We start from the raw sequence: 71,288 nt of genomic DNA on the forward strand, positions 1-71,288 counted from the left end.
CCCTCTATTGATCGGTCGGTCTTTCGATTCGATCACTTGCTGCCAAGTTGAGAAAAACATGCACACCTCCGTCTACCTACGACGATGCATGGTTGAACGCAAAGCTTTTTCCTGATGAAATCTTTGGTTGGGCAGTCGCACACTGCGAGTATGTGCTCCTGTGGAGGTACGCACTACTTTTCTAAAACACGCACAGCCACTCTAGGTGTGAACTCGGTAGGCCGAATGTTTGGTCTTGTGGTGTAATCGGTACGTGTTCTTGGCGTTCAATGAGCATTTCTTTGAGTGGGTGCAGGATCGAAGTGTTAAACCTGAGCATGTGAGGTTAGGCCTAACATCCTAAACCTCAAAATGAGACGTTAACTACGGATAACAGCCTTAGGACACGCAGAGCAACGGATTCTTTGGTTGTGGTTTTAGTTTTACGAACGGCTTCGGCCATGCATAGATGGACCAATCGGATGGACGCCGACTTCATGACGCGAGGGAGCTAGCTTCCATTGCAGCCACGAGGAGCATTTTAACAGAGAAGCTGTTTGGCAAATCGCTAGAGTTTGGTTCCGCCGTTAAAAAATACCATGAAATGTCTATCGCACGAGATCGAGTGCGTCGGGGCGACCGGCAGGCATTAAAAAACCAAGAAAATGCCGATACCAGCGCTCGTGCGAGCGTGCCTCACGACGACCGACCAGCATCCCAGGCGAACGTTTGTCAAGACAAGGATACCCACTAGGAAAATCAGCCACGATTCGCCAAAAAAAAAAAAATTCCAGTGCTCGATCTAATCGTGGCGACACTTGCTCGGAACGAGAGACTCCATGGAAGCGCACATTCATAGCAGCAGTTATGGAGTAAAGATGTGAGCTCGCGCATGTGCAATAATATCTAGCTAATCACTAGCGCCACCTTCAGTGGGGTAACGCCGACGCAGCTCCCGGCCCCAGTGAGCTCTGGGACGCGCTTGCTCGTGTCTCGCCTCGTTTGTTGCCGCCTGTGGTGTGGGTCGTCGTGCTGTACGACGTTTGAATAAACGCTTTCGTTTCATGAAGTAGCATTTCGCCTCGCCATGCCAAGCCTTCACGCCCAGCCCTTCCAAAAGTCGCTGCGGCAGCGAAGCAAATAGGCTGCAATCGTGGACTTAAAAAAAACCGTCGTGATGGTAGTGAAGGTTGCGCACAGCTTCGCTACCTTAAGTCTTACGCGTTAGTGTGAGCTTTAATTTTTAGGGGAGAAACGCCTCAGGACCTCGCTTTGTCCGTGGCTTGTCCCTTGGCGTCCGAGTACACAGTCTTGCGAATGCGCGAGTTGCACTTGATTAGATTGGATTGGATCAAATTAAATTGTATCGGATTGGATCGGATTAGAATTGTATATACTGTACACATGCGCTTTCACTCATTTACATGCGCCAATGGGCAATGCCACGGGTGATTCACGGTAAGAACGATCCCCAGTGCTTCGCCCACTCGTCATGATTTTTTTTTTCACTTCACTGAGTTCACTCGCGATGATTCATCATCATTGTCGGAGAACGTTGGCTTTCCCGTGGGTCGTATTGGCGTATAATGGCTGCAGTGACGACACTAAAGCTTGGCTTTAAAAACAGGGGTAAAAATTCTTGAACAGAACAAAATATGCAGGCAATGCCATACAGGAGTACTCAAATCGCTGCCTTCGTTTACGCATTCGTATTACTAAAAAATTCTGGTAGATCACATCAGCAGGCAATCCTCTGAATTTCCTCACATCTTTGGCGGTACGGCCTATTACCAGTACAGCACATTACTGCTACCGCATGCCAACGGTACCGTGCGTACGGTCGATTGCTCACGCAAGAATAAAGTCGTTTTGGTAATAACACTTGTTTTACAACTCGTACAAGCGGTGACGAGAACCCGGCGACCCCTTGTATCACCGCCGGCTCGGAACTGGGGTTGACATTACCCTATCTCTCCACATGCACTTAATAGGTCGCTGTTCACCTGCCCCTCTGTGTCCACGGATCGATCGTGCAATTTTTTTCCACATACCCGACGTATAGCTCTGGCCATAAAATTTGTAATATGGTGGGCCTTGCTATATCAATCTGAACAAAATATGAATCACGGTAAGCGAGGTGAGCCCCACGGTCTTACTTTCTGAATTTATTTCCGAAAGCATTTTTGCGGGTGTTCTGCAGACTCGATGAGCACCGCTATGTCATCTACAAACCACAAATACATCAAGTATTCTCCGTCTATTAGTAATCCCGTGTTTCCCCAGTCAAGCGTCGTGCATACCCCTCCAAACAAGTTGTGCACAGTTTTGGCGAGATGGTATCACCCTGTCGTACGCCCTCTCGGATCGGGAATTAGTCGATTTGGTTGTTAAGTATAATCCGGCCAGTAGATCCTTTATGTATGCCTTCTAGGAGTCATCTGTAGGTCCCTTCTATCGCCTGGAATTTCAATGCTTCCAGTACGGGTGCAGTGCTCATTGAATCAAACACTTTTTCGCAGTCTATAAATGTCATGTAAACGAGGATTATTATTCTCTTCGGATTTTTCTATTACTTGATTGACGACGTGGATGGGATACATTGTTGAATATCTATTCTTCACCACAGCCTGCTGTCTGGGTTGACAGGAATATAGGCTGTTACTTAGTAGGTTAACTATTACTTCGGTAAAAAGATTGTGTACAACTGTGAGTAAGCGGATGGGTCTGCAGTTTTTAAGGTCTTTGATGCCCCCTTTTTGGTGATCGGAATTATGTTGGCGTATTTCCAGACTATCGGCACCTTTGAATCCATAAGCATTCCGAAAATAGTTCAGCAAGCTTTAACAGCTCATTATCTCCTCCTTAAAAGATCGATGGCTATGCCGTGGGCAGCTGAAGCTTCTCCTCTTGTCATGTCCTTGAGAGCCTTTTCCACTTCGTCTTTTGTTATTAGTGGAACTACGCTTAATAGTGTTTCCCGGTCGAACGTCGCAGGCGTATAGCCAGGTGTGAATTCGTTGCGCTACTTTTATTATCTCGTCGACGTTGTGTGTAATGTGACCCTCCTCATCTCTGAGTGCGTACATTCTGCATTTGCGCATAGCTGGCTTATTTTTAGTTGGTCTAACGCTTCTTCCTACTTCCAGTGGCCCTAGGAGGAGGAGGAACGCCTTTAGTGATGAAGAGAAGTCAGCCTGGCAGCGAGCTTGGCCTGCTACTCCACATGAACATGAGATGTGCGAAAGTGAAATGATGATGAATGGGGCCAATTAGCCACTACCGACACCTGCTTTGGCAACGTCGTCATTACAGCTACTTAAGAGAAACACACTTCAAACAATTTCTTCTGTGCTACGAGGACTCGATCAAAACGGAAGAGGAACCTGAAAAGACAAGGCGCTTTTATACCGCACATGTAATATAAGCGTTCAGTTCAGGACAAAGCATACAGGATGCGAAATCGATAAACCCTTATATTTTGCCGATTAAGGTAGGAACGGGCGTTACGTAGATGCAGTTATTTGTTGCTAAGCCGAGCTTTGCCTGTTTTCATCCAACTTCACTAGCCTAGGCCAATCTTTGTTCTCTGGTAAGCAACATCTTCCCGAAGAAGAAGAAGCAGTAAGGGGAAGAAGAAGACGACGCAATCCAAAGAGGAGACGTTAACCAGCATGGGCCATCAGAGCAGCCGACATTCGCCCACGACGTCCGCAGCTCCCGGCGTTGTGACGCCGTCAAAGAGGGAAAACACCATTTCTGGTACCAGCGGGAGACCCTCATCGACCAGTATTCAGGCCGATGGCCATCACTTCGCCGAAGGATGGTGAGTAGCTGTGACATGCCCTCCTACACAGAAAGGGAGTATCTGTTCTCCCAGCAACTGTCAGAATTACCGTCAGAAATTTCTCACGGCAGTCACCCCTCATTGGCTTAGCATGCTACGCGGAGATTCGGCGGGATAAATAATCCCTACAGAGCCATGTTTGCTGCTGCCCCTGTAGTGCTGTGGTATAGTACTTGGTTTTAAACGAGAAGGTTCAGGTTAGAATCCGAAAATACGATTTTTTTAGCTTTCAGAATTTTTCAGTCATCATGATTTTGTTAATACTTATTTTTCTCTGCTTTTTACTATATCAAGAGCTTCACGAACGGGACTTCTAGAATGGATTGAATTACGTTTAATATAGGTTGTATTCTGTGTCGTTGGGCTTGGTTAGATTGAGTTTGTTGCAGTTGGGTTTGATTTGAGTAGGTTGTGACGGCTTCGATTACGTTACGCAGGTTCGGTGAGGTTATATCGTGTTAGGTTACGTTGGTATTTAATATTATTCAGCAAATCTCTGGCCAGCCAACTTTTATGGAAACTGCCATGAGATTAGACGCAGGTGCAAAAAAATATCACGGTTGTAAGCGGTACCAGTGTCATGAATATTTGGTGAATATTAAGGTCTGCATTTGCAATTCGTTACGGCGAATTGAAAGCCCCTGTTCTTTGAGAGTACTTGTACGAAAATGGAGGCCGCTTTAGGTGAGAAGAACTCTGAATTTATTTGCCGTAATGCATTCAATTTACTTCGTTATAAAATATTTCCTTTGAAGAGCAACGTAGATCATGATCATATGCACAGGAAGACGTGCACTTGGGTGGCACTTGAGTGGTGCACTGACAACACCGCTGTATCATCAGTGTAACAATTTCGCGAGCGAGATACACGCTATTTAATGCATGGTTTAAAAGAAATAAGAAAACTCAGAGGCAAGCACTGACCTAAGGCACCAAATTACAGGAACGGGTGAATGAACGTGCGGGAGGCTTTTGTGCTGCTCTGGACGATAGCTCGCTCATGCTGATAATTATCGCCAAGGCCACCTTCTCCTACTCAATAACGTTACTTTTTCAAGCAAAGCTTTCTGGCTCTGCCAGCCAACGGTTCTTTTGTGGCGTGCGGTAGAACAAACTCTTAAAGCGTCGGAAGCGGCGACAGTGGGAGAGAGGGGGGCGGAGGGTTTCACTCACGGAGCATACTAGAGATGGGGCATCGAATTTCCGAGCGTTCCTCCCCGCGCGGGAGTGCCTGCTTGCTGGCGGCGGCATCCGCGGTGCGACTTTGTCGTCTGCTTTAGCGGTGGTTGTTTTGGCCCTGTTTCGGTGCAGCTTCGCGTCCATTGCGCGGTGGCTTCGCACTGCTTAACTTGCCGGACAGAGCCCCCAGGGCAACCCGCACCCGACGGAATTAAGTCGTCGTACGGCAAACATACGTTAAGGATTGGTTTGCAGGGCGGGAAAACAAAATGTACAAACCCCGTACAGACATCTGGTCGCCAGAGAAACGCTACCTATTGCGCACTGCTTGCCACAAATAGGACTCCGTTTTCTAAATTGGTGATTACCAATTCGCTTGTGTTTTAAGATGTATTACAACAAGCAAAAGTAGCAACAGGCTCCGATAAACAGCAATTATAAACGTTCCCTCTGGTTTCTCGCAATTTTCAAACTTACTAAGCCAACTAGATTAAACCAGTATAAATGGGAATCACTAAGCTCACATGCCGCATTTTTTCGGTGTCAGCACTTGTGTCGCGCGGTGGTGTAGGCCCACGCTAGCACATCAGGATGGCTAGGTTGCGCTGTCTCACCCTTCGAAAGACGCTCCTCATGGTTATCTCTCTCCCGACTCACGGCCGGACTACAGCGGTGGCGTCCGCCGTTCTAGCCCGGCCGTGGCCGACGCTGCGGCTGCGTTCTGGACGCCGCCCCCGCGAATCCCAAGTAACGACTGGCAGAATCTTTGGTTTCGCTCTTTGTAGAGCCACGTGTGTGAATTAAGATAACTTCGCATGGGCAATTGTTTTGCGTGTTGCTAAAGCTTTGTTTTCCAACCGCCTTTACAGCGTGGATATGAGCCAATTTTCGTTTGAGGTGAAAATTGATCGCCTCAGGTAGCTTGTCTTTGAAAGATAAAACTCGGAACTGTCTAGTGTGCAGTCAGCCCGCGAAGTAGGCAGTGCCGGCAGTTGGCATTTTATGATCTTTACCACTGCTGAGTTATTTTTATTGCCAGCTTAATATCTATTACAAGCGAACACCCAACCTAACAGTCCAAACCAACCCATTACGGTAGTTCTCGAATGAAGAACAGAAGCATCCTAGACACAATGCCGAAACACAATCAAATAAATCTTTATTACCAAATACCGAGTTCCAGAATTTAAAAGCGCCAGAAATTTGGCTAATGAATGCGCAAGGAATAAGACTGGTAGAAGTAAATACTCAAGGAGTTACGGTCGAACGCAGCGACTTGCCATTAAAAACCGGACATACAACCATTGCGCCACACCACACGTAACTGTTCTGTCTCGAGAAGCAGGGATTCCCGGCATAATGAACTACCAATGTACAAGTAATCAGGGGACCGCGCCATTACAATATTCTTACCGGTGGAACGGCCGGCTGACGGTAAAATATCGACATTTAAAAAAATTACGGGCAGCTGTGCACTAGTGCGCGAGGACTGTGCAAACATCGAAACTGGCGATCCCGTGTAGCTAGTTATTGTTGGTTCGGCATAGTTTATTAATGACTATAATATCCGGGCAGCTGCACGGGTGATGCCACCACGCGGCACTACCTTCGTTAGTGGAATGAGCCGGTGCATTGGACTATGCATCCCCGCGTTGTTTTTTGCCGTGTTTGCTTCGGTGCTTTGAAATTTTGATGGTGCTATGAGCGGATATGTGCGGTGAAACAGTCTAAACAGATGTGTTGGGTTCTTAGAGGCAATAACGGCTACGTAAACTTGTCGGACGCTTCTAAAGTTTGGTGTGGGCTACAATGACATGAGCGCTTATTGCAGCGATCTATGCTTGGCTCCACCCGTCCTGAGTAGGAATAAAACTACTATCATTAGTAAGCATTCCCTCTTAAATGCACTAACGGCTACGTAAACTTCTTTGACGCTTCTAAGTTTGGGAATGCGCTACATTGAAATGAGCGCTTTATGCAGTGCTCTGCGTCTGGCTCCGCGCGATCTGAGTAGGAATAAAACTATTTATATTAGTACTTATTTCTACTACTTTAAATTATCTTCACTGGTTTTAATGACTGCTGTTTCCACGCCATCCTTAACCCTGAGATACCTCGATATGCGTGTTTTGAAGATAAAGGCACTTACGTACGAGATCGATTAACGTGTGACCGTGAAAACGTCGTCACCGTTTACACTTTCTGTAACGGTGTTTATGCCTTCGGTTTTGGTGAGTGACACTGTGACAGCATGGGAGCCTCAGAGCCGAAGCAGAGCTCCCACGTTTGTAGTGGAGATATTTATCAAGAGCAAAAGTTATTCAACAGCCCGACATACAAACCATACCCCCTCCTCTTTCCATTTCACCACCTGCGTGGAACAAAGGCTCACACTGATAGTTAAAAAGGTGGCAGTGTTAACGTCATCCTGTGTTTTTTAATGCTGAATTGTTCTTTCCCGAGCAGCTAAAAAATCGTGAAATGCCTTGTGAAAAAACCAAAAACGCGCGGCTAGTTGCCTCAAATAGGGGTGAATCAGCCGAAGTCCTCCAGCCCAGACGCATCTCCGACAGTCGGAAAGCACTTAGGATTTGGAGAGGAGTGCATAGAAGTACAAAATTAAACATCAGAATCATCCATCCCTCCGTTTAGCGAAGACGATAGTTGAAGGCGAAGCTTTCTGCGTGCGAAATCGAATCAGAAATGGTCAGTCAAGGACGCCGCGATAAAAAGACCAAACTGCATGCTGGTCAAATTCAAAGCTCAACTAGTCGAAGTTTAAATCGAGAAAGCAACCAAGGCAACCCACACGAGAAAAGTTGGCGATAAACCATAATCGTCGTTAGACGGGGGAGTGCACGATTTTTCAAGCGTAGGTGGCAGCTTGTAAAACGAGCGCAGCGTTCAGTAGTGAAACTGAGTAAAAGTTTTCGGCAACCTCCTGTGTCTCGCCCTTGAACCCCGCAGGAATTTTTTGAAAAACCATTAACCAACTATCCAGCAACCATTGCAATCCTTGTAAAGCAATGTTTTTCCACGGGAAGCAGTAACGTTCTGCTATCATGCAGTATTTATTCTGTAAACGATTCCCGATGACTGTAGTAAGTGTATTTCTGTGAAATTAAACACTTTTCTACCGTAGTTAATGAAGTTACGGAAGCGTCATCCATCGCGATTTCTCTTTTGAGGTAAATCTTAGAATGCACTCCCCAAAATTGTCTCTCGCTTGTCCACGACGCCGTTTCGTCATCAACTGACAAAAGCCAGCGCCGCAGAATTCTGGATCGGCTGAACACACCGGCTTTGTAGCAGCATTTACCTGCGATATATTCCTCGATACGCCAAACTGCACGCAAGCATGAAACATGTACACGAAGGAACGGACTTGCACTTCCAGCTGGACTTCCAGCTTGGCGTATTGAGCGTCGTCTGCTAGCTGTTATTACTGAGTATTGGCGTAAATCATAACTCATAAAATGCCTCGTAAAGGTGATTTGCACACTCAAGATTTACTGATCTGAAAAAAAGTCCTAGTGGTTATCTATGCTTTGCGAGCCGCTGAAGCGACAGTGGTACCATACAACGGCCGCTCGGTCCCTATGCTTGGACTAGGCCAACTTTTTTGCCGGGTGTCATGTGAAGTTATGCTTCAAGGTTTGGTGAAGTTTTCTACGTGCTGTCGTCGTTAGCCCCTCAAAGTGCATGAACACTCGTTAATTAAAGTAGGCTGTACATCGCACGCTCGCTCACCGGCTTTGCGTTGCAACCTGTTGTAACTCCAAGATTAGCGGAGCGTGCGCAGTGGGACGAGCGTTTGGTCGCAAATTTTGAACTTCTGTCGTCACCTTTCGGCTTGTGTGGTCTGGCATGTGGAACCTCAACTGAGAAGTCGATACACACTATGGCTGTTCGGCGTTTTGTATTCTTTCATTTTGGCATCAATTCTCGTTGCACTATCAAAACTGCCCCGCTCATCGCAACAAGCGATAAAGCGAGCCACGCCGCTTCGGCCGCGTCGGGTTCGCAAAGCCGTGCTTGTATCAGTTGTATCGAGCTTCCGACAGGTGGCGACACGAGTCCCACCCGAGCAAGGCGGGGCAAAGCTGCGGTATCGGCGCGCGCGATGACGTCACTGCTTATGGAGGTTTACCCGTTTACCTGCGGTGGTTAGCCGGCCAACAACGAGCTTAAACAGCACCGCTGTTAATAACCCACAAGTGACTCCCAGAATGTGCAGCTGAATCAATGTGGCGACTGATGCGCAGGTTTGAAGAACTTACGCCCGACTGGGAGGCAGTCCTGACACGCAGCCTATTCCAGCTGGGCATCAACCTCCTGCACGAGCTTCGCCGCTCTTCGACCGACGGAGGCAACGTGCTGGTCTCCCCATATGCCGTGGCCAGCGCCCTGGAAGAGCTGCTGGCTGGCGCCAGGGGGGAGACAGCCCAGCAGATCGCCTCCGTGCTGCACGTTGAATCACCACGACAGGTACGGAAAAGAAATGTCTGCTTGCTTTAGTGCCAATATCATCCAAAGACGAGAGCAGTCTGTCGTACTGTGACGCAACGTTCCCCCGCTCTCCGCTCTTTCCCTTCCCCTCGCTCCTCTCGTGATGAATGAAGGTTGGTTCAATGCAATTCAACCATGCCGCCTTAGCACTGCTCGCTCGCCATCTTTCGCGACAGCGCTAATCCTCTTCTTTGGTTTTTGTTTCTTGTATTGCCTGGAAGAGCACAAGCACGGGAGCTTGGTTCCTTGCCTTTAATGTGCATGAGGCAGAGCCCATCTGCGCTGTTCATAAGGCCTCATGTTTTCATTTGCCAGCGGCGAAACATAAACCAAACGTGTATCCTTAACTAAAAGAACGTGGGAACCCAGGGTTATGTATCCGACAGTTTGCCCCAAAAGTGCGCGATCTTTCGTTTGCGCTGGCATTTTGGGCCAGTACAGCAGTTTTAGTATTTCGGAAGGGTTCTGGCTATATTTGCTGGTCCTTCACGAACCTCTTCTACTTTGGCAATAAAGCGGAAATAAGGGACAGGGAGATAGACGGGCAGGCATACATCAGAGGAAGACCTTCGTAGTTGAAGGCATCCTGTAACACTTTTCTCTAAGCCTCTCAGATTGTAGTCAATAAACACATCCAGAATAGGGCTCACGAAGTACGTCAGCCAGCAATTAGGGATCTATGCCCAACATAACTTCAAAACTTGCTCAAAATATTTTTCTCTCTGTCCGCCCTTCTACCCCTTCCCTTTGGCTCAATGAACGTTTTGACACCACCACTATCCTGCTACTTCCGTTCGTCGAGCACGTGAAGTACATCATTACAGCGATGTAGCGGCTATTGCCCGCATTTCCTACAGTTGCAGCAATAAACACATTCGGTAGCCACTTTACAAAATCTCCGTAAAGCAAAGCAGAAAGGGAAGGCGGACCTGATGCCACGAGCTAATGAAACAGGACAGCTTTGCGCTTGCGATATCTGAAGTTTGCACAGTGCTTCCAGAACCAAAAGAATGAAAGCGTTGATCACAAATTTGCAGAGCATCTTTAAGTATCCCAAAAAAGGGTACCATCGACTTTGGAAACGGCTCGTATCTTATTGCTTCGCAGCAAGGTCGAAAATCCCGGCCATATGGACTTGGTATGGCAGAGAAGGAACATGAGGTGGCGTGATATTTATTACGCCAGGCCCCTCAATACCGTTCTCTCTTCTTCCCTTCCCCTACGTGATGGTATTGGTGGCTCCAGACTCGCGTCCCAGAATACAAACAGGCGCCTGAGGAGAGCGTAAAATACGAAGACGAATATTTGCAGAGACGGTACGAGATAATCAGAATGGCGTGACAAGGGGAACAAGAAAGCGACAAACGAATTGATCCTAAGCACGCAGAGTTTCGCTAGGGGGAAAATCTAACACGTGCAAGCTCAGATCTCATCAGGCATGCGTCCGTAACAGGTAAAAAATCTGGCATGGCGCAGTCGTTGTTGAGGCGTTGAAAGCCAGTGGTTGTTGGCGTCCTCTCGGTAGTCGTCACGGTGTGTATCTCGTCGCCCAGTCGATGCCGGCGATTCACTGCGCGGTCGTCGACGGCCAGCTAGAGGCAGTCCTGGGCCTGCAGCAAGGTTGGGTTTCCGGGCGTCTTGAACGACGGCCTCGGGAGACCGCGGCTACCGCATCTTGCGGACAGCCCTCAAAAGCCTTGCTCCTTAGAATACACTTATGCTACCCTCCCCAATCTGTTCTTTCTTTTCTTTCCACGTCACTTTTATTCTCGGGGCTATAGGTGACTGGTAAAAAGCACAAAGGCTCATGGATGCATTGTCTGCTCCCGCGGAGTCCCACCACTTCCGGTTCGAAAGCTCTCTTGGCCTCCCGTAGGCCGGCGGCTTTCACGTGAGCGTGTGCTTGTTGTTGATCTTTTTCCATCGAAAACAAAAAACGCTCATGCATCGCGCACTCAATGAATAACAACGACGAATCCTAGCTGGGGCTCCTCTGAAAGGTAAGCACTCTGTGACGAATAAACAACACGCACACGCGCGCGGAAAAGCCGTCGGCCTACGGGAGGCCAGGCGAGATCTCGAACCGGAAGTGGCAAGACGACCCACCCATGAGCCTTTGCGCTTTTTACCTGTCACCTATTCTGCCGGCTCAACTGAGATGACACCTATCCGGCACATACCCACAGAAGGCGATTATCCATGGTCTGCCGTGTCATCATTATCAACTTCGTCGTCTAAGCCTTTGCCGACGCACACACCACTTCTGTGACAACGTCATCTCATCACGATGTCACCTCATCACAATATACTCACGTAGACCCACTACTTTTCTTCCGTGATACCAGCCTGCATTACAGCCCCTCACGCAACTCAATTCCACTTTCTCACCCCTTGATATCCCCCTAAAATCAGCTCTCTGGAGACATATCCAAACACGAACTACTTCCCCACTCGAGGCGTCCTCACCCACATATTACCATCCCTTCCCCCCCACCCCTTGCCCGCACTGCGAGGACTGCAAAGATACCCCCTCGCCATCTGCTACTGCTACGCCCTGCTTCCTCTCCCTCTAACCAACGCCCCCGATTCTTGGCTCACCTCTTTCGTGCTTGGCCGCCTAGGGTCACTGCGCCAAGGTCGAGAGGGCTCGGGCCCCTAGAGCTGTCGTTACCTTGCTGAACCACTCCAATTCAGCCGGGCCAGGAATGAAACACCTCTCTTTCTATCGCCCCCTCTAAGTGGTTGTTTTTCGCTTTGTTATGGTGAATGTCAATTCAACGCGCATTATAAATAAGTGAACGCTTGAGCTCCCGCTTGGCACTTAGACTTTTCCAATATATGCATCAGGGTTTCTTGGTCTGAACAATGGGAACATGCATGAGCCATGGCAGAGGCTTTAGTACTTTGGAATCGTCTCGCAAGAACAAAGCAAAAACCGAACAACATTCTCTCACTTTGCCTAAGAAAGACCATAGTCTTAAGCATACGCCTATACTTAAACCGATTTGGCGAAGCACACGTCACTGTTTCGTGTTTCGTGATCACTTCTTAGCCAAGCTAGCAGCTACGTTAATTCCATCGCACAAAAAAGGTTTGGAATGAGTAGGCTTGTAGGGCTGGGAAAGGTGCCTCGTCCGTTACGATAATTTTTGCGGCTGTATTCATCAAAACATTTATGGTGTTGCCTGCTCTGCTGCTACACATGATAAAAAACGCATTTGAGTATCAACTAATCGGCCACTTCTCACTTTTAATGCGCATAGTGTAAAACGTCCGGGAGAAAGCCAAGCGCATTCCAACTGAACTAACCAGGTGCACTATGATTCATACGTACACAAGTGTCAGCAGGTTGGCTATTTCCCTGTACAGGCGCCCATCTATCCATTGCACCGGTGCCCCTTTTCGCAGTTCAGTTGCCACAGTCGAAAGCCCTTGCTCTGTCATTCGCTCTACACATTCGTCGTTGCGGCTGTTTACATGTCACCCGCCGTGGTAGCTCACTGGCTAAGCACAAGAACGCGCGTTTAATTCCCGACCATGGCGGATACCTTTCAGATGGAAGCGTAAAGCAGCAAAAATGCCAGTATGTTAAGCTTCGTTTAAAGATGCCCCGATCTTCAAGGTTAGTCCGTAGCACACCCCTCTCCGGGGCGCCTCATACCCCAGACATTGCTTGGGCGCCTTAAAGCCCGAATTTGATAAAAAAAGTAACTGCGCATTTAAAGACTGGTTGTCACAGCGGGCGAAATCACTGATTGGGACCGCGTAAGTCGTGCCACATGATACGACGTAACCGCTTCGTGACCATAATGAACGGAACGCGGGCTACGCGGGCTGAGAATGCGAAGTTTCTTTTCCGTAAGCGATTCTGGAGGGGAACACAGCAAAATACTACGCTTTGGCGTGAAGAAAGATGGATAGTCTAGCAACCACGCATTTCTGCTCGTAGCAAGGGGGAGCCTATCGAGATCGCCACTTGATTGAGATCGAGTTCTTCCTTCGCTGCTCTTGCACGGCGTTACTGCTCTTTCTTCCCGCAAGTGAGATTTGACTTGTCACCCACATGTACGAGTGGACGACACTCTGATCGCAGCGTTCGTCAAGTGCCGGCAACACCGTCGTGGGCTACGTCGGAGAGCCGAGACAGATAGAGTGATTGAAGCGACAGCAAAGGAAGCCGGAGTTGGGGGAAAGCAGGACCAGAAAACGTGGGCGCTACTTCTTTCCTGTATATATGTGTTCTCACTCAGCAAGTACGTGATCTTATGCGGCTCATTTTGTGACAACCGCTACGGCCTTCGCCACGCAACGACGCCTTCGGTCGTCATCCATCTCTGCAGCTACCCTAACCCACCCGAAAACTTGCGCATTTCGCCGCTGCGCTTTTCGCGGTTCGCAGACGGTACACGCGTCACCAATATACGCTCTGTCCGTCGATCGCCTTCTGGTCTGTCCGCGCTCTCGTCTACTCGCTGTATCCTTCGTGTGAATGCTTCCTTCCGCCGGACCCTCTCCTGACGTCATGCCACGTCACTAGTCCGGCTACGGACATGTCCGTCTTGTGAATCCCCTTAACGCGCGTGCAGGCCAACCCGTATTTCGTGGACCGTGACCAGCGCCTCCCCACCAGGTGGCGGAACGACGTGCAGATGCGCTTCGACATGGACTACCTGAACAGCGTCCACCACGACAAGTTCCTGGCCACCGTAGACACCTCGACTGAGAAGGCTGCGCTGCGCCTGGAACGCTTTAGCTGGGACTTTGCCGGTGATGCCGAGCGCAGTCGGGCCGACATCGACGGATTCGCACGCCTCGGTAGCAACGCCTTCGAACCGGATGAGATAATGCCGAAAGGTTGGGGTCTGTCTCACCAACCTCGAACTGATTGATGTCTTGATTGATCGTAATTGTCAACATTGTTCAGCAAAACAAAGACATCTGGCATATTTGGAATGAATTATAAACACATAACTGATACTACACAGCTCTTTAAATTACAAATAGACGTGGGCGTAGTTTTTGTGATAGTTAACTTGGGAAACGCATTTAAAAATTTTATAACTACAAAGTACAAAGGAAGATCGCGTAAAAGGCTGGAGATCGATGAGGCGAGCCGTAGAGTAACAAAAGGTCACTAGTTGTCCGCACAGCAGTGTCAAAGCGGAAAATTGAAATAAATGTAGCAAAAGTGTTTTCCGTATGTCTTCTGATGACGTAGGCGGGACGGGAACCGAATGAGAGTTCGGCAAGGTAGATATCAGAGGCAGTTACGTGGCAGACGTTGCAACAGGCAACTGTATTTTGACGACAGAAGCACTGTCAATGCTCAAGTTGCGGCTAACTCAATATTAACAGCTCACAGGTGACGGACTATGAAAAGGTGGGAGAACTAGCAACTAAAATTTTAATCAATGCTTTCGATGACGTTTGCAGCGATGCACGCAGGTACCCGAGCTATTTTACCAACACAGCTGTTTAAGCCGAGCGTTATTCGACAAGATCGTCGGATCAAAAAACCTCGCGGAGCGATAACATCACCACACGTTGATTAGCAACCCCTGGCCAATCTGTGCATAGGTTTGCGCCCGCTTCCGTAGCCTACGCATGGCTCTGCGGACCTTCACCGGCGCCCGCCAAGCCGTGACGTTACTGCGTAACGCATGGTATGAAGCATCGCATACAGCGGCGGCGTCCAAACCTGTGCGGAGGCTTACGCCACGTGAGGAGGTCGCAAAAAATAGCACCAAAAATTCCGAGCGTATGTGAGCGTGTGTCTCTTGAGGAGCCCCCGGCGTCAGCCAGTCCGGCCTTCGACAACACTCTGCGCAGGTTTCGTGGCGTTAGCTGTGGCGTGCTGCTCACCTTGCCAGTTCATGCGCGTTCGCGCCTGAATTGGGGGGCACAGATTTGTTTTCGCCCTACCGACGCCATGCTAGCAAAGCCGGATGCTGCGTATTCAAGCACATGCTAATGTGGTCCACTTTTGGAGAGGTGTGAAAGCCCGCGGACTTTTGAAATCGATTCGGCCTGACAGTCATGGGAAACTTTCAGCGGCAAGTTCGGAAATTCATGTGAGGTCCGACAGCCGGGTCACCGACGAAGGGAGACCGCCTTGTCTGCTGTGCGGTTTCTTCAGCCTTGCAACACCTGTGCAAGATGCGTCAGCATTTTTCTTATTGATTTATCTTCGCTCTTGCAGGTTCCATCACGTCGTCGTCGCTGGTATGCCTGCTGAGCTTGCTGGACTTCCGGGGCTCGTGGAGCCACGCGTTCGACGACCGCACGGCCAGCCACCACCCCTTCTACGAGACAGCCGATGCGCCGCCCACCGCGGTGGTGATGCTGCACCAGACGGGCCACTTCCGCGTCGCCACCTGCAGCGACCTGCATGCCACGGCCCTGGAGATCCCCTACCAGCCGCCAGGACACGGCACCGAGTGCATCCCTTTCTGCACGGCCACGCAGAGCGGATGTTCTTCCGCATCTTTCTCCAGAATGAGCTCCCCGCCAAGTGACACCCAGACGCCCACGTGAGCTCTCGGCATGAGCACCCGGCAGTGCAAGTTGTAGAAAGGTCTACTGGCAATGGTCACATCCTCTGTTTCTAGTAGGGGCAGGTGTGCTCCAAATAGAGGGGAAACATTAATGGTTTCAGCATTTATGAAAACAAGTTTGTTAAAGTTATACCGGAATCTCTCATAATAGCTCGGTTCAAAGTTCATCTGAATGTTCACTTCTACGTAAGACAGAAAAACGTAAACAAAAACTTTAAGGAATAATTGGTGGAACAATCTTAATGCATCAACAAATTCCTTCGGAGACATGTTAAGAACACCGTTATTCAATAAGCGCAGTCAAGGAGCCCTCTACGTTCCGTTTTCCTTTTTATCTAGTTCATTGTTGTGGTTTCTAATTTCGCATGATTGTAGGATTTAACACACCGACGGAGCGCACGCAATGAGGCGCGCGTAGTGGAGGGCTCCGGAATAATGAGGACACCTGGGTATTTTTAACGTGCGCGAAAGGGCGTACACACATGAGGTTTTGCTTTTCTCCTCCATTAGAAAAGCGACCGCCGCGGCCGGGAATCGAAGCCGCGTTGTAGTGCTCAGCGGTTTATATTTTCGCGTGTAAGTGGTAGCGTTTTTGAGGGTTTCCAACCCCATTTTGCAGATGTATTTACGCAGAATACGCAAATGAATTCTCCTACAATTGCCTTGCACTCTACAAGCGTCTCCGCACCCATCCAACACCAACGGGAAAGGGAAAAGGCCTCAGTTTTCTTTCCGTGACGTCACATAATGGGGCGGTTAGGTAAGACTGCGGAGTGGTGTTCAAGAGAGGTTTTCGCGTAGATGCGCCGTGAGGAATCTGTTTTTTTTTCTTTTAAAAATAACCTTGCAAATATCTAGAAAAATATTCGACGGAAAGAATATTAGGAGCGAAACATTTATTTACACCATCCAATTTTGTGTTCTGTTTGCGCTCTACAAGGAGGAATACAACCATTTGATATGACAAGTTGTAGGCTCGTTTTTTTTCTTTACTTATCGGCAGCATCGAGAAGTTTGCCGTTTAGCTTTTCACAGAAGGTAAAGTTTCATTAGTGCTAAGCTAAGCACCGGTATTATTACCGCCGTCAAGGTTGCTAATATTTCCTTACCGAAACTGTGACAAAGCGCTGGTCACCTTTCAGGGCAGAGATTCTCCTGGCTATGTAGCTGAGGAACGTTTCGCTTTAATTCTCTTGCAGAGAGCTTATAGTGTAAGGCTATCATAATTATCTGGTCCGTATTCATAATCATAATCATAATCTATCATAGTTATCATAATTATCTGGTCACTAAAACGTTTCAATACAAGCCAATGATGAAACAAAGGCGAGCGCGATGTATAATGGCGGTCCGTGATGACACAGACGACCTTGATGTGAGCCGCATAGACGCCAGCGCCAGATTCCTCTCTAGTGCATACTGTAAGAAACTCTATGGGTATGCGGCAAAACCTAATCTTGCGGCTGTGCGTAAATTGGCTTCTGTTCCTTGGCGAGCTCTTCACATTGTGCCCGGAAGTAATCCTCATATCCACTGACAGTGTTTACCTTTTCGACATTTGCCCGTGGATTACCCGATATTTTTTTTTTGGAATGCCCGTTCGAGTGCTTGTGAACTGAAGTACACTCAACTCAGACAGGCACCATCAGTGAGATCAACGTCACTTGTTTTGGCGAAAACATCGAGATTAGACACATTACAAAACCAATAAAAATGTAGCCGGAGAGTAATGCCCCAATGTCTTCGGCGTTATTCTCCACGTCTACGCGTAGGTTTATATGACGCAGCGTGCCATCAAAAGTGTCGTGAGTGCTATGTAGCTACCAAAGTTATGCTACCAAAGTGACTGCTATGCCGCTACCAAACATGTCAGGAAGTGATCTGATTCACGTGTAGCAAACGCTCTTTGCAAATTCAGGTTTTTTATAAGCACATTCGTTGACGCTTTTGTGCCTAATTGTAAGAACACCACCAAAGTGCATGCCATTTAAAGGAGATTTTTTTTGACGCAGCAGGGCAAATGGTGGGTTGGAACAATATAAGTTGCCGTGATAAAGAGATATCAAACCAGACGCATTTTACATGTATTGTGTTAATGAAGGGTAATGCTTCCTCGTAGAGATAGCATGTCTTCTACGATTTCTCAAAACTTAAAAAAAAATGCGCAATGCTCTAAAATAACTTTTCATGAGCCCTGTTGCATGGCTGCTTTAATGGTTTGTTTTTCCAAAGCCTAAGTTGTTTTTCTGCTTGCAAAGCTCCAACGGCGGCTTCGCGTATCGCGTTTCAGCATATCGGAGGCCGTTCCAAATTGGGTGATGTAGCTCTGGTGATGATTAGGAATGTGTACTGAAAGACGGATGAGCTAGCCAATGCTGTTGTCACTTTCCGGGCTTTTATTCTGGATGCAACTGTTCGCCGTAATGACTATGGGAAGCGTTATATAAATGTCTCCAAACCGAGTGAGAAGCACGTTTTAGAGTGTTATTCGTCTTTCACTGATTAGTCATGTAAATAGTCTCAGTGAAGCAAATCGGGTTTCGCTCATGAGGGCACTATTTCCAAGCGCAAGCAGTACTACCCAACACCTTCCTACGTCATTCATCGCGTTGCAACTCAAGCCCCTCCCGAGCAAGTTGCGCCTTCCTTTTAAATGCAGAGCATTTCTTAGCCTCGCCTCTTCCTGCGTCAGACGGCGTCCACAGCTCCGCTTCCGTAGCAGGTGCGCCTCTCCTTCCCTCCTCTCTCTCAACAGCAGCTGGCGCGCGCATGCGTCGTAGTCAGCCCATTCGCTCTGTCGCGGTCTCGGCGTAACAGGTGCGTGATAGCAGCGCGGTGGGTCGTGGAAGGGCGCGCGCTGCTTGCGCATGCGCGCTCTCCCCCCCGTACTGCTCTCCCTCTACTGCGCGCGCTGCCAATATAAAGCGGCTAGCGGTCGCTCGTGCTTCAGTCACTGCGTTGCTCCTTCCTTTCTTGGTTGACGCTCGCTCCCACGTTTACTCGTGTCTGCTACTCCAGCATCACGGAAGAAGCGATGGAAGCAACACTGCCTTCAACCAGTACTGAGGCCCCAATGCTCTGCATTTACTCGTGTTCCCCTCGCGGGAAGGCGCGGGAATTTTTTTTTTGATCACTTCGTTCGCTCGTAGCCTCGCTGATGCGGTACCACGTGACTAGACGAGCATGACGCGACTGCTTCGCCTGCGTTTCATCGCTTGGGGCCGTATGGGCGGCCTGGGCAAGAGCCTGGGCGTAGTAGCACATATCAGTGCAAGCGAACCACGGGACTAGGTGATGGTTTAATGGCTGCTCCGGCACTTTTTCGCTCAGTATGGTCATATGTGGCTCGCAGAATCAACTCTCTATTCGAACCTTTCAGCGCCAGCGAAAGAATGAGCCAACCACGGAGCAGGAAAAATAGCTAGAAGGCCTCCAGGCGGCGAAATCCCAGTCAAAGGCAAACTTTCAGGACACGCTGTGTACATAGTACTTGCATGTTGGCGTGATAACTAGGTTGAGAAGTGTCAAACCTGAGCCATTTTTTTTCTCCGCAGCTCTCACCCGATCGGAGGCCCGGAGCTGTCACTGGTTATTTTGCTGCCTCTGGACAGAGACGGGCTTTCCACGCTGGAGGAGAGACTTACCAGCTACACTGCGTTGCGCTGTCTGAGCATGCTGAAGCACCACGGAGTTGTTCACGTCAGTATGCCCATGTTTAGCATCAAGCAGGTATGACTCCACTGTACATAGAAGCTAAATTGTCAGCGTCAACGCATAGCTGTTCTGTGTAGAGCGCGGGCTGCAGTGACGCTGAGCAGTAAGATTGTATAGAGCGTTTTCTAGAAGCTGCATATACATTGCGGTGGCATGATTCCGTGCTAAGTTTACATTGAAACCAAGGCGAAAGTCCCCGCAAAACCAAATCCGCAACACAGTGGAAATTAAAAGGCTGGCCTTACTACTCTTCCCTACACTTGGCCAGTAAGCTTTATTTTATGGATTAGTCAAACAGCAGTTTTAAAACGCCTTCCCAGTTCCACCCAGTAGTACGCGAAATATTTTACGTGTCTGTGGGTTGTTTCACTAAATGAAAACCTTAGAAATCTGTCTTTTATTCTCATCACCTATAGCACGACGTGCTTTCATCAGAGGTACCGTGGTCAGAAGCCATGCATTACGTCTGGGTTTCGCTGGCGTCAAGTTCCTGACTGAGGACGCATCCTCCAACGCATCTGGATTTTGTTATATACTTTAAGGTCTCTTTATGACCACCTTTCGGTCCCGTACGACTCCCTTTAATGCCCCGTTCTTACTACCACACCCAGGTCAATTTTTAAATTCCTCTCTGGCATGTTGGGTACCGGTAACGTCGTCTCAAATGCGTTGGAGCCTACATTAGGAACGACCTCCCCCACCCCTCACTTCCACGTGTAAAAAACGTATATGACGAATCGAAAAAAATTTATCCGCATCAAGTGATGTCCGACAAATTGAACAACAAACGGAAAAAAATATTGGGGCATATTCGCGTTCGTTGAGCGGACAGGACAAACAGGGAAGCTCCCAGAATCGCTAAGCTTATTCTTGGTTCGACTAAGTTCATGCTGGCTGTGCTTGGAGGCTCGGCAAAGATTTCTGCGTGGTGTCCTCACTAGCCCCATATAGAGCAATGAACAGTCGGTCATTAAAGTATGTACAATGTGCGCGTGCTCACCGGCTTTCCGGTGAAGCTACAAGAGCAGCGGAGGGCGGAGCCGGACAAGCGTTTCCTCAACATTTTTGAACTGGGGCGGTATTCTCGTAACTGTCCCTTTTGAAAACGTCCCTTTTGCGTCCCTTTCATTGTGACGTACTTCCGGTTAAGCAGTGGACGTTGGCAGAATGAAGGAAGGTTAGCAGTAGGTTTGCCGCGCTTGTGTTACGTCACTTCCGGTTGTAGCTTTTAGCCAATCAAGGCTCGCCAAAAGGGACACTTTTGAAAGGGACGCAAAAGGGACAAATCTTGAGAATACCGCCCCTGGTTCGGTGGCCAGCATTCATCGTGTCTGGTATGACCTGTTCGACGAAAATAAAAGTCGGTTGACTTTATCTTTTATAGGTATTTGGGCTTTTTATTTGGCCATTATTTCTTCTCTCTGTGTCGTCAATACTGCACCACTCGTTGCAACAAGCGATAGAGAACGCCACCCCGACCAGCGTTTCCGAAAGCCGTGTTTCAACCCGTTGTATCGCGCCTCTGACCCGCGGCGAAACGAGTTCCCCCCAGAGTGCATTGAGGCGAAGGTACGGTGAAAAATAGTTTCCTACAATATTATTTGTATGAAACTCAATGGGATGAACCGGTGGAGGAGCGCGAAATGTCGTCATCGCTCGACGAGGTTTTCCTGCGCATGTTCACCGGCCCAACCATCAGCTTAAGCAGCATCGCTATTAAAAGAAAAAATGCGGTCGTCTTGCAATTTGCTGTAAATGGTTTCCATCGTGATGTTATGGTGACACAAGTGATATTTCGAGTATTTTAATCACTTGCTCGTTGACATACTTCCTTCCAAACAGGGGATGTTATGTTTATAAATTCCATACATCCATTTCGGTCTTCGTAAATTTGGCGTATTAGAACTAGTTTTTTATTACTGGAATAGACCGTGATTGCATCCTATCTGGTTCTTATATTATTATTGACCACGTAACTGTATTTCATTTAAATTTGTCATTGTACCTACCGTAACCCCTGATTAGGTGTGTAATATCATTGGATCCCTTTCTAGCCAATAGGCTGAGGAACCAGGCATCAGATCGTAGAATAAGTCACAATAAAAAAAGGCGAAATTCAATTTGAATTTCAATACGCAAAGAGTGTTGCTGCACATCTAAAACTGCGTTGACATGAATGCTACAGTAGCGGATCTCATTGGTTCGTCGAGTCGGGCAAATTCATCGTCTTTGCATTTACATCCATGCACATTGGAGACTAGCGCTGCCGAGTGTCATTTCTGAGAGCTGTGGGATTGCCTTTCCGGTGTTACCAGTTTCCGGGAGCTGGCAAATTAGTTGTGTGCGTTTTGGCGTCTATCGCGAAGTTGTTAAACACGAACATGTTAGGTAACAATGCTGTCCGACTCCAAATTCTATTGCTTCTGGCAGCGTGGACAAATCTCCATCTATTTTTAAATGCGGAGTTCTTCGCCGTAATGCGTGCGACGTCATCGGAAAACGCGTGGTCGTACTCCCTTCGTTTACCGCGTATGTGAGAACGCGCTTTACGAGGAGTGCCCGGCGGAGTCCACGCCTGCGCGTGGCGCTTGCGAAAAAAACTTACCAAGAAAACAATTCACGTACGTTCGGGCCTCAAGGGGGAGCACAAGACAGCTCGCGCTACAGGTATAGCTGTGAAATAATACGGAGCTTGGCTGGTAACTAGTTTTATAATTGGGGGCACCGTCGCTGTGGGTTCCCCAAGCCGCTTGGGGCACCATACTACGCATGCGCAGAAACCCAAGCCATCTTTGGAGCTTTGGTTTCGCGTTTAGAGCGCACGCTATATTATCGAAATAGCGGACGCCCCAAAGCTGGCTCCACGAGGCAGTTTGGGGGGAGTTCGCGTTCCTTGCGTCGCTCTCGCAGCCAGCGAGATGGCGCGAGGCCACGGCTGAAGCGAAACCTCCGGCTCATTTCCCGACCCACCCAATCAACTACGATGGTCGCTGAGCTAAATTTGTAGATTCCCCGCGTCGTTCATAAGAAATGGATAAAGCAAAAAATCGTGAAGCGTTTTCTGCCCTCGGTACGGTCCGCGCACACGCCGGCAGCGGCTACCCGCACTGCCCACGAAGCGACTCGAACCGGCGCTGACCACGGTAGCAAGCTTGCCGCCACTCTTCCAAATTAATTTGGTCGCGAAAAAAGCGTTCGACGTGCGGGAATGTTGATTTTAGTGTGGTGGAAACTTATACACAGGATTGTTATCAGCGGTGATTTTAAAAGCGCCGATCAGATATCTGCCGCGATTATAAGCTTACGCTGACCGGCCGCGGACGTTCAATGGTACTACGGCGGTTTCAACGCCACAAAAGATATGGAGCCGTAGCAGGGACACGTCGTCCACCTCCCTAACCACAGAGAAAAAAAATTCCCCCGCATTTCCCCGAGGGGGAGAATGTGAAAGTGCGAATGCACGGTTGTCGGCCCGCTTGCGGCGCTTGCGCTCGGCCCCCGCAGCCCACCGCCTCGCCGCCTTCTCTTCCATCTCTTCCATCGGGTTTGTAGTATCACGTGTACACCACGCAGTTATCAAGCCGCTATAACGCCGCTGAGTCGCCAACGCACGCCGCTGACGACGTAGTTTGAATGCGTTAAAGATATAAGGCGCGTTACTCACACTGATATCAGCGTGGCGTCCGTGGCTTAGTCGGTAGAGCGTCGCGCTGCGGCCGCAAAGTCCTCGGATCGAAACCTGGCGCCGGATGCTGTTTCTTTTTTAAATATAGAGGAGCACTGCGGACGCCGCCGCCGCCGGCGGTGGATGGTTTGGGGTCGCTTATAAAGTGCATTCGCACTTAAAAGAACCGCTTAAGCGGCGCATGGGCGCAACAGCACGTAGTTCGTCGGACAACGTTGCGTTAGGACGCACAAATGATAAATTTATAGAGAATGTGCAACACTACTTCGCACACTATTTTGAATAAGCTGCACTCTAGTTAAGTAGGCGGTGTTCCACGACGCCCTGTTGTGTCTCTTTAGGTAACTTCTTTTCTCGACGTGGTTGCCCGTTTACAGCGCTAACCGTCATGTTTGCACACGCCAGACACTCGGCATGTGATTGGCCAATAACGGCTTTTGTGGCTCAGCTAGAGCTCGGCCTCCGGTGGCTTTCCGTGTGACGCTACATCCGGTCACGGTTTCCTTGGCGATCATCGAGAGTTATAGCAGATCGGAAAAACGGTTCCGGTACGGTAACGTCTACCGTCTGGACACCACCGCGCATATGTATACGCAGAACCCTACCGTAAACCGGAGCGACTTGGCCGGACCGAGGCGTACCGTGTCAGTCGTTCCAAAGCGGACGGCCGCTTTGGAAGAGTTTGGTACGGTACGCTTGGCTCACACCTAGTCAAACGGATTGTGAATATGAGATCGTGTAAGAAAAATGAGGTTGCAAAAAAAAAAAAAAAAACGCGCGATTCTGACAGCTCAAGCAGCAAGCGAAACACGGTCCCGACCCAACTGCCGTGGCTTGTGTTGTCGAGCGACGCATGCACGATAGCTTCTTTTAGGTGAAATAAAGGCCATCCGGCAACATAACTAGTATTATCAGCAACATGGGGCCCGTCTACCAATCGGCGAGTGAGCAACAGGCGGTATCAGTGCGAGGGACTCTCAAATACAACGAAAAACTAGAAGCAGCCAGCCGTATGTACTGAGAGCCCAGCTTTACTTGCTGGCGCCATCTGTTGAGATGGCGGAGAGGAACGCTCATGTTCACGCAATCTCTACTTCAAATCTCCGTAGGGGCGTTGGATATTTTTTAATACTGCCTTTAGCGCTTTTGAGAACTAAAAACTAATATTTCTGCACAGGAAACGCCACGGACTCGCGAAGAATTGCCAAACGACGTATAATCCAAGTCGCTCCCAGTCACGCTCCCAGTCACGGTAGCATGTCCGGTAGTTACGGTCTGCTATAACTCTTAAAACAAGCCTTCCCTGTACGGTCCGGTAACGAATACCATGTACCGTACTGAAACCGTTTTTTTTTTTCATCTGCTATAACTCTCTAATCTTTCAGCAGACTTACCGGTGAGTAGGCGATTGCTCGGAACCCGATGTGGACCCTCTCGTGCTGTGGATTGTTCTGTTTACCTGCGATGCGATGCGACATGGCAATGCGACAATTCAAATCCGATACGCTACTGCCACATCTATGTAAACGCACTTGAAGACTTTCTTCATTTGCTGGTGTCTAAAACGCAGCGAAGAATATTTCGGTGCAAGTGGTTTTTCGGTGACTCTAACATCCTCGGTGGCTCCTTCACCAGGTCACCGAGCTCACTTCTGCCCTGTCCGCCCTCGGTGTCCGCGACGTGTTCAGCGACCGTGCAGAGCTCTGGGGAAGCACGGCGGGACAGAAGCGGGTGTCGAGCATCCGGCACGCTGCGGCATTCCAGACTTCTCCAACGGGCGGCCGGCACAGACATCACCACGGCCTTCACCCCCCAAGCGTTGCCGCGAAGCTGCCGCATTGTCTCGTGTCGCTGGTCAAAGCCCCGCACCCGAGCATCCATTTTACCGTAGACCGGCCCTTCGCCTTCTTCGTCGTATGCATGCACCCGGACACTCTTCTCCTGCTGGGCTCTGTACGAAAGATCACGTGGTGAACGGGCCAACGATGACCTATGTGAAGGGACCCTTCCCAACATGGCATTTTGTGCCTTATCAAAGTGCTTTATTGATTTATCACAGCGCCTTCTTTATTTCTTGTTTGGAGAAGGTCTCTGATACCTTTTAAACCACGTGATTAACTTTAATTCGTTATGCGAAGTATTTTGATATGCGCCTATGTCTATAATGTCCTGTGTTTGGGAACCCTACGAAAACTTTTGGAAGAGAACCGCGTAGCAAGACTGAACCTTTACAAGCGCCTCCACATTTTTGTTGCCATAACATTGTTCTTAACGGTATCAAGCTTCGAACTAGAGGGATTCATGTGATTGGCAGAGAAATACCCGGTTTTCTTTGTCTATTTTAGTTATACATGCTAATCGCTATATATGAACGGGACTGCGGCGAAGAGATGTTACAGCGGATAATCTTCAGCACTTAACCATGGAATCACTTCAAGTTGTTTTTTCGAATGAAGTATTTCTAAAGACAGTACCGAAGCAGCAAGCGTGGCTCGCAGGACAGGGTGCAAAAGGCGCTACTGACGCTCCGTATGCAGATATATTGCTTGGGGCAAAAGCATGATCTTGGCGCGCAGCACCGTTTAATTTTGTTGAAAAGGAAGGGTAGTTTGCTGTCACCTCGCCGAAAATAAACGGTTTTGCACAATATCCTAGCAGAGGACAGGGCCAATGCTGCTGTTAAGTGGCACTGTCAAATGGTGTGCTGTGTAGAAGCATGCATAGCTTGCATTTGTGAGGATTTTTTAGCTTGTCCTGTGGTTTCTCAAAAGATACCTTGAACAAAGCACGTTTCCTCTCGAAGACAAAAGTGTGCTTGAGGTGATGTATTATGTTGGTATCAAATAAAACATATTCGTTAGAGGCAGACCTGTATTTTTATAGTTGCAGTGCCGGATAATAACTTAAAAAAATCACTCAAAAAGTCACGCAAAAGAATAGCTTACCAAATCATCTAACGACGACGATGGTTGAACTCGAAGATTTTCGTGCGGGGTTGGTTGGTTGGCCAAAGATTCACAGCGAGTGTGTGTTACTCTGGAAGTATGCGCCGCTTAGCTAGGATAACCGCAGCAACTCCCGCGTTTGCAGTCCGCAGGCCCAACGTTGGAGTATGCAGGGTCTACGGCATGAATCGGTACTTGCTCCATGGCGTACACTGAGTACTTTTTCGAGTGGATGGCAGTTCAATGTGGTAAACCTCAAAATGCGACGTTAGCCCTAATTACCTAAACCTCGAAATTCTAAGCTAGGCTGGACACCCTGCGGCTAACAGCCTTACGGCATGCACAGCAACATCATTCTCATCGTACGCCGAGCTTGGGTAACAGCCTTCGACCTTCTGCTCAAGACGTGACGTTAAGCCTATATGCTTTGAGCCGTCGCAGGCCTGCGTCACTACCTCCCTCTGCTGCACATCAACCTTTAGCGGAAGAAGCTCGCGGTACTGTCGCGAACTTCGTAGGTAAGCGTTTTTGTTTCTGTGCACTTCCCTTACGATCATCATCATCGCCAGGAAAAGTTGGCTTTCCTGCAGTGCTCTTTGGCGCACTGATGTCGTCAGTAAGCGGATGAAAGCTTCGCGTTAAAACTCATTTTTTTTCTACCGTGGTCAAACTGAAAGCATTTACTTCTGAATACTTGCTGCGGGTTTGTTGCAGTCATTGGGCAGGGACTATGCTTTAAATTGTAGATCTGGCCGGCGGTTCGTAACCATAGTTTCAGGCTGCAATTTCTTGTATGTACAACATCCTTAGTGATTGTAAGTAAAAGAAATTATTTCTAAATCTCACGCTGGATATTTAAGAATGTGTGAGCATGCATTCTGTCTTCATAAGTCCTGGGACACATTTTTTCGCATATCCATCCTACACCGTACGCACCGTTATCAGCACTGTGTTTCAGTAGCTACGTTTTCGCTCCTTTCGCTCAGCAGGTACTGGCATCATTGCCATCATCCCCATTTTTTCCTTTTGCCCCCGCACTGGCTGCGGAATCGATGCTACAACGAGTACAGGCGGTGCCGGGCGTGTCTACCAGTTTTCGTTAGAACCTCGTGAACCGTTGTCGCTTGCCATGCATCTCCCCGTTGTTTAGGGCAAAGCAAACTGCAGGTACATTTCAGGCAAAATCTGTGTACAGTAGAACCCCGTTGCTACGGTCCTCACTGTTGCGTTTTCCTAGATGTTACGTTATTTGTCATCGGTCCCGGCATAGCTCCCATAGGATGTAATGTATTGCGAACCGCGCTGTAACGTCGCAGTTCTGGGCCCGTTCCCGTGTGATGCGTCGCAACCTGACACTCCGAAGCCGCTTGGGCACCGCCATTTTGGCTTTTGATGAGTCTTGGCCAGGCTTTGTTACTGAACTGGCTACAAGAAGCCACAAGTGAGTTGGAGACGTCGTCATTAGATGTTCATCCGACGAAGGCGCTATGACCATCGTCACTGTGCTTACAACAGAAGTTTCACTTGGGAATGAAGGAAGTGAAGGTTTTTAGCATTGCCGCACTGTCGTAACGATGCGGTGCTCCGTTTTTAGATTAGGTCAGTTAGCAATGAGCGCGGCCTTCGTGTACCACGGCGCGGGCCGGTGCTTCCACCGACCAGGCGGTGGCGCTGCGCGTAGCGTTGAGATTTTAGGGGCCTTAGTTGAAATCGGTCTCGGCGCGTCGTCTGCTGCTCCTTCCTTGCTACTCTCGGTGGTTTCTACACAACCCATACCATCACTTGCGCCAGTTTTGTCGTACAAAAGCCCATCATTTTGGCAGGACGCAACACTGCCTCCGGGTGGTTTTCGGTATGACTTTGTCGTCTTTGTTTCGACAGGGGCTCAGGTATGTTAGGGGGAATACGGGGCAACGCGCTTTCCCTCATTGTCCACCTGCCTCGTGGTATCCTTAGTTTGACCGTTCACGACGTGTTCGCAGCAGTTTACAATGTCTGAAGGCTCACAATGAATGTCACAGACGTAAGTTTGTGGCGTAACCTTGAAGTTTTCCCTCGGAATCACGCTTTCCCACGCTGTCAGGATCCTACGGCGCCTTGAAGAAAGGCTGCGGTACGGACTTTCCCGCTGCCGAAGCAACCCCGAACGGCCCCACGGCGGAAAGAATCTCAATAAACCGCACGGGCACCTCACAGATTCACGATGACAGCACAGAGTTAATACCCTAATACAGAAGTGATGGCAACAATAGGGCACTAACCTGCCACTCAGTGGCTAAGGCCTTGCGCTCCTGAGCACGAGGTCGCGGGTTCGATTCCCGGCCGCGGCGGCCGCTTTTCTGATGGAGGCGAAAAGCAAAAACGCCCGTGTATACGAGATTTCGGCGCACGTTAAAGATCCCCAGGTGGTCAAAATTAATCCGGAGCCCTCCACTACGCCGCGCCTCATCGCCTACGTTGCGGCGGTACGTTAAACCCTACAATCAATCAACAATGGGGCTCTAGATAGGGGGTGATTTAACGGCGCCAGTTAGACGCCGACCCTTTGTGGTGGCTTTTCTCACTCTTACGTTTTCCCTGCTATTACGTTTTGTTTTTCCGGTCTGGTGAAAAACGTATTAGCGGGTTTCTGATGCACAAAACCGGCAGCCCTCGCCTTTATTTAGTTAGAAACGCTCGTTGGTTGGTTTTTACGATTAAGCTAAGAAAGCGGCCGCGCAAGAAAAAAAAATAGCGCGTTCGAAATGACGCAGAAAGACTCCAGCAGCGCAAAAAATGGCGGGTTCGAAATGGTGCAGAAAGATTTCAGCCGTGAAAGAAACAAATTATGCGTTCGAACTGCCGCAAAAAGGCTCCAGCATACCAAATTTAAGCACGCACAAAAACAACCGAACTCCCTAAATACACCCATTCTATCTCCATAAAACAACCTGTTTTGAGGGAGTAAATGAAATGTCCCTAGCCCATGTACTAAAAAATTCACAGAAGGACGATCATTACAGGACAGGTTATTTAGAACATCTAGGGAGTATATACGTTTTTGAGTGCACTGCTTCCATGGTCACTTTCCGCAGTCTATAAATTCCATGTGACGAGAATTATTAGACTCTGCGGATTATTCAATCACTTTATTGAAGACGTGGTTGTGACCCATTGTCGAGTATCCTTTCTTAACCCCATCCTCCTCTCTGGGTTGATGGGAATCTAGGCTGTTACTTATTCGATTAACCATTAATTTGGCAGCAGCTTGTGTACAACTCCAAGTAGGCTAATGGGTCTGTGTAGTTTTTATGGTCTTTGGTGTGCCCCTTTTTGCGGATCGGGATTATGTGGTCTTTACCAGGCAATCAGCACTTTTTCAGTCCTTAAGTGTTCTGAAAATAGCGAAACAAGTGTTTCTAGCACGACATCGCTTCACTCCCTTAAAAGATTGACGGCTATGCCCTAGGCAGCTCCAGCTTTTCCTCTTGATGTTGATGATGATGATGTCCTAAAAAATATTGGCACGTACGCACAAGGGGGATTGGCCAGGGTTAAATCGGTTGTTAAATACGTGGGGACTTTAAAATACTAACTTGTTTCCGGAAAGAGGCTGTAAAAGAAAACTTAGGAGTAAAACCCAAATTACCCAGTTATTAGCACCCTTCAGCAATTCAAACGACTTCTTTTCATGCCTTGGAGAGGCTTTCCCACTTCGTCTTTTCTTATTAGTGGGACTTCGCGAGCTAAGCCTGTACGCTTAATAGTGTTTCCTTGTCTAACGTCACAGACGTATAGCCGGATCTGAATTCATTGCGGTACTTTCATTATCTCGTCTACGTTGTGTGTAATGATAGCCTGCTCGTCTCTGAGTGCGTACATTCTGTAATTGCATATAGCTGGCTTTTTCTTAATTGCTCTATAGCTTCCTCCTCTTTCCAATGCAATTAATTATAAATGTGGCCAATTAGCTGCTACCAACACCTGCTTTGACAACGCCGTCATTACAGGGACTTACGGGAAACACACTTAAAGCAATTCCGCCTTTGCTACCAGCCCTCGATCAAGGCTATTGTCAAAAAGAAAGAGGAATATGAAAAGTCCGGACGATTTTATACCGCACTTGTAATCTAAGCATTAGGACAAAGCATACAGCATGCATAATTGATAACCCGTGATATTCTGCCGATTAAGCTGGAAATGAGCATTACGTAGATTCACTTATTTGTTGCTAAGCCGACCTGTGCCTGTTCTTGTGAATGCCCACTTGGCTAGCCTAGGCCAATCTCTGTTGTCTGGTTAGCACCATCTTCCCGAAGAAGAAGAGGCAGTAAGGGGAAGAAGAAGACGACACAGGCGAAAGAGAAGACGTTAACCAGCATGGGCCCTCAAAGCAGCCGACATGTGCACACGACGTCTCCGGTTACCGGTGTCGTTACGTCGTCAAAGAGCGAAGACACCATTCCTGGTGCCAACCGCAAGCCCTCCCTAACCAGTACGCAGGCCGATGGCCATCACTTTGGCGAAGGATGGTGAGTGCTTCTGACATGCTCTGCTGGAAAGAAAAACCACGGTTCTAAGAGGTACCAGTGTCGGAATTATCTGTCGGAATTATCTCATGAACGTTAAGATCTGCATTGTGTATTCGTTACGACGAATTGTAAGCCCCTACTCTTTGAGAATATTCATTCGAAAAGGCAGCCCCTTTGCGTAAGAATTCGCAGTTTATTTGCCGCGTTACAGTCAATTTACTTCGTTTCAAAAAAATTCCCATGAGGAGCAGCGTTACTCACATTCACGGGAAGAAGTGCTCTTGGGTGGTGCCCTGACAACCCCGCTGTGTCACCAGTGTAACAATTTGGCGAGCGAGAGACCCGCTACTTAATTCATGGTCAAAAAGAAATAAGAAAACTCAGAGACAAAGACCTGACTGACGCATCGCACGACACCAACGGGTTAGTGAACCTGGGAAAGGCATTCGTGCTGCTCTGAACGCAAGCACGCTCATGGCGATAATTACTGCAAAGGCCACCTGCTCCTGCACAATAACGCGACTGTTTTCGTTTGGAGTGAACATTGGTTGTCTCAGCGAGTTTGTCCTTGGACACTGAAAACCCGGAACCGTCTATTGTGCCGTCATCCACCAAAGTAGGCAGCGCGAAATGCTGGTGGCGCTGCGCTGCCCTTCGCTGGGTAGGGCATGTGGCCATCCTGCCAGTATGTTTTGGCGGCAGTTGGTATTTTAGGATTTTTGCCACTGCTGAATAATTGTTCTTGCATGCGGAATTCATTTGTATTACAAGCCAACATCCAACCTCTCCAACCACACCCGACCCAGCCGATAAAAGCAAGCCTTCACCTAATGTAACCTAACACAGCCCAAACCAACCCATTACGGCAGTTCTCTTATCAAGAACCCCAGACACAAAGCAGAAACACAATCAAATAAATCGTTATTATCTTATACCGAGTCCCAGAATTTTTAATCGCCACAGATAGGGCGTATGAATGCACAAGGAATAAAACTGCTAGAAATAACTACTCAAAGAGTTAGGGTCGACCCAGTGACTTCCGTTAAAAACCGGACACACAACCATTGTGCCACACCACGCGCGACAGCGCTGTCTCCAGAAGCAGTAATGGTAGCCATAATGACTAACCCTGTAGAAGTAATCAGGAGACCGGACCATTAAAGGGACACTGAAGTGATACGTAAACATTGCGGGATTACTAGCGCAAATTGTAGCCCGGAGTCCCCAGGCCATGTTTCGACCACTCTAGGCGCGTTTACGCGATTTTATTTAGTAGAAAAACTAATTCGAAAATGCTGTCCTCCTCTCTTTACGCTCGCCCATTTTCTGTGGCGTTTTCGTGTGACGTCAGGAGGGGATGAGCTGGAAATTGGCTGCGCCACGGCTGCGCTACTGCACGGCTCCCCGGCCGACAGAGTCAGTCGGCCCAGCGTTTCGTCCGCCGGCCGCCGGCGGGTCGTCGCAATCAAGAAGGTTAAAAAAATTGCTTGGTCGCAATTCGTTCGCTTAGTTGAAACGAAGCCAGGACACGTTTGTGAATGGAAGAATGTGCCTTTCTTTACTTGGTTTGTTGTACACTGTATCTAGCTCCAAGTCAAGGTCGCTTCACACAAGCGCTCGACGCTTCGCTGACTGGTACGCCAGTAGGAAAATATAAGGCCTCTTGAAGGCGGGAGAAGAGTCAGCGAAGTCAATATAGGTACTAAGGAAATAAAATCAACTGATATTTTTACCGTACAGCGTAAAACTAGGGCGCGGGAAGCACTTTTTTGCGCTGGGCGAACAAGCACAGCGGTCAGCAGCACGACTACGCATATGCGAACGCTTTTCCGTCTACGAAATGCAATTGCTAGACGTGAGCTACTGTGGAAACTCGGGCGACGCTTACTGCACGATCGGAGTACAACAAATAGTCACCTAAGCTGCTTGAAATGCCAGAACTAAATAAAAGTGTAAACCGGTTGTACAATATATACCTTATATTAAGTCAAGGGTTTGACGGACAACCGTCTGGTCGGGAGGGTACATTTCAGAGAGAAAGAGGGCACCGACCAAGTAACGAAAAAGAAAAAGAAAAACCTAAAAGACGTTTCGGCTCCCGCATGGGAGCCTTGTTCACAATGAAATTTATTGCAGAGAAAAACGGCCTTAAGTAGGCTTTAAAACATGACGTAGGCAGCGTGCATACATTGGGTGCAAGGTTCCGATGTTGCGATTGAGGGTGTTAGGCGTTGTCTGTATTATTAGCGATTCTAAATTTAATCTTGCGACCAAATTCTTCTCCGTAGTGATGATGCGTGCATTTTCCCAGTCTATCTCATGACCCGACAGCTCCGCATGTTCGGCGAGGGCATTCGACGCCACTTTTTTCGTCTTCACATCATAGCAGTGCTGTTTTAGGCGCTTTTGAAAGCAGCCCGTCTCGCCTACGTACACAGAGTTGCAGTTTCCACAAGGGACCTCATATATCACTCCGGGATATCTTTCTTTAGGAAGCTTATCCTTTACGTGGGTCAATGTGTGCCGCAGCCTCTTCGATGGCACGTGTGCCACGTGCACATCATAGCTGCGCAGAACACGAGCCAAGGCTTCGCTTGTGCCAGGGACATAAGGAATGGCAGCCCACTTCTTTTTAGCGGCACTGGGCGTTGTCTGAAGAGCCATCCTTCTTTCCACGGAGGAAACAAAGGCGTCAGGGTAGCCGCAGCCCGACAGGTCCTGATGAACTCTCCTAACGTCGTTCGCCACGTCTTCTGGCCTTGTGCAAACAGTATGGCTGCGTCGGATCAGCGAAGACACTACAGAGCGCTTGTGCGAGGCGGGTTGAACGGATCTGAAGTGGAGATAACGACCGGTGTGGCTGCTCTTCCGGTACACGTCAAATTCGAGGTCGGGTCCGGAGCGTTTGACGAGCACGTCTAAAAACGGCAGTTGTCCATTGATCTCTTCTTCAACAGTAAACTGTATGGCCGCATTCATGCAGTTGAGGTGCGTTGTAAACTGGGATAGCACGTCTCTACGAATTATACAAAAACAGTCATCTACATAACGAAGGAAAATTTTAGGGGCCGGAACAAAGGAGGCCAGTGCACAGCGTTCCAGTGACTCCATTGTCAGGTTCGCAGCCGTTACAGACACCGACGCACCCATCGCTGTACCGTGAACTTGTCGGTAGTGCACTTGTTCAAACGTAAAATAAGTGTTCGCTAGGCAGAATTGTAAAAGTCTGGCCAGGTCGGGCAATTCAATTGGGCACCTTTCCGGTAGAGAAGGGTCCTGGCTAAGAGCATCTTGGCACACCTTCACAGCTAAGTCAGTCGGTACGCACGTGAACAAGGAAATTACGTCGAAGGATACCATAATGTCAGAGTCATCGAGACTGATGTGGCGTACCTTTTCAATGAAGTCAGACGAATTTCGGACATGGGCAGGGCCTGTGCCGACTAGCGGAGCAAGCAGCTGGTGAAGGTAGCCGGACAGCTTGTGAAGTGGGGAACGCGTAAAGTCGACGATGGGACGCATGGGAACTCCAGGCTTGTGGATTTTTGGCAGACCATACAAGGCCGGAGCATATCCATTGTGGCACAGTAGTCGGAAATAAAGACTCTTATGCTTCGGGTCAACTGTATGGAAAACGTCGGCAAGCAGCTTCTGCAGCTCTTGTTGGACCTTAGGGGTTGGGTCCTTGTCAATGCGAGCGTACGTGCTTTTATCTTTTAAAAGGGTTTCCATCTTCTCAATGTACGCCGTCGTGTCAAGCAAGACCGTCGCGTTACCCTTGTCCGCAGGCAAAATTGCAATGTCAGCATTTTCGCGTAGGCTCTTCACAGCCTTCCGCTCCTCTGAAGTAAGAGCGGGTGTGGACGAATGGGGGCGGAGCTTCGACAGCACGTTCACAACGCGGGTACGAGCCTCGTCCCGTTGTGCCACATCCACACGGCTGACAGCATTTTCTGCAGCACAAACGATCTTCTTAACATCCGATTCAGGGGAGGAGTTGAAGTTCAACCCCAATCCCAGCACATTCATCTCGGAGGCAGTAGGGCTGTAAGACGACAGGTTGCACACAGTTGTCCTTGCATAGTCTTTCCGGGCTCCAGTTTTGGCTGGCACGAGGCTGTCAAGCTTGCTCTGGTGCGAAAGAGCAAGCTTGACCGCCTTTCGCACCAGACCGCCTTTCGCACCAGAGCAAGCTTGACCGCCTCGTGCCAGCCAAAACTGGAGCCCGGAAAGACTATGCAAGGACAACTGTGTGCAACCTGTCGTCTTACAGCCCTACTGCCTCCGAGATGAATGTGCTGGGATTGGGGTTGAACTTCAACTCCTCCCCTGAATCGGATGTTAAGAAGATCGTTTGTGCTGCAGAAAATGCTGTCAGCCGTGTGGATGTGGCACAACGGGACGAGGCTCGTACCCGCGTTGTGAACGTGCTGTCGAAGCTCCGCCCCCATTCGTCCACACCCGCTCTTACTTCAGAGGAGCGGAAGGCTGTGAAGAGCCTACGCGAAAATGCTGACATTGCAATTTTGCCTGCGGACAAGGGTAACGCGACGGTCTTGCTTGACACGACGGCGTACATTGAGAAGATGGAAACCCTTTTAAAAGATAAAAGCACGTACGCTCGCATTGACAAGGACCCAACCCCTAAGGTCCAACAAGAGCTGCAGAAGCTGCTTGCCGACGTTTTCCATACAGTTGACCCGAAGCATAAGAGTCTTTATTTCCGACTACTGTGCCACAATGGATATGCTCCGGCCTTGTATGGTCTGCCAAAAACCCACAAGCCTGGAGTTCCCATGCGTCCCATCGTCGACTTTACGCGTTCCCCACTTCACAAGCTGTCCGGCTACCTTCACCAGCTGCTTGCTCCGCTAGTCGGCACAGGCCCTGCCCATGTCCGAAATTCGTCTGACTTCATTGAAAAGGTACGCCACATCAGTCTCGATGACTCTGACATTATGGTATCCTTCGACGTAATTTCCTTGTTCACGTGCGTACCGACTGACTTAGCTGTGAAGGTGTGCCAAGATGCTCTTAGCCAGGACCCTTCTCTACCGGAAAGGTGCCCAATTGAATTGCCCGACCTGGCCAGACTTTTACAATTCTGCCTAGCGAACACTTATTTTACGTTTGAACAAGTGCACTACCGACAAGTTCACGGTACAGCGATGGGTGCGTCGGTGTCTGTAACGGCTGCGAACCTGACAATGGAGTCACTGGAACGCTGTGCACTGGCCTCCTTTGTTCCGGCCCCTAAAATTTTCCTTCGTTATGTAGATGACTGTTTTTGTATAATTCGTAGAGACGTGCTATCCCAGTTTACAACGCACCTCAACTGCATGAATGCGGCCATACAGTTTACTGTTGAAGAAGAGATCAATGGACAACTGCCGTTTTTAGACGTGCTCGTCAAACGCTCCGGACCCGACCTCGAATTTGACGTGTACTGGAAGAGCAGCCACACCGGTCGTTATCTCCACTTCAGATCCGTTCAACCCGCCTCGCACAAGCGCTCTGTAGTGTCTTCGCTGATCCGACGAAGCCATACTGTTTGCACAAGGCCAGAAGACGTGGCGAACGACGTTAGGAGAGTTCATCAGGACCTGTCGGGCTGCGGCTACCCTGACGCCTTTGTTTCCTCCGTGGAAAGAAGGATGGCTCTTCAGACAACGCCCAGTGCCGCTAAAAAGAAGTGGGCTGCCATTCCTTATGTCCCTGGCACAAGCGAAGCCTTGGCTCGTGTTCTGCGCAGCTATGATGTGCACGTGGCACACGTGCCATCGAAGAGGCTGCGGCACACATTGACCCACGTAAAGGATAAGCTTCCTAAAGAAAGATATCCCGGAGTGATATATGAGGTCCCTTGTGGAAACTGCAACTCTGTGTACGTAGGCGAGACGGGCTGCTTTCAAAAGCGCCAAAAACAGCACTGCTATGATGTGAAGACGAAAAAAGTGGCGTCGAATGCCCTCGCCGAACATGCGGAGCTGTCGGGTCATGAGATAGACTGGGAAAATGCACGCATCATCACTACGGAGAAGAATTTGGTCGCAAGATTAAATTTAGAATCGCTAATAATACCGACAACGCCTAACACCCTCAATCGCAACATCGGAACCTTGCACCCAATGTATGCACGCTGCCTACGTCATGTTTTAAAGCCTACTTAAGGCCGTTTTTCTCCGCAATAAATTTCATTGTGAACAAGGCTCCCGTGCGGGAGCCGAAACGTCTTTTAGGTTTTTCTTTTTCTTTTTCGTTACTTGGTCGGTGCCCTCTTTCTCTCTGAAATATACCTTATATTAGCAAGGCCTTTGCGTCCCGCTCCGTGGCTCAGTGGTCTGGGGCGCCGGGTATGTCGCCACAAATGTTTTGCAAGTCGCGAGTTCGAATCCCCGCGGGTACGGGCTTTTTTTTTGTAAGTTAACTTTTTTGTTTTCCGCCGATGTTTTCTATATTGAGTTCACCTTTTTTTGGGCCGCAACGTTCATGGCTACACGAACTAGTTCACAAAACGCGCGCAGGCTGGCACTGGCGCGCTAGCGAGTTCTCGTTGGCGTGCTGTTGCCATAAGCACCGACTGCTTGCCGGCAGTGGGCACAGGCCAGAATGAACAGACCCTTGGCCTGGTGCGAACACGCTTTTTACGATACAGGCATGAGGGAGGCAAGCACCAAATATGGGGGGAAAGCGCATGACATTTGGGCGTCTGCGGGTACGCGGAGGCCGTTCATGCACTGCGTAGGTCTCGGCTAGTGAATGCTACGACTACAAGCCGTCCTGGGAGGCTTATCTTGTGCATTTTACAGCCGACAACATGGCAGAAGCGCGGTACGATGATTACTGAGATATTGAGAATGCCCATCCAACAACGCCATTGGTTATGTTTTACAGAACCGAAACGGAAACCGAAACTTGTGTGATTGCTAACCTTGGGCATCGTCCAATCACGGCGCCCCTCCTCCCAACGTCACAGCCACGGGTCACAGCCTTAGTTGGTGCGGCCGCCGCAAACCGCGCATGGTAGTTTTTCTTCTTTCGCGCTTTGTAAAATAATTACCGATTTGTCAACCGGATAAACGATGAAAAGTGTGCTAATTTGAGCCAGTCTACGCAGTGCAAGCAAAAACGGGAGCTTGACAAATTCACTTCAGTGTCCCTTTAAAATATTCCTACCGGCTGAACTGCCGGCTGACGGTAAAATATCCACTTCCTAAAAAATCACGGGCATCTGTGCACTAGTGCGCAAAGAATGTGTAAACAGCGAAACTGGCGGCGCTAGGTAGCTGGTGTTGGTTCGGCCAATGCTTTTCTGGTCACGAAACTTCTCCGTAACGCTATGGGAGAGCTTCATATGGGGACCAAAGCTCCCGCGCGGTGGCCATACGAGTCCGGTGAAGGCGGCTTGGACGGCGGCGGCCACATTTGCAGTGCGTTGGAGCGCGAGCTTGCTGGTGTTTGTTGTGTGATATGGCTTTCTACACTTATCACGAAGGGCAAACTATGTGAACTACCATGCCTCTGACGTGCTGTGTACCTGGTTGCCACTCTGGCTATCGGAGTACAACGGAAAAGCCTTCGCTGTTCTGCCTCCCAAGCGACCGCGAACAACGCGACAGGTGGAAGCGAGCCATTCCACGACAGGAGACGGACGCTTTCAGCTTCGAGTCGAGAAACATTTCAGCTTTCAGCTTCGAGTGTGTGAGAGAAACATTTCAACCCTACGGACATTATTCGAGCCGATGAGTTCAAAATAAGTGGGCAATGTGTGCTTTTGAAGCGCGAGAAGCTCAAGTTCCGCGTCTATGCCATACCCCGGATATTTGAAAACCTGCCGGCGTATTTTACGGAGCCCAAGCCACGGCCGCGCTCACAACGAGAAAATCCGTCTGCAAAATGTCCTCGCGTTTAGGCGCTGAACAACGATGGGACTGCAGCTACTGTGATTTTGGTTATCCAATCAGATATTTTGAATTTGGAAAGCGGAGCATGGCTGTCTTTGCGTGCATATATATATATATTTTTTGAACTTGACCGCCGCGCTTGCCCAGGGGCTAAGGCGTTGTGCTGATAAGCCCAAGGACGCGGATTCCCAGCCGCCTTTCTGATGGAGGCGAAAAGAGAAAACGCTTGTGTGTTCGACATTTCGGCGCAAGTTTAGGATACCTGAGTGGTTAAAATTAATCCGGAGCGCGCCCCATTGCCGGTGTAGCGTCGGCACGTTAAACCTCATAATCAATCAATCAATATTTTTTAACTTGCCGTTTCGGTGGAAGGGGTGTGACAGGCACTGAGCGGGCGAGTTTTTATCTGTTCACAATCTATGTCTATGAGGACAGCCGAGAAAGTCGCTCAAGGCTGTAGCATTTACTGCTACCCTGGCCCCTCCGCGCGCCATTATGCTGCTTTCATTTTGTGAGCGTTTTTTTCCTGCTGTCCACGCTCACTTTCCGAATCTCGAATATTTTTTTTACTATTCAGCAGGCTAAAAATAGCGCAAACACACCGCTAACCCAACGTGCTGTATGTTTGCACACCTATCTGCTCAGCGTAGCATGTCGCCCAGGGCTGAATACACATTTGATTCTGGCGCTAGTTAACCCAAATCATGCAGGCGGCTGCAAAGGCTAGTCAAAAATTGAAAACGTCAGATGTCCGCCTTCTCAAAGCGAGAACGTAGCGGTGCCTGCCGCAACGAACGAACACTGCAACATATACGCCTCAGTAACACCCGTGGTCTCGCCTCAATTTCTCAGCTGAGCTACGCGACAACAACTGACTCAACAACATGCACACTTCGCTCGCGTTTTTACAGGTGGAAATGAAGAGCAGATGAAACTAGCCGCGTTGCCGACGGAGAAACAGCCGGCCCGCAAGCTTCGTCGCACGCCGGGGAAGCCTTCACGTTAACAGGGGCGATCCTAGCGGCAGCTTTTGTCCCTGAATGAAACTTCGGCCGGAGTTTCGTGACCAGAAAAGCATTGAAAAGCATTGAAGGACTCTGGTTCGGCTAAGGTTATCCATAATCATGCTTGAAGGCTCGGCCAAGTTTTCTGCCGGGAGTCACGTCAAGTTAAGCTTCAAGGTTCGGTGAAGTTTTCTGCGTGCTCTCGTCGTTAGCCCCTCAAAGTGCATGAACACTCGGCAATTAAAATATGTTGTGCATCGCACGCTCGCTCACATGCTTTGCCCTGTAAATGAAAGAGTAGTGCAGCGTGCAGTGGGACGAGCATTTGGTCAAAAATTTTGAACTCGTTCAGTGGCCACCGTTCGGCTTTGTGGTCTTGCAGCCACCGTTCGGCTTTGTGGTCTTGCATTTTGGAAATTAACTACGAAATGTACGTTATGGGTTCTCGGCTTTTTGTGTTCTTTCATTTCGCCATGAATCCTTCTCGTTACACTTTCAAAACAAAACCGCTCGTCGCAACAAGCGATACAGCGAGCCACGCCGTGCCGCGTTCGCAAAGCCGTGCTTGTATCAGTTGTATCGCGCTTCCAACAGGTGGCGATACGAGTCCCACCCGTGCACGGCGAGGCAATGCTGCGGTGCAGGTGCGCGCGATGACGTATCGCTCGGCGAGGTTTACGTATGGTGGTTAGCCGGCCCAACTACCAGGTTAAACTGCATCGATGTTAATAACGCACAAGGGACGCCCAAGATGCGCTGGTGAATCAATGTGACGACTGCTGCGCAGGGTTGGAGCACCTATGCCCGACTCGGAGGCGGTCCTGACACGCAGCCTGTTCCAGCTTGGCATCAACCTCCTGCACGAGCTTCGCCGCTCATCGACCGACGGAGGCAACGTGCTGATCTCCCCATATGCCGTGGCCAGCGCCTTGGAAGAGCTGCTCGCTGGCGCCAAGGGGGAGACAGCCCAGCAGATCGCCTCCGTGCTACACGTTGAATCACCACGACAGGTACGGAAAAGAAATGTCTGCTATCTTTAGTGCCAATGTCATCGAAAGACAAGAGCCTTCTGTCACACTCCAACGCAACTCTCCCCCGCTCTCCGCTCTTTCCCTTCCTCTCGCTCCTCTCGTGGTTAATGAAGGTTTGTTCTACGCAGTTCAACTACGCCTCCTTAGAACGGCTCGCTCGCCATCTTTTGGGACAGCGCTCATCCTCTTCTTTAGTTTGTGTTTCTTGTATTGCCTGGAACAGCACGAGCACGGGAGCATGGTTCTCTTGCCTATGAGGCAGACAGGAACAGCGTCAACTTTGGCGAGAAAGCAGAAACAAGGGGCAGACAGACAGACAGACAGGCAGAGATGCCGGCAGACGAATACCTTCGCCTTTTAAGGGACCCTGTAACACTTTTCTCTGTATTTTAAAGCTTTCAGATTGTAGTCAACAAACACATCCATAATAGGGCTCACGAAGTACGTCAGCCAACAATTAGTGATTTATGCCCAACAGATAACTTACAAACATGATCAAAGTATTTTTCTCTCTGTACTACTACTCACTTTCTTCTTCGAGCGTGTGAATTACATCTTCAGAGCGATGTCGCGGCTATTGACCGGCTTCCTTTCAGTGCAGCAATAAACGCATTCGGTAGCCACGTTACAAAATCGCCGCAAAGCAAAGCAGAAAGGGAAGCTTGACCTGATGCGACGAGGTAATGACACAGTGCTGTAACTGAACCTTTCACATTGCTTCCAGAACAGAAAAAGTTAGCGCGTTGATCGAAAATGTGGCAGAGTCTCTTCAAGTAGCCCGAACAAGAGTACCATCGACTTAAACATGGCTCGTATCTGATTGATTTGCAGAAATGTCGAAAATCCCGGCGATATGCATTTGGCATGGCGGAGAAGGAACACGGGGCGGCCCGGCCCGCTCAACAGCGTTCTCTGTTCCTCCCAACCCCTATGTGATGGTATTGTGGGCTAGACCTCAAGACTCGCGTCCCAGAAACGAGACAGGCGGCTGAAAAGAGGGTACAAGACGAAGAAAAGCATTTGCTGAGACAGGACGAGATAATCAAAATGGCGTGACAAGGGGAACAAGCATGTGATAAACATTCATCCTAAGCACGCAAAAATTCCTTACGGGAAAATCTAACACGTCCCCGTACAGATCGCATCAGACACGTGTCGGTAAGAAATAAAAAAAAAATCTCACATGGCGTAGTCGATGTTGAGGCGTTGAAAGCCAGTGGTTGTTGGCGCCCTCTCATTAGTTGTCACGGAGTGCATCCCGTCGCAAAGTCGATGCCGGCGATTCAATGCACGGTCGTTGATTGCCTGCTAGCAAGCACGCCTCGCCCGGCTGCCAGGTTGCGTTTCCTGGCGTGTTAAACGACGGCCTCGAGAAACTGGAGCTACAGCATGTTGCGGGCTGCCCTCAAAACCCTTGCTCCTTATAATGCACTTCTGCTGTCTTCCTCACTCTGCTCCTTCTTTTCTTTCTACGTCAGTTTTATTCTTCGAGCTATACTGCCGGTTCCCTTGAGGGGGACACCTATGGGGATCATCCCCACAAAAGGCGATTGTATACGATCTGCTGTGTCATCATCATCTTCATCGTCGTCTAAGCCTTTTCCGACACGTACACCACTTCTGTGACAATGTCATCTTATCACGATACCACCTTCTCCCACCCTACTTACCTAGACTCACTACTTTTCTTCCGTGATACCAGCCTGCATTTCGGCCCCTCACGCAACTGCGTTCCGCTTCCTTACCCCTCGTTATCCCCCCTTAAATCAGCTATTTCGGGACATATCCAGACACATTCCCTCCACAATGGAGGCATCCTCACCCACATATCAACATCCCTCTTCCGCTACCACAAGTCCAACACTGCGCGGACTGCAACGATATATCCCCACGCCATCTGGAACTTCCACGCCCTGGTTCCTCTCCCTCCACCCCCCCCCCCTCCAATTCTTTGTTTTCAGCCCATTCGCGCTCGGCCGCTCAGTTCCACTGCACCAAGGTCGACAGGGCTCAGGCCAACAGAGCTCGCGTTAGGGACTCAACTATTCCTACTAAGCCGGGCCAGGAATAAAACATCTCTCTCTCTCTATCCCTCTCTCCCTCTAAGGGGTTGTTTTTCTCATTCTTACGATGGTAAATTCAACGTGTATTATAAATAAGTGAACAATTGTACCCCCATGATGGACTTATACTTTTCCGACTTATGCCTGAGGTTTTCTTGCCCTAAACAATGGGAATATGAATGAGCCATGGCAGGGGCTTTAGTAGTTAGGAATCGTCTTGCCTATATACACTTCAGCTGCAAGCATTGGCATGCCTCTTTTTTTTCCTGGTGGTTTCATTGAGCGACAACAAAAGAAAAACACACAGACCAACATCCTCTTACTTAGCCCAAGAAATACTTTATTCTTAAGCATACTCCTATACTTCAACCGATTTGGCGAAGCACACACGACTCTTTCGTGTTTCAGGATCACTTTGTAGCACACTAGGTTCCACGTGAACGTTAAAGGAGCCATGAGGACAAAACACAAGTTCGGTTCATTCGAAAGATTGCCTCGAAAGAATCATACTGCTGTTAACGCACACTTCGCAAATCAGCTACATAACTAGGAAAAACGGAATGGCCATGCCACCCACTAGCTCATTTCCCGCAACAGAACCTATGATGTCACATGAGCTTAGCTGTGCGATTGGCTGAGGACGGAAAAAGAAAACAAAAATTAGGCACGGCTTATAGGCTTTCCGAACGAACAATTTGCGCTTAAGTGTAGTGCATATTCATTTTACAGCAGTAAGAATGGTGCGGTAAACAATGAAAGTTACGAAAACGCACGTAAGCACAGAAGTACCGATGTTCACTGCTGTTGGTACTGGGCGCACTATGCTTGTTTTAGATGCACAGCACTCTGCCGCTTTGAAGTTGTTTGACAGGACACTGGCTGATTGGCGTAAGCCGCGTTGTCTGACATGACCCTGTTTGTCGAGGATACCCGAGGTTTCACGAGGCGATCACTTTTTACATTAACAAAAACAAGGCAGGTGCAAATACGCTCAAAAACAAAGCAACGGAGGACAACGGTTCGTGGATGACTATAGCAGCGGCATCTGGAGGGCTGGCGGACAGCAAGGTCGTAAACCCGAATGACGCAGTGGAATTTCGCTTGAATACACGCGCTTCTGACGTCATTGCTGACGTTAGGAAAACCCATGATTTGGCAGGAGAATCAAAATTTTAACCTAAATTGATCCATTTCTCAGTGAATACGGCGTCGTTTGCGGCTGGACAAGTGCTGGGGGCACTAGAAAACGCGAAATCTTTCTAATAAAATAAACTTGTATTCTGCCTTCATGGCTCCTTTAAAGGTGCCTCCTGCGTAAGGAGGCTATATGCGGCTGTGTTCATAAAAACAATTATGGCGTTGCTTCCTCTGCTGCTACAAAACGATAAAAAGTGCCTTAGAGTATCACAAAAGTATCTTAATTCGCCATGTGTACAAATTTCGGGAAAAAGCCAGGCGCAATACCAGTGCGCTAAAGCGGCATCTTATGACTTTTACGTACAGAAGTGTCAGCAGGCTTGCCACTTCCCCGTACAGGCGTCCACCTATCCATCGCACCAGTACCCCGCTTAAAATTTCAGTTATCACAGACCAAAGCCCTTGCTCTGGCATTTGCTCTACACATTTGTCGTTGCCGCTGTTTATATGTCACTCGCTGCGGTGGATCAATGGCTAAGCCAAATACTCGGGTTTGATTCCCCACCACGGCGGGTACCTTTCAGATGGAAGCGGAAAGCATAAACGCCAGTACGTCGGTATTTCAGCATCGTTTAAAGACCCTTTCATTATCATGGTTACTCCGTAGCACACCCCTCTGGGGCACCTTATATCCCAGGCGTCGTTGGGCGCGTTAAAGCCAGAATTTGAAAAAAAAAAAAACTAACCTTGCATTTAAAGGTTGTTTGACACGGCGGTCGAAATCACTGATGTAAGAGAGTTTGTGTAAGTGATTTCGTGATCAGCGAGTTCAATTATCCGCGGATTACGTACCACCTGATACGACGTCACTGAGTCGTGGCGTGACCCTAGCTCACGGACCGCGGACGACGCAATCTGACAATGCGAGGCTTCTTTTCAGTTCGCGATTTCGGATGGGGAACAGATCGAAATACGGCGCTTTGGCGTGCAAAAGGGTGGATAGTCTAGCAACCATGCTTCTTTGCTCGGAGTAGCGGAGAGCGTATCGAGATTGAGTGCTTCCTTCGGCGCGGTTACACGGAAGGGAAATTTGACTTGTTAGCCACAAGCACGAGTGAGCGACACTCCGATCGCAGCGTTCGTCAAGTGCCCGCAACGACATCGTGGGCTACGCCGGAGAGCCGAGACAGGTAGAGCGATTGAAGCGACACCAACGGAAGCAGGAGTTCAGGAGAAGCGGGACCAGAAAACATGGGCGCTACTGGCATGTATGCGTTCTCACTGAGCCACGTACGTGATCTTACGCGGCTCATTTTGTGGCCAACGCTACGGGCTTCACCCCGCAACGACGCTTTCTGTCGGCGTCCATTTCTGCCGCCGCCCTAAACCACCCGAAACTGTTGCGCATTTCACCGCGGCGCATTTCGCGGCGCGCAGACAGTCCACGCTTCAAGAGTATGCTCTGTCCGTCCATTGCCTCCTAGTACATCCGCCCTGTCGTCTGATCGCTTTATCCTTCGTGAGAATGCTCCCTTCCGCCGAACTTTCTCGCGACGTCATTCGACTTCAATATTCCGGCTGCGGACATGTCCGTCATGTAAATCCCCCTTAACGCGCGTGCAGGCCAACCCGTACTTCGTGGACCGCGACCAGCGCCTCCCCACCAGGTGGCGGAACGACGTGCAGATGCGCTTCGACATGGACTACGTTAACAGCGTCCACCACGAGAAGTTCCTGGCCACCGTAGACACCTCGGCAGAGAAGCCTGCGTTGCGCCTGGAACGCTTCAGCTGGGACTTTGCCGGTGACGCCGAGCGCAGTCGAGCCGACATCGACGGCTTCGCACGCATGGGTACCAGCGCCTTCGCACCGGATGAGATAGTGCCAAAAGGTTGGGAGCTGTCTCACCAACCTCAAACTGATTTATTTATTTATTTATTTATTTATTTATTTATTTATTTATTTATTTATTTATTTATTTTTATTTTTTTTTATTATGCGGTTTTCCGCACCGCCGCTGCACAAGCGATGTGGCATGGCGTTATAGATGGCTGCAGATTAATTTTGACCACCTGGAGATCTTTCACATCGCCGAAAGGTCAAGCACAAGGGGATGTAGCCTTTTTACCATAGTCACGAAACCGGCCGCCGCGGCCTGGAATCGAACCCGCGTCCTTGGGCTCAGCAGCATAATGCCTAGCCACTGTTTCCGCACGGGGCTACTCTCGCAACTAAACTACGAAAAGGTTCAGACGGGGCGCATAGCATATTCGACATCGAAAAAAACATTGCAGCCACTGTTCCGCTTGAAACGCTCATTCTACATCTAAAGGAAAACATTCTAGCCACTCTTCAGCTGCAAACGCTCTACGTTCACGTTGATGTTCATGATATTGTACCTCCGGACCTCTTGACCTTTGATGGAACCTGCATATCCGGGAAAGACTGGCGCTGGCACTATGCCACGAGTCATTACCGCATTGGCCTGCACTAAAGAAAGCGTCTCGTCGCTTGTTATGAAGAGATTTCAGCGGACAACACAGAACAAGCTGGGAGAGGTTCACTCGTAAGCGCTGACCAGATGTTTATTGTGACTTGCTTCACTTTTTAGAGCCGCCAGTGTACGGACGAGAATGAAAGTGATCCGTTCCTAAGTACAGACACAATTAATTTGAAGGTGATTGCGGGAGCAGCGATCTGCTGGCTTCAAATTGCATAGCTGTCGTTTTAAGAACTTTCGAGATAGAAATAGCGATGCATTTTCCCCCTCGTAGTCTTTTGCATGATACAACCATGACACAACCCGTAACATGGCGCTTCTGGTTGTTTTTTCGCCACTCCAGCGATCACCTTGAAATTTATCGTTACTGTACATCGCTTTGTAGAAGGGGACACCATAAGAGCCTCTAGCGTTTAGCATAGCGGCTAAAAATTGCATTGCATTTACACCTCGCATCTAAAGGCGAACAGCGATTGCTTACTTTGGGAGAAGAGGATCAAGAAGTAGTCAATTCTCATCCCTTCTCAGGGAGTGAGGCTTCAGCCTACACTTATATCGTAATCCTTCTAGGCACAGAAATGTTTAGTGTATGTGAGGTTCTTAGTACCCAGATGTGAATTCTTTCCTTGACTGGCGACGTCGCGGCACATTTAAACCTTAGAAAAAAATCGTGTTGTCTCCTTACGCATCAGTGCTGAGCGGACTCTTGAAGCTGGAAGCCTTCGGTAGCCGCTGAGTTCCGCTGTGTGCACGGCTTAGCATGGAGCCCTGTGGCATTGAGAAGGTTATTTTAAAGAAGAGGGTCATGCTTGGTGTACTTAATAGAAAAAATGTTTTGGTCTGTCTGAATGTATGTCTACTTGTCTCTCTCCCTTTTTTAAGCCACCCGACCTTACGTTCAGAGAATTCTTAACGAGAGGTTTATATATATTCAAAACCTTTCATAACCAGTATATCTGGAAACATACTCCGTAATTGTCAAAACTACTCCGCAAAATAAAACCTCTGGCATATTGAAATGAAACAAACATACATAACGGATGCTACGGAACTCTTTAAAATAAATATCAACGTGAGTGTAGTTTTTATGACAGTAAACTCGAAAAACGCGTTCAAAACGATATTATAACCGCATGGTACAAGAAAGGCTCGCACCCAGGGCTGGAGCTCGTGGCTCGAGAGGCAAGCCATAGAATAAGAAGAGATCACTACAGATGTCGGGCCAGGAGCACCAGCTGGGGGAAATTGAAATAAATGTCTTTTTCGTTTGCGGTCCGGTGACCTAGCCGGGAGGGGAGCCGCGTGAGAGTTGAGCGAAGTAGAGATCAGAGGCAGCTACGTGGCGGGGGCGGCATGTATTTTTACGACAGAAGGGCTGTCAATTGGGAAGTTCGTACTAACTCTTACTGCAAACAGCTCAGAGGCGACGGATTATGAAACGCTGGGAGATGGACATGCGGGGACCAGCAACTGAAACTTTAATCTATGCTTTCGACGGCGTTTGCAGCAAAGCATGCAGATACACGGGCAAGTTTACCAATAGAGCTGCTAACGCCGAGAGTTATCTAATAAGTTTGTTGGATCGAGAAACCTTTCGGAGCGATGACGTCCCCTCGCGTTGCCCAGAAGCCCCTGGATCATCTGTGCGTAGTTTCCCGCTCGTTTCGCTAGCCTACGCATGGCTCTGCGGAGCCTTACCGGCGCCCGCAAAGCCGTGACGTGACTGCGCCACGCAGGGAATGAAGGATCGCGTACAGCGGCGGCATCCAGGCCTGCGCGTGGGCTTACGCCACGTGAAGAGCTCGTAAAAATACTAACAAAAATGCCGAGCGTACGTGAGCGTACGCCTCTTCAGGAGCGCCCGCCGTGGCCCAGTCCCTCCTACGAGAATACTCTGCCCTGGGTTTTTGGAGTTATCTCTGGCGTGCGGTTCTCCTCGGCCGTTCACGCATGTTCGCGCCTGAATGGGGAAAGGTGGGGGGGGGAGCACAGTGGACGAGTTCGCGCTACAGACGCATAGTTCGCGAAGCTGATTGCCGCGTGTTCTAGCGCATGCTAACGCGGTCCACTTTGGGAGAGGTGTGAAAGTCTGAGACCCTTTGAAAACGATCCGGCCATCTGGTCATTGGAACTTTTAGCGGAAAGTTCGGAAATCTATGCGAGGTGCAACAGCCGGGTCACCGACGAAGTTAGACAGGAATGTCTGCTGTGCGGTTTCTTCAGCCTAGCAACACTAGGGCAAGACGCGGAAATATTTTTCTTATTCATTTCTGTTCGCTCTTGCAGGTTGCATCACGTCGTCATCGCTGGTATGCCTGCTGAGCTTGCTGGACTTCCGGGGATCGTGGAGCCACGCGTTCGACGACCGCACGGCCAGCCACCATCCCTTCTACGAGACAGCCGATGCGCCGCCCACCGCGGTGGTGATGCTACACCAGACGGGCCACTTCCGCGTCGCCACTTGCAGCGACCTGCATGCCACGGCCCTGGAGATCCCCTACCAGCCGCCAGGATACGGCACCGGGTGCATCCCGGTCTGCCCGTCTACGCACAGCGGATGTTCGTCCGCCTCTCTCTCCGCAATGAGCTCTCCGCCAAGCGGCCTCCAGACGCCCACGTGAGCTCTCGGCATAAGCACCCGACCGAAGAAGTGGTAGAGAAGAAAAAGTTGTAGACGTGGTATAAAAGTCTACTGTCAATGGGGACGTCCTCTATTTCGATTAGTTGCAGGCGTACTCCGGATAGAGAAGAAACACAAAAGGTTTCAGCCTTTAGAAAATCAAGTTCGCTAAAGTTGTACCGGTATCTCTCATAAAAGCTTGGTTCGAAGTTCATCTGAAAGTTTAATTGTATGTGAAAGAGAAAAACGTAAACAGAAACTTCAAGAAGCCCAATTGGTGGACACATTGTCAATGCATAAGCGAATTCCTTCAGAAACACATTAAAAAACATTATGATTAGCGCAGTCAAGGAACCCTGTACACTTCGTTTTCATTTTTATCTGGTCTATTGTTGTGGTTTCTAAATTCGCATGATTGTAGGGCTTAACACGCCGACACAGAGCAGGTGATGTGGTGCGCCGTAGGGGAGGACTACGGATTAATTTTGACCATCTGGGGATTTTTAACCTGCGCGAAATGTCGTACACACGAGCGTTTTTGCTTTTCGCTTTTACCAAACAAGCGGCCGCCGCGGCCGGTATTCAAACCCGCGTCCCCGTGCAGAGCGTTTATAATTTCTGGCGTACGTATCAGCATTTTTGAGAGCAAGGGCATACCGTGTGGTGTTTCCATAACCATTCTGCACATGCATTTAAACAGAATACACAAATTAATTCTCCTATACTTGCGTTGCAATATACAAGCTTACCCGCACCCATCCAACAGTAACTGTAGAAGGCCTTAGTTCTCTTTCCGTGACGTCACATGGTGCGTCGGCTAGGCGAAACTGCGGAGCGCTGTTCAAGAGAGGTTTTCGCGTAGATGCACTGCAAGGAATCTTTCTTTCTTGTTAAGACAAGCATGCATACACACAGAAAAATATTTGACCTGAAGAATATTACAGGAGCAAAACTTTAATTAAATGATCCAATTTCGTTTCCTGTTTGCGCCATACAAGGAGGAATACAACCATTTGGTCTGCAGGCTTGTAGGTTCGTTTTTACTTTTTTTACTTATCGGCAGCCTCGAGACTTCTGCGGTTTGGCTTCCCACAGAAGCTGGAGTTTTATTTGTGTATAACGCAGCGCTGGTAATATTACCGTAGTCAAGGTGGAGATGTATTAGTATTTCAGGGCCATAACTGTGACAAAGCCCTGGTCATCTTTCAGAGCAGAGATTCTTCTCTCAAGGTAGTTGAAGAATTTTTCGCTCCCATTCTCTCGCTGAGCGCTTATACCGTAAGGCTATCATAATGATCTCATCGGCGTATGATGCGGCGAGCAGATTCTTGGCTGTGCTTGTGAGCATATACATGGAACAAATATAGTAAAAAGAATTCAACAGAACATTATAGGATAAGCAGAGTAGCATCTGCGTTGTTTTTTCGGTAGGAATTAAGTGACTTTCTCTTCCAGAAACCTTCTGAAGTCGGCATATTGTCTTGCTTGGGTCGTTGGCAACCGATTCATTAGAGAACAGCCTCGCAAATTTACGCGACTGAGTTGGGCTTGCCTGATGCCTTGGCGGAGTTCCACAATACTCCTTTTACTGCTAACAGTTTCGGGGACGCACAGTTTGTGCCAAATTTTTTACGCTCGTTTTCAAAACGTGTAACCTCACGCTGAAGTGTCCTTTCGCGCAGAATTTTAGGTGCGACGCTGAGAGGAGCATCTCTTGCCGGCGGCCCTGTCCTGCGTCCGTCGTCGTCGGCGTCCGCGTCCGCACAGCTGCGTCTCACCTCCGCTCACCCCCTCTCCTCTCTCCGATAGCGAACGCTCTCGCCCAACATCGGCGGGCGTGTGGCGCAGCGCACTCTCACTCCGCCGGTGGGCGGCGCTGCGCGCGGCGCAAGCGCGCTGTGCGCATGTGCAGCGCCCTCTCTCTCCGCGGTCTCCTCTCCTTCGGGCGCGCTGCACATATAAGCGGAGTGCCGCGCTCCGGCCGGTCTCTCAGTCGACGGTCGTCCGCGCTACGCTTGCTCTCTCTCTCTCTCTCTCTCTCTCTCTCTCTCTCTCTCTCTCTCTCGCATTACCCGACGATTGCTCACGCAATTCGAGTAATCGACCCAACGGAAACGCACAATGGAACCCCCTTCAGCGTCGCATCACACCAGGGTTCCCGCGAGGGGATGTGGGCGTAATTTTTCCGTGCACGGCGCTTCATTGTCGATCATCTGAATGAGAAGCATTCACTTTTTTTATTACGCGCCATAGCCAGGTCTTCGTCTGCTGGCTTCTCAAGTGGTTGGCCAATTGGTTCAAAAAATCGACTTTATCCTCCTCGAATGCTGTGGTGACGTCTGGTTAGATTCGACGATTCGTTCAGTTATTAATGTTTCTTGCGCCCCCCCCCCCCCTCCGGAAAAAAAAACACCACTACGGCTCTACATTGGTACACTCGCCGTAAAAATAACAATATTGATCACTCGCAACAATTAGCAGATTTTCCGCAAACGCTTGTAATCGTGCACGTATAGAAAAAGAAACGTGGTTGTGCAGAAGAAGCGCAAATGTATTTAGTAACATATTTTCGTATCACGATAACAAAGGAATTGGAGAAATAAAAACGTATTTCAGGAAGATTGCATTGCTTAGAGCACCCACTTCTTGTCAGGGTCTTGCCTTTTCGTAGCTTCCGGAGACGTAGCTCGGACAGTTCGGCAACCTCGACGGTACAACGCCCGAAGAAGGCGCCCATGAAAAAGCGGCACTGTCGTGGTGACGCCAGTAGCTTGATCGGTATGCGAGGCTACTCCGATAAAGACTTCATCCGTGAAGTGCGGTGCGCATGCCTAGAAATAAATTTTACCTCCATGAGCAATGTCATCGCTACTTGATTTGGTTGGTTGGTTAGAAAACGTTTGATCAGAAAAAGGGAGAGGGGAGGGGGAGAGAACGAGTAAGGGGCGGTGGATGGCCATCCTATTCCGGTAGGCCGCGCAGGTTTGCCGCCGCCTTCGCCCGAGAGATCAGGGCTTCCTGGTCTTGGAGCTGGTAACTGCGCAACGCGATCTCCCATCGCTCTACAGAAGGGGGATCGGGTGGTTGGAGGTTCAGTGGGCACATCCAGACAAGTTGCGTTGTCGTGTTGGGACAGGCCGCATAGCGAGCAGTTGGGTACATAGCAGGTTGGGGGAGATGCGGTAGAGGGCGACGTGGTTGTGGTATGTGTGAGTTTGAAGTCTTCGCCAGATGCGGGCGCCGGAAACAGAGAGCAGAGAGCGGACACCAAACAATTCTGCACCCAAAGGGAAAATAGGCTTACCCCGGAATTCTTTGTGACACAGAGGTCTTCCCGCGGCACGGCGCGTATCCAAGCGTTTCCCAGTATTTCCTCATTCGGGAAATTGCACCCGCACAAGGTTCGTGTCCCCAGTGTAGTAGCGTGGCATCGTGGTACAGAGCAGTTGCGCGGCATCTAAGCGTCGTTCTTTTGGCATTTTCAATGCTCGCAAATACAGAAACATAAACAGAACCACGCAAAACACGAGAAACACAACCACGTTGAGATGCACGATAGAGAAAGACGCGCCGGGTAATGCCGATACCGAGGACCAGTTGGGTTCGTCTTGAGCCGGACGTGCGATGCTGCGATGTCGCAGTGGAAGGTGCGCAGGAGATAGACCCCGCCAAAACCGTCCGTCGCCTTATGCAGTTGCCCCAGTAGCAGACGTAGCGCGATTGAAAAGTACGGAGAACTGAACCTTCTCCCTTTCCAGTTGGTGTTGGCCCAGCGCGGCGATCCATGACGTCACGGTGGACACGCAGCTGTCGAACTTAGGTTAGCGGCTATGTTCAAACGAGGCTCTGTGCTAGGTATACGGCAAAAGCTGATCTTGCGGCTGCGCGTTGATTGGCTTCCGCTCCTTGACATGCTCATCGCATTGTGCCCGGAAGTCATTCTCATATTCACTGGCAGTGAATTAACTTTTCGACCGTTTGATTACCGCTAAATTTTTTGGCATGACCGTTCCAGGGCTGACGTACTTAAATACACCCAACTCAGGCCGGCACTATCAGTTAAAGCAACCTTACTAGTTTTGGCCGAAACAACGAGATTAGACATATTTCAAAACCAAAGACAAATGTTGCCAGAGAAGAATGCACCAATGCCTTCCGCATTATTCGCAGCGTGCACGCGAAGGTTCGCGTGGAGCAGCGTGCCATGAAAACTGTCGTGACTGCCATGTCGCTACAAAATTTGTCAGGAAGTGATCCTATTCAGCTGCACCAAACGCCCTTTACAAATTCAGGTTTTTTATAAGCCAGTTCCTTGAAGCTTTTCTGCTTAATTATAAGAACACAACCAAAGTACACGCCCTTTAAACCAGGATATTTTTTTTCTTCCAGCAATGCAAATGGTGGGTTGAAACAATATAAGCTGCTGCTATAAAGAGATGACAAAGGAGAGGCATTTTACACCTTATTGTGTTAGGAGTAACGTTTCCACGTAGAGACAGCATGTCTTCTACGATTTTTCAAATCTTGAAAAAAAAAAAAAAAAAAACCGCAATGTCCCCAGACACCTTTTCTTCATCCTTGCAGCATAGCTGCTTTTTAATGTTTGTTTTTACTAACTCTCAGCTGTGTTTCTGCTTGCAAGGCTACAGGAGAGGCTGTGGGTCAGTGTCGTTTCAGCATAGCGGCGCCCGTTCCAAAATGGCTGCTCTACCTCGGGTGCTAAATAGGGATGCGTACTGAAGACCGCAAGAACTAGCCAATCCTATTGTCAATTTCCCAACTTTTTTTATGCAACTTTTCGCCCTAATGGCTCTCGGAAGTTACATAAAATGTTTCCAAATCGTGTGACAAGCACGTTTAAGAGAGTTTTTCGTATATCACTGATAGTCAAAAAACAGTCTGTAGTACCTCAGTCAAGCAAATCGGGTTTTCCTGATGAGGGTACTAATTCAATGCAAAAGCTGTACTACCCAACATCTTTCTAGGTCATTGATCGCATCGCAAGTGACCTTCTCACGCTCCCGAGAAGGTTGCACCTTCCTTTCTGATCACTTCATTTGCTCAAAGCCTCGCTGCGGCGGTACTACATGAATAGATGAGAATGAGGCGACGGTTTCGCCTGTGCTTGATCGCTTAACACCATTTGGGCGCCCTGTGCGTGCATTTCAGTGCAAGCGAACCACGTGACTAAGTGATGGTTTAATGGCTGCTCCGGCGCTTTTTCGCTCAGTACGGCCATCTGTGGCTCACAGGCTGAACTGCCTATTCGAACCTTTCAGCGCAAGCGAAGGAATGAGCCAACACATCCAGTAAAAATAGCTAGAAGGCCTCCAGGCAGCGAAATCCCAGTCAAAGACAAGCTTTCAGGACACACTGTGGGCATAGAACTCGCTTGTTGGCGTGATAACTTGGTTGAGAAGTGTCAAACCCGCATCGTTTTTTTCTCCGCAGCTCTTACCCGACCGGAGGCCCGGAGCTGTCATTGGTTATTTTGCTGCCTCTGGATAGAGACGGGCTTTCCACGCTGGAGGAGAGACTTACCAGCTACACTGCGTTGCGCTGTCTAAGCATGCTGAAGCCTCACGGAGTTGTTCACGTCAGTATGCCCATGTTTAGCATCAAGCAGGTATGGCTCCACTGTACATAGAAGCTAAATTGTCAGCGTCAACGCATAGCTGTTCTTTGTAGAGCGCGGGCTGCAGTGACGCTGAGCAGTAAGATTGTATAGAGCGTTTTCTAGAAGCTGCATATAGATTGCGGTGGCATGATTCCGTGCTGAGTTTACATTGAAACCAAGGCGAAAGTCCCCGCAAAACCAAATCCGCAACACAGTGGAAATTAAAAGGCTGGCCTTACTACTCTTCCCTATACTTGGCCAGTAAGCTTTATTTTATGGATTAGTCAAACAGCAGTTTTAAAACGCCTTCCCAGTTCCATCCAGTAATACGGGAAATATTTTACGTGTCTGTGGGTTGTTTCACTGAATGAAAACCTTAGAAATATGTCTTTTATTCACTGAAGCACCAGCTAGCACGACGTCCGTTTATCAAAGGTACCCTAGTGAGAGGCCATGCTTTACGGCTGGGTTTTGCTGGCGTCAAGTTTCTGACTGCGGACGCATCCCTCAACGCGTCTGGATTTTGTTATATAATTTCATGTCTCTTTATGACCACCGTTCGGTCTTGTACGACTGCCTTTAATTCCCCATTCTTAACTACTAAACTCTCGTGCTGTTTTTTCTCATATAGCGTACGAAATATTTTTAACAGCTTTCCCTTAACAGCTTGCCTTTCTCAAAACTATGTTGGCAATACCCGGCACAGATACCAGTTCTGTCTCCCAGGTAACTTTTTTAATTCCTCTGTCTCATATCGCATACCGGCAACGTCGTCTCAAATCCATTAGAGCCTACATTATGAGCGATCTTCCCCCATCACTCTTGCATTCAAAAAACGGACATCACGAATCGAAGGAATTTTCACGCATCAAATGTTATCCCACAAATGCACCAACAAATAGAAAAGAATTGGTGCAAATTCGCGTGTGTGGCGCGAGGACCGGGCAAACAGCGAAGCTGGTGGAACCACATAGCTTTTTCTTGGTTCGATTAAATTCATGCTAAACATACTTGGAGGCTCGCCCAAGTTTTCTACCTGGTGTCGTCACTAGTCCTCGAAATAGCAATGAACACTGGGTTATTAAAGTATGTGCAATGTACGCGTGCCCACCGGCTTTGCGGTGAAGCTCCAAGAGTAGCGGAGGGCGGAGCTGGACGAGTTTCTTCCTCAACATTTGTGAACTGGTTCGGTGGCCAGCGTTCGGCTTGTGTGGTCTGGCGTGTGGGACAGTAATTAAGAAGTTCATTAACGCTATCCCTTCGTGGCGTTTTGGCTTTTTTATTTCGGCATATTTCTTGTCTTTGTACGGTCAAACTGCACCCCTCGTCGCAACAAGCAATAGAGATAGCCACACCGCGACGCGTTTCTAAGGCCGTTCTTGTTCCAGTTGTATCGCGCCTCCCCGGGACAAGTTACCTATGCACTACAGGCAGAAGTGGCCATCGTCCATGGCCCACCGAGGTGGCTCAGTGGCTAAGGCGTTGTGCTGGTGCGCCTGAGGACTCGGGTTCGATTCCAGGCTGCTGCGGCGGCCCCTTTTCCGATGGAGGCGAAAAGCAAAAATGCCTGTTGGCTCGATATTTCGGCGCACTTTAAAGATCTCCAGGCGGTCAAAATCAGTCCGGAGCCCTCCAATACGGCGGGCCTGATCGCCTGTGCACGTCAGTGCATTACACAAACAACCAATCAATCACCATCGCCCTAACAATTGCCACCTCATTGCCTGCCACAAATATTCCACTGCTGCATCCTCGACAATACAGCGGAAGTATTATTGGGCTCCAACGCATGCCGACGTGCCCGGCAGCGAAGCTGTTCACCATCATGCCCGAGATCTCACACACCGGGCTAGTCAGGAGTTTGGCAAGCAGTGGCGGGTCTGTCCCTCTTGTCCCTCAAAGAAATCACACAGCACTACCGCGTGGAGCGAACAAACTACTCCTATCTGCTTAAAAACCTCACAAAAGAACAAGGCCACTATCGAGGAATCTAAACAAACTTTCCCAACCGAACTACAGCCCACATTCTGGCCCCAACCCCGTACTCATCGCAATGCCACTTCTGCGAGACTCCAGGCAGCCTCTCCCACATTATGTGAGGCTGTGATAAGAACCCCAATCTACCGCCCTGATCTTCCCTCCTCTGAGCACTGGGAGAGAGCACTGTCCGTCTCGGACCTTCAAGACCAGCTTTCGCTGGTGAAGAGAGCCGAAGAAGCAGGGCGGTCTAAAGGGGTCCTGGAATAACGATTCTTACCCAAGCCGAATTGCTTTATAGAAACGTTTGTTTCTCCTTCTCCTTATCCAAAGCCACGTGTCAACCGGTTGTATCGCGCCTCGGACCGGTGGCATAACGAGTCCCGCTGTAGGCCGGTGAGGCGAAGCTACGGTGAAAAACAGTGTCATACAATAATAATTTTATGAAACTTTGTGGGGTGAACCGCTGGAGGAGCGTGAGATGACGTCATCGCTCGGCGAGGTTTTTCTGCGCACGTTCACCGGTCTAACCGTCAGCTTCAGCAGCATCGCTATTCAAAAAGAATAATACGGTCCACTTGCAATTTCCTGTAAATGGATTCCATTGTGCGGTTATGGTGACACCAGTGACATTTTCAGTATTTTAACCACTAGCTCATTTACATACTTCCTGAAGGGGGATGTTAAGTTCGTTTGCATTGCTGTGATATGAAGTCCATACATCCATTTCGTTCTTTGTAAAGTTGCCTGCTTAGAACTAGTATTTTCGCGCTGAAATAGAACGTGATTGCATCCTATCCGGTTCTTGTATGATTATTATTAACAAGGTAACAACTGCATTTCTTTGAAACTTCTCAGTGTACCTAGCGTAACCCCTGATTAACTGTGTGATATCATTGGATTCCTTACTACCCAATAGGCTGCAGATCCAAACACCAGATCGTATAATACGTGACATTGGAAAAAAGAGGAAAACCAAGTTCGAACTTGGTTGGCATCTTAGACTTTCTTCATATCGCGTTAAAAGTGTGGTTGCTGCTGTCTAGAATGTTGTGAAGAACATTGCGGTATATGCGGTTTTTCGGTGAGACTTCAGCATTTTCGGTGGCTTCTTCGCCAGGTCACCGAGCTCACTTCTGCCCTGTCCGCCCTCGGTGTCCGCGACGTGTTCAGCGACCGTGCAGAGCTCTGGGGCAGCACGGCTGGAGAGAAGCGGGTATCGAGCTTCCGGCACGCTGCGGCATTCCAGACTTCGCCGACGGGCGGCCGGCACAGACACCACCACGGCCTTCACCACCCCAGCGTTGCCGCGAAGCTGGCGCATTGTCTCGTGTCGCTGGTCAAGGCCCCGCACCCGAGCATCCATTTTACCGTGGACAGGCCCTTCGCCTTCTTCGTCGTGTGCATGCACCCGGACACTCTTCTCCTCCTGGGCTCTGTACGAAAGATCACATGGTGAAGCGACCCCGACGATGACCTTAGTGAAGGGACTGTTTCCAACGGTCCATAAGGCAGCAAGTGGTGCCTTACCGATGTGCTTTAGAGATGCATCAACGCGCTTTATTTATTTTCTGTTCGGACAACGTCTCTAATACCTTTCAAACCACGTGATTAGCATTAGTTCAGTATGTGCAGAGTATTGATATCCGCGCGGTGTATAATTTCTTGACAGACAGCAATGTTTGGGGACGCTACGAAAACTTTTCGAAGAGAATGTAGCACGACTGAACCCTTACAAGTGCTTCCGCGGCGTTCTCACGTTGACATTGTCCTCGCGCTGCCAGGCGTACGAACTTGAACCATTCGTGTCAGCGGCAGTGGAATACCCAATTTTCTTCTTCGAATAAGCTATACGTGCTTTATCGTTATATATGAGCTGGACTTCACCGACGAGGTTTTACATCTGAGAATGTTCAGGGAAATCTATTGAAGTAGTTTTTCCAAAGAAGTATTGCTGATGATAGTACCGATGCAGCCAGCTTCGCTCGAAGGACAGAGCGTGAAAAGGCATACAGACGCACCGAGCGCATAATTGTAGCTGCGCACAAAAACATGAAGTCTGCGCACAGAATTGTTTGATTTTGTTTCGGCGAGGCGTTTCTATGCTGACACTTCACCGAAAATAAACAGGTTTGGCGCAATATTATGCTGCAGTCAAGTGATACCGTTAAATGGCGTGCGGTTCAGAAGTAAGCCTGGCTTGCATCTGTCAGGATGTTTTGGATTATCGTGTGTTCTTTTAAATATACCTTGAACAAACACATTTCCTCCCGCAGACACTCACGCAGAGAGTGTGCGTGAGGTGATGTATTATGCTGGTATCAAATACAACGTATTCATTACAGATAGAGCTGTATGGCATGGTCGCAGGGCCGGATTATAGCATATAAGACATGACGCACGCCATCGTATGGTGGAACGCTAATCGTTCTCGTGCGGAGATCGTTGGTTTTTATTATTCATTATTCATTTTATTATACATTATTCATTATTTACATTTTTTTTCATTAGGTTATGGCGGAGAGAGCCATGTTGCAGTCACTGAACGGCCTCTGGTTCACCGCGGTGGTACTTAAAATATCTTCGCTTTGTTTCCTTGCAATAAAATTGCTTATAGCATGTGCAAAGAATCGCACGTGTTTATTGGTGTTCCTGCTTTTGAACAAGACCGTGTGCTGCCTGCCTTCCGGGTGTGTATTATAGAGAGATCTCTCTCGAAGGCAAACGCCGCAATATTGATATCGCGTGAGGAATTTTACGGACATCTTAGAAGAACAATCGCAGTGGATCCGCGTACAAGGAGCGACCGAAGAACAGGTAACGACTGAGCGCATGCGCAGAGGGGTGAGATTCGCCCAGGCGGCTGGCTCTATTGCCCTCGGTAATGCTGTGTTCTGACTGCTACCGACCTTATACCCGGGCACGACAGGATTTATAGATAACGATCTGCCCATTGCAGGCGTCGATAATAGGAGCCAGCGTGCCAAACGATTACCGTGTATGGACGGCGGGCCCCGTCAGATAGGGTTAAAGTTCAGTCCCCAAGCTCGTCAGCTGCGCCTCGCTCGTAGTGCCTCCTGCGACAACGCGCATAAAAAGTAGGAGTTCTACCATTCAGTGACGATTGTACCGATAACCACCTATAATACCGGTCTGCAACAAGTATTCACGGTTGAATCTAGAAACGTTTGTTAGCTATGCAAACGCCAACGTATAAAAGTAAACCACACGGTATACCATATCCGCCTGCTGGACAGGCGTTGTTTATTTTTGAGCTTTTTTGTTAATTTCAGCATGTGTAAACTTCGTCGACTTTCGCTTTAGGTAGAGTAGCTTTCTTTTGACGTGAAGCTCGCCTGTGCACGCACAAGAAGTTCACAGCGAAGGCACGAATTTGTATAAACACCCCAACAAGGGGGCCATTCTGTGCGTGCATGCGCCGTCAGTCTTGCGCGAGAAAACTTGTTTTTCCAGCAACAGGAGCCATAATCAACAGCAACCTTTTCATCGGGTGCGGCGTTTCTACCGTAACTGGAGCGCCATGTTTGCAGGAGCTCCGTCAGGGTGGCTTACAAGCCGAATAAATGGCAAGATTGGATATGGCAGCCGTCCCCGGTCAGTGCTTGGGGTGCGAAACACAGTTATCTTCGGGATATCTTTTTGAGCCGCTGCCTCCGTACCGAAGCTATCCGAGCCCGGAGAAAACAAACTGCATTTACCTGGCGCCTGCCGGGCTTGCTCAAGTGTGCAACAGATAACATCGCGGGTGATTTGTTCGCTGAAAGTACGATATAAACATATTGCAAGATCTTTCAACGTAGTCTTTCGCGAACGCATTTATTTGGGCTAGGTTTGTCGCCGAGCCTCCTGGCACGGCCGCTCGATTAAAGGCGCCCTCACGCTCTCATCCTCCGGCCGTGCTCCTGCCTAAGTCTACTATACCGTTCAACCTCGGCATCAGACTCACTGCAGCTACTTTTCCGAAAATCACTATTGATGCTGCTGCTACACTGCCTACACATATGCTGAAGGCCAACCAAGACAGTGCCGGAAATTCCTGACACATGTTCTTTTTTGTTGTACTTGTAGTTTGCGTCGTAAGCCAATGACAATTGACCGCGATCCGAATGTTTCTTTCTGCCTTTTGTTTTCTAAAAATAGCAAACATGTACGTCGAGGGAATTCCTGTCTTCCGTTTGCGAGAATGCTCTTAAGTAACCAATCCACGCCGCCCACAATGCCAGTTCGACGAATGGCGGCACCGTCCATATCGTTTGGCTCTGGAATGTGGTCGGCACTCCGCCGCTGCACAATTCACAACGTCATGCTTGCATTGCGTGTTGCCATAGTGCGGACTCAGTTTTTAAGTAAAATTGCACGGCCAATGCGGTGTTACGTACGGGAAGGCGTCCCCGAACCAGTCTTTGTCGCATCCGTCATGCGCGCCGTAGCGCGATAGTTGTGATAGTGAGGCGCCAGCAAATGTTGCTGCCTTGAAGAGGGCGACAGGAAGCCGAAGGCCAACTTAACTGGTTTATTGCATGGGGAGGGATGAGCCGAAGCAATACAGGAACAATATCGTTACGGGCGAGGTTACAGAAGAACTCGACAGGGTGATAGCATGCATTTGCTGATATAAAACAAATGCGCACTATTCAGTGAGAGGGCAGGTTTTACACACAATAGCCGTAACGCCTGCGCGGCTTTCGCAGTGCTTCTGTACACACGGCCCGAAAATAGTACAGACACACACAACTCTTTCCGAGTTCGTGAGGGGCCTGACAGTAGCGGCGCTGGGGGAGCCTGAGAGAAAAGGAAGAGGAGATCTTGGCCGTGGCGTCCGCTTCTTTGGCGGCCGCCCAGTTTTAGTCACGGAGAGCGTGGCGCCGCCCGGCCGGCTGATGATGATGATGATGATGATGATTTCTATTGGTTTCCCCTTTGTATCGGGGTGATGACATGTCATCTTACCAAAAAAGACTAATATACCTATGTTTTACACTTTTGGTTCAATACTAGCGCTGCTTAGGGCAGCACAAAAAGCTTATTAGGCACAAAATACTTTTTTTTTTCTGTTACAAGTGGTAACTGTCCGAGGCAATATTCCCCTCTCTGCTTTTCGTCCACCAGCATTCTAATCTTCTTTTCGTCCCCTCGACAGCCTTGAAGTTAACTTCCTCTGTGATACCCTTAAATCCTAGGGCTTCTGACAGCCCAATATTCCCTTCATGTAGATTTGGATGGATACCCTCACATTCTAGCACGATGTGCCGCATAGTTTCTGTTTCTTTTCCGCAGACCACGCATACCCCATCATTTTGTGAATACTTCCCCACAAAACTCTTAGTTCGCAGGCAACCTGCTCTAGCCTCAAAAAGCAAAGCACTGCCCTGGGAATTATCGTAGAAATTTTCCTTTCTGATGTTCATCTTCTCAGCCCTATACATCTCTAACGACGTTTTGGCTTCCATTTTTTCCCTCCATTTATTCGTTTCAATCTGCCTTGCCTCTTTTTTGGTTACCTTGGCTGTTTTGGATTCCCCACTGTTCTTTCCGTATTTCATCGTTAGCTTTCTAGTCTTTCTTAACCACTGCGTGTCCACGCTTTTCAAGTATAGGTACCTAAAAACCTTAGCTGCCCACCTTCGTTGATCCATTGCCCTCAACCTCATCTCAAAGCATATTTTACTCTGAGCTTCTCTAACTTCAAACGACGCCCAGCCCATATCTCCCTGAACTGCTTCGTTAGTTGTTTTTCCATGCGCGCCTAAGGCCAGACGTCCTACCGTTCTCTGGTTTACTTCAAGGCGTGATAGAACGTCTGATTTTAAGCAGAGTACATCATTCGCAAACGTGAGACCCGGAACCATTACTCCTTTCCACATTCCTCTTACTACTTCATATTTGTTATACCCCCACAGAGCTCTATGCTTCATTATAGCTGCGTTTCGCTTTCCCTTAACCTTAAGTTGCTCCTCGTGAGTACTTAAGTAGCTATCCCCTTCGTTTATCCACACTCCCAAATATTTATATTCCTTGACTCTAGGTAATTCGCCTTGCTGGATAGACACTACGTCGGTGGTAGCGTCATTGAAAACCATTATTCCTGATTTTTCTACACCGAAATTTAACCCGAGGTCAGTGGCTTCCTGGCCGCAAATATTTATTAGCCGCTGCATATCGGTTTGGTTATCAGCTAAAAGAACAATGTCGTCTGCGTATAACATTCCCGGAATATGCTGTTGTACCACTTCTCCTTGCAGCATATGGGTTAGGCCTAAACCCTACTTGACTTTCTTCCAGTTTCTTTTCTAACCCTGCCATGTAAAGCATGAACAGTATTGGGCTCAAAGGGCATCCCTGTTTCAGTCCCCGATGGATGTTGACCTGCCGGGCGCATTTCTGTCCTTCCCAAGTAAGGTGCACTCTATTGTCTTTATAGATTGCTATAAGAAACTGTACTAACTCGTCATCTAATCCCTGGAGTTTCAACATTCTCCACAGCCGTTCTCTGTTTACGTTGTCATATGCCCCTTTAATGTCCAAGAACGTAATCCATAGTGGTCTATTCTGTGCTTTCGCAATTTCAATGCATTGCGTTATCACGAACAGATTGTCATCCAGTCGCCTGTCTTGTCTAAATCCATTCTGCAGTTCCCCAAGTATTTCATTTTCTTCCATCCATGCTTGAATTTCTGATTTTATCGCCTGCATTACGAATCTATACACCACTGACGTTACTGTGAGTGGTCTGTATGAATCAATACTGGCTTTGTCTCCTCTGCCTTTATATATTAAATTCATCCTACTTTCTAACCAGTCCTCTGGTACTTGTTTGGTTTCTATTACCTTATCTATTGCCCTCATAAACGATTCCTTACTTTTAGGTACAAGTAGGTTTATCAGTTGCATTGGTATTCCGTCCGGGCCCACTGCTGTCTGGGGGGAAACCTTTTGCTCTGCTTTTTTCCAATCAAGGTTGCTCAAACTTATTTCCCTTTCCGCAGTCTTTTGTGGCGCAGATGTTATCGGTGCAGGTTTCCCTACCACTATTATCCTAAACTTCTCACTTATCACTCGATGAATATGCGCCAACGCGTGCTCTCCTTCTAAATGTTCCCCCTCCTCATCAATCAGGAATTTTTGATGGTTATCGTTTTTTGAGCTTAGTGATTTCACATGGTTCCAAAACTTCTTGGATGCGCTTTTGTCCTTCTTCCGTATTTCTGCCATCCATTGTTCGCTTTTCTGCTTGATCTTCGCTTGCACCATTTTCTGCACCTCTAGTTTTTTCCCACGGTAGACATGCCACTTTTCCTTCACTACCTCCGGTTCCATACTAGTTCTTTTTGCTTCTCTATGTTCTCTCGACGCCTTTCTTCGCTGGTCGATAGCCTCTTTTATTTCCTTATTCCACCAGCTTCTCGGCTTTCTCTTCCCTTTCCATCGGTTTCGTTCCTTTTCTTCATTAATCTTACCCTTTATGAACGCAATTATTTCATCGTAATCCCAATTTTTGCCTGGGTATTTATTGATGTCATCTTTCAATCTATCAGCGATGATCTTTAACTGCTCATGAAGAGGTTGGGCGCTCATGAAGAGGTTGGGCTCTGCCACAGAACACAGTAGCACTGCACGAAGCTTGCAATATGGACGGAACGTTTGCAGGAGCGTTTTTTATCTTACGGGCAGGAGCTGAGCTGTAAGGTCTCCCACTGCCCACTTTCCGGGCCCGCAACCCACCTCCGCACTTATCCCCCACTAAGTGACATTCTGTAACCGCTGCATTTTACCGGTACTCAACTACGGGGCTGAAACTTGGAGGCTCACTAAGAGGGTTCACCTTAAATTGCGGACGACTCAGCGCGCAATGGAGGGGAAGATGATAGCTGTGACATTACGGGACAAGAAGAGAACGGAGTTGGTCAGGGAACAAACGCGTGTTAAGGACATATTGGTAGAAATAAAGTAGGAGAAATGGACGAGGGCAGGGCATGTCATGCGAAGGCAAGATAACCGTTGGTCATTAAGGGTGTCAGAGTGAATCCCTAGAGAAGGCAAGCGTGGCAGGGGGTGGCAGAAAGTCAGATGGGCAGATGAGATCAAGAAGTTTGCGGGGATAAATTGGTCGCAGTTAGCACAAGACCGGGATAAGAGGCCTTGTCCCTGCAGTGGCGTGGATAGGCTAGCGATGAAGTGACGTTCGATGGACTGGCGACTCCTACAGACCCACTGTTATCCAAATCCATTTGTGTATACATAAAGCTAAAGGGCTATACTATAAAATAAAAGCCCAACCCGTACCACATACGTATCACGGGTAATTTGTGTATACAGCTGTTGCTACCCCGGGGCACTACTCACCCGAGTGTATTAGATGTCAGGAAAGAGCGGAGTAGCGCACATATAACGGCAAAGGTCCGCAGACGAACACGAATAGCCGCACAATCACTTGCAGAGGTGCAGAAGTCTAAAACATCTTGATGACAGTAGCAGTGAAGCAAGCAGACGCGGGGTCGGTTTTATTACAGCGGGGCCTCTATACGCTACTTTCTAGAATATCGATGTGTGCGTAGACCGAGCGCGTAGACCATAAAGCCTCCTACAGTCGATAAAAGTAGATAGCTACGGTGTTCCCTCTCCACTTACCGCCTGGACGTCGTCTGATCGCATTTTACAGCCACAGCGCACTCTCTTCGCCTACCACCCCTGTGTCGTCCACAAATGGTGTCGTTGCCAAGCCGAACAAAATGACATGTAAAAAAGAATACTCAGGAGAGGCCACTAACATCTCAATGCATTGCAAAAAGTGTGCAGGAAGTGACGTCATTTTTAATGAGCTAATAGAATAGACAGTGTTGCCTAGTTTTTTACGGCTGCCGCGGCTACATCAAGCTAAATGCCACGGAAAATTTTTATCGGCTCTTTGACTGTGGCTGCCTCGCTATGCTGGCAACACAGCGCAGTCGCTATGGGGTCGTCGTCTTCCCTAATATGTGCGTACTACAACTCTGCCGTTTCATTTGCGGTCTAATGTTCCTTTGAAGGCAACATCCGATGGTTAATAATTGGCGTCGTCGGTGAGCATAGTTGCCCTCCTCTATTACGCGCAGTGGTTTTCCAGGCTTATCCGTCTGCTGGAGAGAAGGCGCGCGTTGGAAGCTTCACGCAACAGTGAGGCATCTTACAAACCACTGCAGCCGCTTATCCACGCGAAGAGAAATTCACCGCAGTTGAGACAGCGCACCAAGACCGCCGTGCTACACGGGCCCAAACAGCGCTCCCGTCGTCTGATTTCGCTTTCGCGAGCCGCCCGTACCGAGAAGCTGTTATCAAACCGGAAACAGCTGAGGAGAATGGGAACTTAGTGCTGGGATGAGTGGGCTCATCGACATGGCGGGTGCCGCTTCACAAACGTGCCGTCAGAGCCTCTCCTAACCTATTCTTTCCTGCATGCGAAATGATAAACTACTTATGAAACTGCATAAAGCCAGTGTGTGTTGTTTTGGCTGGTGACGTTACGCACTGCACAGCCGACCTGGTCATCCACCTTCAGTGAGGGAAGTAATGCTCATTTCATTATAAAACCTCTAAATATCGTCGTCAGTAAGGGTAGTGTCAATAATACAGGAATAAACGATTTCATTTAATTAGTACCTACCCGCTTAAATGAACAAAGATCGCTCGCTGTAGTGTCGTGAGCAAGCATAGCGTGTGTGCTTGTCACGGCAGCTTAGAGCTCTCGCGGGTGCTGTACATCCAAGTACTACTCCACCTAAGGACCGAAGATGTAACTATGTATGTGCAACGCAAAGTGAAAAATGTAAACGATGTTCCTCCGATGGCGGGCAAGAACTCCCGAAGAGCATATTGGCTTCACCATATAGAAATGGTCTTCAGTAACATGATGTGAAAAAAAGTGACTGTGTGGCACCTGTAGCTCTAGTTTGTGTCCGCAAACCCGCCTGAGTGCCGGAGTCTAGTGTCTCGAGACTCTTTTATGTATCAAGAGAAAATCTTTATTCTCTGTTAAGGAGCTGCACCGGTGGTCATGGATGTTGTTAACAGCTGCAATTATCAAGGGGAAGCCCTGATATGTGTCGACGCTGATTTTTCCTTCAACGTGCGTTACCATCCTGTGGTATAGGGATATTCTCCTTCGAAAGTTCGCCCTATGAAACGCATCGTGCCATGGAACTCTTTTAGCTCCCCAATTAAATTATTTGTCTTTATTAAACAAAGCGGAGGCCCAGAGCACCTCCCGTTACCTCAAATGAAGGCGTGGGCTCTGGGCCTCTCCTTTCCTCCAATAAAGGCTTGAATAAATCAATTAAGATGCCAAAAAGCATTCCAAGGCACGACGTGTTCCACAGCGCGATCCTAAACTCGGAAGTAGTGAGAAGCTGCGTGCACGCCAGTAAATACCAAAGAAGACGGCCAAATTACGCCGCCGAAACAGCGGACATGCAAGCAGCGAAAGTAACTAAACCAAATAATTAAGTCAGAGTGCGGAATTGGGCGACTTGGTAATTCATCTTAATACTACAGCGCAGCAAGCACTGCTCTTTAGTATAAAATACTGCGCTGTAGTATAAGAAAAAAATAGGCGGAAAGTGTGAATGCCAAACAAAATTTGCGTTGAAACAATATAAAGATTACCGGTAAAATACTCAGGTCTGAAGAGGAAGATATAGCGACGGTGGACGGGAATGTGGGAAGACCAAACGTAAAACCGTATGAGTTACGTGTCTGGCTTCAATGCATCGACACTCAGGCTATCGCATGATGATGATGACACTAACTTTATTTTGCCCGAACCTGGGTGAAAGGGGGAAGGGGGAAGTGGGAGTATGCCTGCATTCCTCCTCCGAAGGTAGCGGCCTGCAGCCCTTCGGTGCGAGCAGCATCGTCGGCCAGTTCGACGACCTTCATCTGTATTTCGGGATCCGAGCTAAGCAAAAAGGTATCCCACTGCGTCGCACTGGCGATGCGTAAATGTGATCTTAAAGTTCGTGGCTGAGCATCACGAGCCGAAATCATGTGAGCGAATGTGGTTCGCTGAGTGCACGACTTGCATTGGTCATTCTGAAGTTCGGGATAAATGTGGCTGAATATTAGAGGATTGGGGAATTCATTAGCCTTTAGCTGACGCCAGGTTACAGATTGACGTCTCTGGAGCGTGGTGTACACTGCGGGGTACTGGTGACGCTCCATGCGATGTTGTTGGGTGATGTCCCGGTAGTTCACCAGCCTGTCCCTTGCCCCCTGGTCCGAACCAGCAGCGTCGCCGGGGCGATCCCCGAAGCTGAAACGGGCCGCCTCACGTGCTAGCCCGTTGCATTGAAGAGATGTCTGTCCAAATCACGTGGTCTAGATTATCTACACGCTGCGCATCTGAGCGGACGGGACGGAGCGTAAGATGTGTATGGCTGTATCGGAGATCCTGCCAATCTCGTAGTTGGGGATAGCTGTTTCGGAGTCGCTCACGATGGCTTTAGCAGTTGAGGAGGCAACGGAAAGCGCGATAGCGGCCTCTTCCGCTTCCTCGGCGTGGTTAGTCTAAATAGAGCCTGATGCCAGAGAAAGTTGCCTTTAGCATCTATTGCCACGATGGCCACGGCGCGCGTACAGGGGGTATTAACTCTTTCGTTACGGCCGAAAAACATCAGGGTCATCTCTGAAACGCTGGTGCAGGGCTGATGCTGGTGCAGGGCAGGGCAGGTGCAGGGCAGGGCCGGCCATGACGGTGAGCTTGGTGGTGTATCGGGTGCATGTTTCTGGGTATGGTAGAGACGTAGGTGGCCTTTTGAAGGTGAGAAGAGAGCGAAGTGTTGGTTCCATGTTGGCTGGCGTACGGTTTGCTTAGTTTATGCAGTAGAGGGCGTCCTGTGTGACTGCTAGATAATCGCCGGTACTGGGCAGTGCACTGTGCTTCTGCAAGTTCCATTAAGGTATTATGTATACCCACATCCATGAAACGTTCGGTGGACGCCGTAATGGGAATGCCCGCTATTTGTTTATAGACTGCGTATTATGCCGTCAATTTTACCTGGTTCATCTTTTATGAGTGGGAGGTATGGAGGGACTTACGTGATTAGGCTTATAATGAAGGCTTCCAATAGGTGGGTCATGTTGCGCTACTTGAGCCGACGGTGGCATTGCGCAATCTGTTAAATAAGGCGGCTGATTTGTAGGTAACTCGCAGAGCCGGCTTTCATGGTGTCCGTATAGGACACCATCAAAAGACGCCATTAGTTCCGCTCGGTATAGGAGCCGGATTGATGAAGCGGAGTCAAAGAACACTCAAGTCGGCTTAAAGGTAACGTAAAAGATTCTCTTTCTTTTTTTTTTTTTTTTTTGCTTCAGCGAGTGCCCACGTTGATTCTCGCAATTTTCTGCGCATAAATACTCGCGGTTTAGTAGAGCGGAACGAAACGCCGTTTTCATACTGCTACTTAAGCATCGCTGATGTATAAGCCTCATGAAATGGGGCATGCCTACAAAGTATATCATACAGCAGGATACGCATGGATACGAACTGGTGCAGCAACACTAATAACACCACCATTACTACCGTGCTTCTAAGCCGTACGTATAACTACCATTGAAATTTCTGCCCACAAGCTCGTGAGCTCAGCGCCATGCCCGAGGGAATGGCTACATAAATAACACTCCTCCTGTCTCGTGAATATCACAAACTAGATGGTTTGTCATCCTTGATTGTTAGCATCATTCTCTGCTCCTTATTTATTGAAAATTTCTCAACTGATATACCGCCGGTAGTAAATCTTTAATGTAGCCCCCGGGAATCATTCACATCGTCACGTGAAAAGCAAGTAAACTTCTTCATTTGTAGGCAATGCGGCACTGACCCGAACACCGAGATGTAGGAAGGCGGTCCAAACTATGAAAGCGCCAGTCCTTCTTGACTTCCAAAAACGGTGAAGTTTTATTAGGGCGAACGCTGTAGGTGTCTCAAACTAAAACAGGGACCGTAATCGTCGTCGACGACTACGGTACACTTGTAGGAGAGCTAGAACTTGGGGGAGGGGGCGGAGAAAAAGGTATTTTGAACCTAGTGATGTTGGAGTGGTCCCTCGTTCCAGGAGACCTAGGGACTATAGGGTTTCATACTAATCTATAATAGAGGGAAATCTGGCACCACTCTCTAGGGGAACCACGATCCAGCGAGCGTTCCGTCATGTAGCGGTCAGGCACGTTCCAGTTGTCCTTGGCATGGCTCATGAGCAGGCTGAAAAGTTGCCTCTGGCTGCAAAACGCAACATTATTATTGCAAAAAGTTGTTCAATTTTGTTTTGTTACTATAGAATTGTAGCTCCAGAATGATTTATTTGCCAGTGAACATTTGGAAGCTTCATGCGAGATGAACAAGGAAAAAATGTTACCCTTTTGTGTTGATTTTGTCTTTGAGACAAAAAGGAAGCCTTGCGGCTATCCAAGCCAAGTAGGCGAGGAGCGTCACTAGCTGCGATGGTGGCGCCCACGACGGCCCGCGACTGCAGCGCCGGATTTCTCTCTAGTGTATATTAGTATGAAACTCTATGCATGGGATGACCTTGCCGTAACAGCCCTGGAAGCTCCGCGTGAATTGTGGTCAGTATGCTTGTCGGAGTAATTGGCGTCAAAAGACGAAGACGAAAGAGATAGCTACAAACATAATGCGGTACTAAAGAAGTCTTTGATAATTGTCCGGCTTTCTCGTTTCAACCATGTCAGCAGACTGAAGTGCCCGAAGGACTGCTATTTTCTTCCGACTTCCGACTGTAGAACCGCAGGCCCGGTGCTGGGCTGGACGACATGCTGCGTATGCGCTCAGTTATTTATTCTTATTCTCTAAGTGTCCAGGAATAAGATGATGCATTTTTTTCCCACAAGCCCCATTTTTCGCGCTCGGCATTGTAAACCCGAATGAGTAATGAGGTACCAATCGCAACTATAAGACCGTCGGGCTCGTCACATCAAACGGTTTTAAACATCAGTCACACAAGTACCCGAGGACAAGCGTACGGATGTCTGACCGCTTAAACTTTGTTTTTATCTCCTTAGTTTCAAGTATACCGTAGAATGGAATTCCCCATGTACAGTACAAATAGAAGCGAACATGAAAATACGAACCATAACACACAAGCAGCCCAATTTCTTTCCATGTAAATCAAAATGAGTCGCGGCTTAATTACAAAAACAAAGTTCGCAAATGTAGATTTCCAAATATACAAATAAAATGACATCATTGGACCTCCCCGTAAAAAATTTTTATATTCTGCGTGTTCTGCTTTATATTTTTGAGTTCGCATTCCATTTGTTTATGAGTGTAAAGAAGCATGGTTCCGGAAAATTAAAACAAAATGCTTGTGAACTGCAATGCCTTGTATGTTGCTTACCAGTGAGTCACATGTAGCATTGAAAAAACTCAATAATTGACAGACTTTTTGTTTGTTATCGCTCGATACTGGGATATTCAACCTGACTCCAGAGGTGGGGGGCGGGGGGGTTG

The 71,288-nt window shown here is 48.8% G+C and overlaps 2 protein-coding genes across 3 annotated transcripts; both read left to right on the forward strand.

The window, feature by feature from the left end:
* Window positions 1–2,587: 2,587 nt before the first annotated feature.
* LOC144141081 (iris-like) lies at window positions 2,588–27,315 on the forward strand. 2 transcript variants are annotated; one of them, XM_077672603.1, is made up of 6 exons: window positions 2,588–3,802; window positions 9,268–9,490; window positions 14,098–14,365; window positions 15,711–16,041; window positions 19,620–19,764; window positions 25,100–27,315. In XM_077672603.1, the coding sequence occupies exons 1-6, from the start codon at window positions 3,651–3,653 to the stop codon at window positions 25,436–25,438; spliced, it is 1,458 nt and encodes a 485-aa protein (XP_077528729.1). In that variant the 5' UTR covers window positions 2,588–3,650; the 3' UTR covers window positions 25,439–27,315. The 2 variants fall into 2 exon arrangements, with proteins under 2 accessions (XP_077528729.1, XP_077528728.1); XM_077672602.1 differs by having other exon boundaries at window positions 2,596–3,802; window positions 19,620–19,794.
* A 3,259-nt stretch (window positions 27,316–30,574) lies between these two features.
* LOC144143163 (iris-like) lies at window positions 30,575–59,446 on the forward strand. The gene is made up of 6 exons (XM_077674964.1): window positions 30,575–30,920; window positions 40,616–40,838; window positions 45,683–45,950; window positions 48,846–49,176; window positions 54,631–54,805; window positions 57,894–59,446. The coding sequence occupies exons 1-6, from the start codon at window positions 30,769–30,771 to the stop codon at window positions 58,230–58,232; spliced, it is 1,488 nt and encodes a 495-aa protein (XP_077531090.1). The 5' UTR covers window positions 30,575–30,768; the 3' UTR covers window positions 58,233–59,446.
* Window positions 59,447–71,288: the final 11,842 nt, after the last annotated feature.

Source organism: Haemaphysalis longicornis, unplaced genomic scaffold (assembly GCF_048455015.1).
Source record: "Haemaphysalis longicornis isolate Haplotype H1 unplaced genomic scaffold, Haemaphysalis longicornis Haplotype H1 scaffold_6, whole genome shotgun sequence".
Classification (NCBI taxonomy): Eukaryota; Metazoa; Arthropoda; class Arachnida; order Ixodida; family Ixodidae; genus Haemaphysalis; species Haemaphysalis longicornis.

Excerpts from the sequence above, each read along its gene's own strand:
- LOC144141081 (XM_077672602.1), top strand. The coding sequence starts at position 3,651 with ATGGGCCATCAGAGCAGCCGACATTCGCCCACGACGTCCGCAGCTCCC. Across the intron at positions 14,366-15,710 it reads GGATGAGATAATGCCGAAAG|GTTCCATCACGTCGTCGTCG; the intron begins GTTGGGGTCTGT and ends TCGCTCTTGCAG. Across the intron at positions 16,042-19,619 it reads AGTGACACCCAGACGCCCAC|CTCTCACCCGATCGGAGGCC; the intron begins GTGAGCTCTCGG and ends TTTTCTCCGCAG.
- LOC144143163 (XM_077674964.1), top strand. The coding sequence starts at position 30,769 with ATGGGCCCTCAAAGCAGCCGACATGTGCACACGACGTCTCCGGTTACC. Across the intron at positions 40,839-45,682 it reads ACGTTGAATCACCACGACAG|GCCAACCCGTACTTCGTGGA; the intron begins GTACGGAAAAGA and ends ACGCGCGTGCAG. Across the intron at positions 49,177-54,630 it reads AGCGGCCTCCAGACGCCCAC|CTCTTACCCGACCGGAGGCC; the intron begins GTGAGCTCTCGG and ends TTTTCTCCGCAG.